The sequence below is a fragment of the Capsicum annuum genome, chromosome 4, assembly GCF_002878395.1.
Source record: "Capsicum annuum cultivar UCD-10X-F1 chromosome 4, UCD10Xv1.1, whole genome shotgun sequence".
Classification (NCBI taxonomy): Eukaryota; Viridiplantae; Streptophyta; class Magnoliopsida; order Solanales; family Solanaceae; genus Capsicum; species Capsicum annuum.
The window spans coordinates 68,673,771-68,745,859 of record NC_061114.1 but is presented as its reverse complement, the minus strand read 5'-3'; the positions used below and the strand labels follow the sequence as shown (position 1 = coordinate 68,745,859).

The 72,089-nt window shown below is 34.8% G+C and overlaps 2 pseudogenes; both read right to left on the bottom strand.

Moving 5' to 3' along the window:
- Positions 1 to 28,560: 28,560 nt before the first annotated feature.
- On the bottom strand, positions 28,561 to 39,136 carry LOC107868945 (annotated as a pseudogene).
- A 7,763-nt stretch (positions 39,137 to 46,899) lies between these two features.
- Positions 46,900 to 48,413, bottom strand: LOC107869706 (annotated as a pseudogene).
- Between the last annotated feature and the right edge of the window lie 23,676 nt (positions 48,414 to 72,089).

The window sequence follows — 72,089 nt, the reverse complement described above, 5'->3', positions numbered from 1 at the left end:
AATCCTCTGTCAAAAAATTAGTCCTCACTGGAAAAAAGTGAGTATACTTTGTCATCCTTTCCACGATGACCCAAACAAATCAAATTAATTCCAAGACTTTCACTTGTTGGCACACCATTCACTTAGCCACAAAACTTGCAGCATCCTGCTTCATATTGTTCCACCAATACATTTCCTTAAGGTCATTTCGTTGAACCAGGATGAACAACATAGCAAAATTCATGCACCTCAGCCAAGATCCTCTCTTGCAAACCATCAATATTGGGAACACATAACCTCCTTTGGTACCGCGAGGTACCATCACCACTAATCTCTAAGGCTATCACCTTCTGCCCATCTACATCACCCTTGATCCTCATCAAGACATGATCTAACATCTGCTTCTCCTTAATTTGAGCACCAAGAGACGATTACTCCACCTTCTGTACAAATACGCCACCCTCCTTGGAGTATAAGAGGCAAACTCCAAGGTCGGCCAAATAGTGAATATCCTTTACCAACTCCTACTTCTCCTTATCCACATAAGTCACTCCCCATGGATAACTTGCTAAAACCTTCAACAAGCACGTTAGCTTTACCTGGGTGGTAGTAAAGACTCATGTCATAGTCTTTAAGAAGTTCAAGTCATCTCCTTTTCCTGAGGTTAAGCTATTTTTTAGTAAACATATATTGCAGGCTAATCAGAAAAGATATCCACATGCACTCTATACAAATAGCGATGCCAGATTTTCACTGTGAACATCACAGCTAACAATTCCAAATTATGAGTTAGATAATTATTCTAATACAACTTCAACTGTCTGGAGGCATAAGCTATTACCTTGACTTGTTGAATAAAAACACAACCAAGCCCCACACGGGATGCATCACAATAGACCACAAACTCATCCGTGCCTTCAGGCCAGGTCAAAATTAGAGTAAAAGTTAGCTTATCTTCAGTTTTTTGAAACTACCCTCACAAGCATCAGATCACAAGAACTTTACCTTCTTCTGAGACAACTTAGTCAATGGGGAAGCAATAGAATAGAAACTCTCTACAAACCTCTTGTACCAATAACCTAAATCTAATAAGCTCCTAATATCGATTGGAATCGTGGGTCTAGGACACTTCTTAACCACAATAACCTTTTACAGATCTGCCATGATACCTTCACTAGAAATGACATGACCCAAAAAAGTGATAATATTCAACCAGAATTCAAATTTCAAAAATTTGGCATACCACCGTTGCTCCTTCAGGGTCTGTACTACAATGTAAAGGTGATCAGCACGATCCACCCCACTCTTAGAATACGCCAAAATGGTATTTATGAACACAATAATGAATAAATATAGAATCTGAGGAAAGACCTTATTCAACAAATTAATGAATGCTGTCGGGGCATTTGTCCATTCAAAAGACATAACCAAGAACTCAAAATGCATAACCAAGAACTCAAAATGCCCATAGAAGGCAGTCTTACGAATATTTGCCTCCCTAACCCTTAACTAATGATACCCAAATCAAAGATCAATCTTGGAGAAAAATTTAGCTCTCTACAGCTGATCAAACAAATCATCTATCCTTGGAAGAAGATACTTATTCTTTACTATTACCTTATTCAACTCTTGGTAATCAATGCACATCTAAAGGGAACTATCCTTATTACGCATGAATAATACTAGTGCACCCCACAGGGACACACTAGGATGGATGAAACCCTTATTTAAATGATCCTTGAGTTGCTCCTTTAGCTCTTTCAACTCAGCTAGAGTCATTCTATATGGAGGAATAGAGATTAGACGAGTGTTCAAAATGAAATCAATCCAAAACTCAATCTCCTTATCAGGAGAAACACCAAGAAGGTCATTAGGGAAGACCTTAGGAAATTTATTTACCACCAGGATGAAATGTAAAGAAGGACCCTTCAAGTTATAATCCTTAACTCGGACCAGATGATAGAGACCCCCTCAGAGATTAATCTCTGAGCTTTAAAATATGATATGAACTTCCCCTTAGGAGCTAGGCAACCATCCTTCCACTGAATAACAGGCTTATTAAGGAATTTAAAGACAACTTTACGGGTTTGACAATCTAAAAAAGCATATCATTAGTGCAACCAATCCATCCCCAGTATGACATCAAAATCAATTATGTATAATTCAAATAGATCCACCAGAGTCTCCCGACCACCCATAGATACTACACAACCCCTATAAATTTTACTAGCCATCATAGAATCACCTATCAAGGTAGAAGTAGAAAAGGGTTTCAAAACATATTTGGGATCAAAAACAAAATGCATAGCCACAAATAGGGTCACAAAGAGAGAGTGGACCTAGAATTAAGTAAATATTATACATCATGAGAAAAGAGTTTCAACATACCAGTCACAGCATTAGGTGATACCTTGGACTCCTGGCGAGTAGTGAGAGCATATAGATGGTTCCGACTAGTGTAGAAACTAGATGGTGCACCCTTTGGTATTAGAGCTGATGAAAAGGTAACTGGAACTTTGTTCTCCCCCAAAGAAATCTTAGCCAAGGGATAATTTCTAATCATGTACCCTAGATGACCATAGCTGAAGCACTTATCCCTTCTTTCTTTATAGTAACCCCAATAAAATCTACTATTAAATCAATAGGGAGGGTATGACGAAGCTGATTGGGCCTCACTAGCTTGTGATTGAGCACTTTGGGCCCTATAATTGTCCTCACCATGGACACGCCTATCACCCAATGACTTTGGGTAGGGACCACTAGACATCAATAAGACCCAGCATTGCCCCATTTTTTTTGGGCCACTGCTCATTATCCTTCCTTAGAAAATCTAAACTTCTTGCTCTGCCTTTCATCTACCTTAGCCTTCTTCTTCTTCTCTTCCTCTAACTGTTGTATGTACACAACCAACCTAGAGATATCCATGTACTTATTTAATAAGGTAGGATTACTCTCCAGAATCAAGTCTCTAAACAACCCAAAAGCAAACTTTCTTATTCTCATCCTCATGCTAAAAACTAACTCCAAAGCATACCGAGTTAATTGGTGAAACTTCAAGGCATACTCTTTCGCCTTTTCTTCCCTAAGGTATTGAGGAAAGAAGTAGTCTAGGAAAGCATTATAAAAATCCTCCTACTGAGATGACTCAGTATTGTCACCCCTTGACTGATCCCATTCCTCGTACCATTGGTACGCCATATCTTTCAGCTAGTAGGCAGCAAACTCCATACCCTCTATATTTGTGGCATGCATAACACGAAAGATTTTTTCCATCTCATCCAAAAAACCCTGAGGATCCTCCTCTACCTTAACACCGATAAAGGTTAAAGGATTCAACCTCATAAATTGGCCAACCCTTATGGCCTCAAAAGATAGAGTAATAAAAGAACCACGCTTAGCATGTGTAGCTACCAAATATACTTACATATAGATAGACTAACGAAACTCAAAATTAATTGCATAAGCATGAGGACCTCGAGAAGGACTGTAGGGAACTGGTGGAACTTTAGGAGGGTAATTAAAAACTAGACCGGTAGACCGAGTCTGGACCCTATAAGTAGAATGGGTCCCATCAACATTGTCATAAGGTAGGATAGAAGTGTTTTCATGAGCTTCAGATCTTTGAGAAGGCATGATCTTAAAATATAAAAAATAGGAATAGATTTCAGGACCTTAAACTCTACCGCTCAAAAATAAAACACAAGAAAGAGAAACATTCCTAAATGTTTGGAGCCTCTCCCTTATGAGTGTGGCATGCTACATACCCTTAAAAGAGACTCTACTTGATACGGCTTTGTAAACTCCCAATAGACCATTAACCTAGGGCTCTGACACTAATTGACATTACCTGAACTAGGGCCTTGTCCTATTGGGCATCTTAAGTTTGATAGGGATCGGAGACCGCCTCTAATACCCAACTATAATCGCCTTTTACCCTATGTTGGATGAATTCTGAACACATAACAAGATAAACAAATGTAATTCAAAGATATTTAAAGGATTTCATAATCATAACCAACCAAATATCCAATTGGTGTCAACCGCAATGCCAATACCAATACCAAGGTTGATACCAATACCGACACCGCTATGCATATAGTAGTTCGACAAAGCCTCTATCTAAAAACAAAGAACATCCACTTGAGACACCCCCCTGATGATAGCCAAAACCAAAGTCCAAGAAACAAAGATAAATGAAGAAGTTCATATCATAAAATGGAGTCTTCCAAAGTATGGAAGCTCACCACTTTAGTCTGACATAAAGTTGTCCCCAAATCTGACTACTAAACAGGAGGAGAAGTATGGTTGGTTCCTACATCGCGTGGGGATACAACACCCTAAGACGGTTAGCAGAATAAATGCTAGCATGTACTCAAGAATAAGTATAAAATAATGCTATTATTCAATGCCAAAGTAAATAACCATATGCAATCACATACATACAAATATATATATATATATATATATATATATATTATGCCAGGAAAGGGAATCGGGTTTTACATGTATTTAAGAACTTTAACCTGGGTTGTGTAGCTTTGTCGTCTTAAAATCACCCTCGGGCTATATGGGTCCAGCTCCCCCAGTTGAAAGAGCCCGGTATATGTTATCTGCATGAACCAGAGAAAAACCTGATATGACTAGTACATATCACAAAATATAAGTATGACATAATGCACATGGTCACAAGACCAAACCTCACATCGGCAAACATGAGTTTCCAGATTTGGCCCCCTTAGGACCTTCACCTTCTACAAATTTTCTAACATATCCATCTTTAAGCCTATATTAAAACCATTTACACATAACCAAACCATTTACCAAGAAGTCTTTTTTATTAGGCATTAACTATTGGTATTGTCATATCAAAATTAGAGCTTGCAAGTCTATCCATTTATGCCATACCAAAGCCATTAAACCAATTTGACTCCAAAGTTTCCAATTAAACTAATACCATGGACACAAAGGCCTTTCAATCCATTTAAAACCAACCAAACCAAATTAAGTCCTATTACCATATTATGCAATGTAAAGTTTTCAAGAATAGTCAATCATTATGATAAAATCATTCTTATTGGCATTTTAACAAACATGTTGATTTCATATAGTTTCCAGAAGCAAAACCAAGTATCAATTGACCATTCTTATGCACCTACATGTTCAAATCATAATTATAACATAAAAACATTAGTAAATCATGGGAAAGTACTATCTAACCAAGAACAACCAAAACCCCCAACATCTATTTCAAAACCAAAATAATACAAAAACAATCCCATGAAAACCAATCATTAAACTATACTTTTAGGTGAACTAATAATGATGGAAGAGTAACATGCCTTAGACAATAAGGAAGATGGGGAGATTCACTTTTGAAAGCCCCTAATTGATTGCCTTGTAGAAACCCTATACTTTTCTTAAACCAAGAGGTTGAATGAGATTTTAAGAGGTTTTTAAGAGTGTTTGATTTAGAATAATAGGTTAATGAAGTCCCAAAAAATGTTTTATGCCGTGGGGTCAAAAGGAGTTAAGAGAGGAAATGTCCAGAATACCCCCAACTTAAAACTATAAAATCACTGTAGGTGGGTACGAGTTGAACCTCCAACCCATCACCAAAACTTATGACTGGTACCATCTAGTCCTAACCATAAAAAAAGTTGGACACCCACACACTATCCACTATACGACTTCTTTGCCCCAACTCGTGACATACCATACGACTTGTATGGTCTAGTCGTACCCAAGACAGAATACAAAGAGGTTGACACTGGACAACATACGACTAGTTTATACCACTCGTACCCTATCCTCATGGATCTTAGTGAGACATTCATACTTTGAACCAATTTAAGTTACTAAGTTACAAATTAAGTGAAGGATCAACCCAACGACCCATCACCAAACCGTACGACCCATCACCACCAAACTATACCTACAATAAAAACCCAACCACTAATCACTGTGCACCTTATGAGTTGGGTTATCTGACTAATACCAAAATCATATGACTTATATGATGAGTCGTTACAAGACCAGTGAGCTCAACACTTAAGAAATTTCCAAGGGCCTAAACCAAGAATATCAACAACCATATTAGCCTTACCTAGATGATAGTGAAGACTCATGTCATAGTCCTTTAGTAACTCAAGCCACCTTCTTTGTTTGAGATTTATTTTTTGTGTGTGAACACGTGTTGCAAGCTCTTATGATCAGAATAAATATCAACATGGACCCCATTCAAATAGTGCTGCCAGATCTTTAATGCAAACAATACAGCTAATAATTCTAAATCATGAGTCAAATAATTCTTCTCATGGACTTTTAATTTCCTAGAAATATAAGCAACCACTTAGCCATGTTGCATCAATACACAACCCAGTCCTACCCGAGAAGCATCACAATAGACAATAAAACCATTAGTGCCTTCAGGTAGAGTCAAGATCGTAGCCAAAGTTAACTTATTCTTTGGCTTCTCAAAACTACCCTCACAAGCATCAGACTATAAGAACTTTACCTTTTTCTAAATCAACTTAGTAAATGGGGCAGCAGTAGATGACAAAATTTCCAAAAACCTTTTATAATAGCTGGCTAAACCTAAGAATCTCTAAATATCAGATGTGAAACACCTAGGTATTGTAACTGTGAGAAAAACTTCTTCATTGAGTGTCTCTGAGTTAGGTATGACTCAGGGAATAAGTCGTACCCCTTGGATATGATCCTAGGTACAAGTGACTCCCTTCTAAATCATACCAAAGGGTATGAGTCATACCAAGTGAGTCATATAGAGTTCATACTTAAACTTTGAGTGGAATGTTTTTGATACGGTTAAAGCATACGAGTTGGGGTTGAGTTGTAACCTTTGGATATGACTCAAGGGTATGTATTTATGCCCTTAATATTATAGGTGACCTAGGAAAAGCCTAGGGTATAAGTTCGAGTACCACTTGTACCCTAAGGTACGGTTCCCCTAGTGAGTCGTACCCCTGGACGGGTCCATTTTCCAGCTTTTAACTAAGGTCTTTGTCGTTATTTCTTACACCCTAAACCCTAAGTCCCTTAACTATATAAGTGTATATGGCATCCTTAAACATATTTTTGAGAGGATCAAACATCTAAAACACTCTCTCAAACTCATATTTGAAGAATTAAAGGCTAGTATTTCAAGAGTGATCTTTAAAAGGCAAAGAAAAGTTAAGGCTCTTAGTTAATCAGGTTGTCCAAGGCATGTAACTCTTACCCTTGTTAAATAGCTCCAAATCCATGTATTTTACACTTTGAATAGTAAGTATACATGGTGATTTTGAAATCAAATGAAAAGGGTTTTGTTTCTTAATAATGAATAATGTTGAATCTTATTTAGACTTGTGTTTATACATGTTATTGATGATGATTTGCATATGTGGGTACTTTTTGTATATGTTTTAACATGAGGGTATCGAGTAACTCTAACCTTGATGATTTCTACCATGAAAATAGACTTGTTAAAGGTATGCACATAAGGTGCTTGTAAAAATGTCTAAGTGAATTATCTAGTCATATGTGGTGATGTGTTGAACTAGGACAATGGCCCAATAAATATGAATTGTTGGTAAATGATTTTGTAAATTTATTGTGAGCCATGTATAATGTAATGATGACCTTGTTGAGTTAATGACTAATAAGGGGTTGAAGTCCCTCAATATAAAAATAAACTTGAATTGTGTGTTGAGCTAAAGTATGGTGAGAATGTGGTATAATATGGTTAACAAAGAGGGTCTTGATGACCATAAATTGAATTTTATGGTGGATTAAATAAAGGCATTGGCCTATTAAAATGGTTGAGTAATGAAGGCTCCCATAAGGACCATGGGGTTATGTATAGTGTTGAATTAGCTAAATGGTTAAAGTCATTAAGTGTTGTATGGAATGAATGTTGGTGTATGTACAAAGGTTTAAAGTCCCAATGTCAACTAATGATAGTTGTAATGGTTGAGGTTGGAGTCCCTTACCTTATGAAATGACTTGAGGTTAAAGTCCCTTGCTCAATAAAATTGCTCGAGGTTAAAGTCCCATGCTTAAAAAGATCTCTTGAGGTTAATGTACCTCATTAAATGAAATAGCTTGTGATTAGAGTCCCTTGGCATGAGGTTAGAGTACCTTGTGTAACGAATGGGAATGAGGTTGGAGTCCCTTGCCTAGATAAATAAATATGTAGTTAGAGTCCCTTGTTTGAATGATTGTGTATGTGGTTAATATCCTTGGATAATGAGTATGTGAATATGGTTAAAGTCCTATGCCTAATAAGAAACTTGAATAAAAAATTATGGAGGGTCGGAGTCCCCCACTTTATATCTAACGAATGAATGTTCAAGAATGTTATTAAGCCTTAATTTATTGATTAGCATGCAATATACCTATATGTAAGGACAAGTGTATAAATATGATTGAATATGATATATTGACTTGTTTTTGAATAATGATGCTATTTATACTTATCCTTGAGTTACATACTAGTGGTCTAACCACTAACTATCTTCGAACGCTATGTCCCTATGCAACATAGGGGCTGAAGTACCATCTTCTCTTTCTGTGTCATGATTAAGTGATCAAAGTGGTTTATGCATTGACTTAGAGGTGGTGAGCTTCCTTACTTCAAAAGACATTTCTTCTTGGTCTCCTATCTTTAGACTTAGTCTCATTTTGACTTGGTTTGGCTATTGCCGGGGTCTTGTCCCAATATATATATTTCTAAACATCGGTTTGTGTAAATGTATTCTGGATGGCTATGGAATTTGGTGTATTGCCTAGTGTGTTGATAACTATGAAATAGTAGACATTGTTAAGTTGTGAATTCTAGTATTATTATTGGTATCTTGTTATATGGTTAGGATTTACTCGACCTTTGTGATAGATGTGATGATGATTGAGTTGGGTTATTGGGTGACCTCTAGTTCATGTGGGCTTGAGGTTCCCCTACGACATGGCCTAATTTTAGGGTGTGTCAAGATGGTATGAGAGCCTAGGTTCATGGTCAGTTGGGTATCCACAAGTAGTGTTATGTAGAGTCTCTTTTATAGGTGTGAAGAGCGTCATACTTATAAAAATAGGTCTACACGATATTTTAGGAAATATTTCTCTTTTTTTGTATTTCAATCTCCAAAGGTCTTAGATTACTCTCATTTCTTTTTGCTATCTTTCAAATCATGCCTCCAAGAAGATCTAAGACTCAGTCAAACCCTTCTGATGGACCTATGGATGAAGATCGTCCAGCTTCTAGAGTTTGAACCTGGGCTAGGGCTGCAACATCTGACCATCTTTATGGGGTTCCACCTGTACCCACTAACCCTAACTATGAGAGTGAACTTTTTATTTCATCACCTCTAGGGGATGCTACTAATGTCTAGTTTCATCCCTCTATCAACCTCTTGACTTAATCGGTAGTCTCTCAATTAGAGCATGGTGCTCTGGTTATTATTTCTTTTGAGTCCATAAGAATTGGACAATTTATGAGGTAGAGCCCTCCTATGTTCTCTGGTATGAAGGTTGAGGAAGATCCTCAAGGCGTCATTGATGAAATAGAGAAGAAATTTTGAATCATTCATGCTATTGAGATTTATGCCATTGAGTTTGCTTCCTACCAATTGAAATATGCAGTGTACCTGTGGAATGAAGGGTGGGAGTTATCTAGAGGTGTAGATTCTAGTCCCGCCAAGTAGGAGGATTTCTCTGAGGCTTTCTTAAACAACTTTTTTCCTCAAGAGTTGAGGGAAGAGAAAGTGGAAGATTTTATAAACTTGAAGCAAGAAAGGATGTCCGTTCAATAGTATGCCTTCAAATTCCATCTATTGTTAAGGTATGCTCCCAATATGGTCTTTATCATGAGGGCTAGGATGCATTAGTCTATTTGGGATTGTCTAGTGAGTTAGTCCTTGAGAGCATGGCGGCCTTGTTGATCAAAAATATGGATATCTCTAGTTTAATTGTGTATATGCAACAAGTGGAAGAAGAGAAAATAAGCAAGTTAAGTTTAGTGAAATACAAGGGAAAAAGTTTAGGTCTTTCAAACCTAGTGGTACAGATGGGGGTAAGTGTCCACAAAAAAATGAGGGAGTTTGAGTTCTTTCTCTTCAGCTAGTGTTCGCTTTCCTTACCCGAAGTCATAGGGTGATCATCGATCTTAATTTAGTGGTGGGTTTTGAGCACAGGGTGTCCAATTCCAGACTAGTAGTGCCCAGTCAGCTCTACCCCACCTCCTTGTAAATTCTGTAGTTAGAGTCATCGTGGTCAGTATAAGAAGAGAAGGAACAAATGCTTTCATTATGGTTAGATTGGCCATGCAGTGTGAGTACCTCTCTTTAGTAGCTTTTTGGACCAACAAAGATCCTATGCACCGGCATTGGCCAGAATCGGCATTGGCTAGAATCGCTTGTATGCACTTGCTACTTTCTAGGATTTTAAGGTATCTCCTGATGTTGTCACAGGTATGTTAAGACTTTTCTCCTGTGATGTGTATTGTTTGATTGATCCAGGGTCTACTCTTTTTTATGTGACCCCGTATGTGGTTGTGCATTTGATTATGGTCCCGAGACTCTATTGGTTCCTTTTTTTGTTTCTACCCTGGCAGGAGACTCTGTGATTACTGGAAGGGTCTATGGGGGAGTGTGGTATCTGTTAGTGGTAGAGATACTCTTGTAGACTTAATAGAGTTATACATGGTCAATTTTGATGTCATTCTAGAGATGGATTGGTTGCATTCGTGTTATGCTTCCTTAGACTGTCATACCTATAGGGTCATGTTCAAATTCTATAGTTATCCGGTAATAGTATAGGAAGGGGATTCTTTGGTGCCTAGGGGAGGATTTATTTCATATCTTAAAGACCAAAAGTTGATTTCAAAGGGGTGTTTGTATCATTTGGTCTGAATTCAAGGTTCTAACTCAAAAGAACCTTCTCTAGAATCCGTTCCCATAGTTAATGAGTTTCATGAGGTGTTTCCCAATGATTTCCCGATGTTTCTCCCGATAGGGAAATTGATTTTGTGGTTGATATTATTCTAGACACTCATCCGATTTCTATCCCTCCTTATCGAATGGCTCCGACGAAGCTAAAAGAGCAATTGGAGGACCTATTAGATGAAGGTTTTATCTATCCTAGTATGTACCCTTGGGGTGAACCCATGTTGTTTGTGCGCAAGGAGGATGGTTTCCTTTGTATGTGCATTGATTATTGTCAGTTGAACAAAGTAACCATAAAGAATAAATATCCTCTTCCTAGGATCGATGATTTATTAATCAACTTCAGGGTACGAAGTGCTTCTCTAAGATTCATCTTAGATCGGTTTATCATCATCTTAAAATTAGGGATGCGGATATCCCTTAGACTACCTTTAGAACTCGATATGGTTACTATGAGTTTTTTGTCATGTCTTTTGGGTTGACTAATACCCCAACGGTGTTCATGGACTTGATGAATAGGGTCTTCCATCTATTTTTAGACATGTTTGTTATTGTCTTCATTGATGACATCTTAGTCTATTCTAAGAGTGAGGCGGATCATGTCAATCACCTCTGTGCATTTGCAAACTTTGAAGGATCATCATTTGTATGCCAAGTTCTCTAAGTGTGAGTTTTGGTTGAAACTTGTAGCTTTTCTTGGTCATGTTATCTATAGTGAAGGGATCATTGTAGATCCCCAAAAGGTTGTGATGGTTTAGAAGTAGCCCAGACCTATGACTCCAACTAATATTTAGAGCTTCTTTGGTGTAGCCAGTTATTATAAAAGATTTGCAGAGATTTTCTCGACTATAACTGCCCCATTGACCAAGTTGACCCAAAAGAAGGTCAATTATTATGGTCAGATGCGTGTGAGGGTAGTTTTAAGAAGTTGAAATATAAGTTTACTTCAATTCTAATTTTGACCTTGACCAAAGGTAATGATGGTTTTGTAGTTTATTGTGATGCTTTTCACATTGGTCTCAGTTGTGTTTTGATGCAACATGGTATGGTGGTGGCCTATGCTTCTAGGCAATTGAAGGTTCATGAAAATAACTAACCTTGTCACTACTTAGAGTTATTAGCTGTGATTTTTACGTTAAAGATTTGGCAATATTATCTTTATGGGGTTCATGTTGATATCTTTTCTGATCATGAGAGTCTTCAATTTGTGTTTACTCAAAAGGAGTTGAACCTAAGGCAAATGAGGTGGCTTGAGTTGTTGAAAGACTATGATATGAGTCTTCATTACCACCCCAGTAAATCTAATATAGTCGCTGATGCTCTTAGTAAATTATCCATGGGAACTTTGGCCCATGTGGATGAGGACATATGGGAATTGATAAGGGACATTCACCATTTGGCTAATCTTGGAGTTCATCTTGCGGACTCCAAGAATGGTAGTGTATTTATGCTTCCGATGTCTCAGTTGTCCCTTGTTGTTGAGATAAAGAAAAAACAAGCATTGGACCCTGACTTGATGAAGATCAAGATTAATATGGGTCAACATAAAGTTGTGGACTTTGTGATTGGTGGTGATGGTATCTTGAGATACCAAGTAGACTATGTGTTCCCAAGGTCGATGGATTGAGGGAAAGGGTCATGGTCGAAGATCATGAATCTCGGTATGCTATACACCCCGGTTCTACCCAGATGTATCACGATCTTAGAGATTTATATTGGTGGGGTAATATAAAACGAGATTTGGCTAGTTATGTAGACAAGTGTATGGTGAGCCAACAAGTGAAAGTTAAGCACATGAGGCCCGGGGACTTGTATCAAGAGATTCCATTGCCTGAATCAAAGTGGGAGGCTATTACTATGGAATTCGTTATAGGACTTACTCGATCTCGAAATCAATGTGATTCTATTTGGGTCATTATTGATAGAATGACCAAGTCCGCTCAGTTTTTGCCCGTGAGGACAAATTACTCGACGAAAGATTATGCTAAGTTGTATCTTGCGGAGATTGTGAAGTTGCACGGTGCTCCGATTTTGATCCTATTGGATTGTGGTCCTCCATTTTCATCCCACTTTAGGAAGTCATTCCAAAAATATTTGGGTACTTGAGAGTGCCTCAGTACCACTTTCCACCCACAAAACGGATGGGCAAGCGGAAAGGACCATCCAAACATTGGAGAAAATATTGTGGGCTTGTTTGATTAATTATGGTGGTAGTTGGTATGACAACTTGCCTTTTATTTAGTTTGCCTATAATAATAGTTACCACTCTAGAATTGGCATGGCCCCTTTTGAGGCATTGTATGGTAGGAGATGTCGATCTCCTATTGGGTGGTACGAAGTTGGCGAGGGTAAGTTGCTTGGCCCTGATTTAGTTCACCAAGCCTTATAGAAGGTGAAGGTAATTTGTGATAGATTAAAAACCGCTCAAAGTTGCCAAAAGTCCATGCAGATGTGATGCACAAGGACTTAGAGTTTAGTTTTGGTGATTAAGTATTCTTGAAAGTGTCTCCCATGAAGGGAGTGATGTGGTTTGGTAAAAAGGGGAAGCTTAGTCCTTGGATTGTTTGTCCCTACTTGATTGTGAAGAGGGTCGTCAATGTTACCTATGAATTAGAGTTACCTTCTAGCATGAACTTGATGTGATATAGAAATATAGCACTTATGGTTCTTAAACTATGAGAATATGCATGTACTTAAGGCTATAGTGTTAGATTTGATGATTTTTGGGGAGTATTCTACAGGAAATTAGGTTTTGAATGCTAAATGCAAGAGGAACTATGAAAAGTGGCTTGAATCATAGTAAAAAAAAAAGCATTTTAAGCCTTTACTACCCAAGGTATGACTTCCTCCTAATAACTCATAAGGAGTCTGTACGAATCATATCTTGGCCAGACCTTAAAATTGTATCTCAAACAGTTTCGTCATAACTTCAATAGTGCTTTAGTTTTTTTGCCATAACTTTTCACCCCGATATCGGATTAAGGCAAAATTAGTATCGTTGGAAAGGTAGTTAAATAGTCTATTTGTTGATGGCACTTCAGATAACAAAATACTAAGTACACAAAAATTTATTCTCAGTTGAAGGTTATGATAGTTATACTCTTCCCAAGGACTTAATCGTTAAGGGATGTTTTCACTTGCCTATAAGCTAAGAGCTATTTTTTTTATCACAATATCCATCTAATTCCAAAGTTGAAGTGTCAAAAAAATACAAGTCAGATGTTTGACCAACTTACTTTTCCTATACCATTTTAGTTAGGATTTGTTTCCTAGGGTTTCCTTATATCCCAATTACACTACTATTATTTTTTTAAGTGTTATTATGTATGGGTAATTAAGTTTTCCTATTTTATTTAGGATTTAATTTCTAGTGCTTTTCTATTTTATTTAGGAGATGATTTCTAGAGTTTTCCTATTTTAATTAAGATTTGGTTTTTGTAATCTATAAATACCCTTTAGGATTTGTTTATTCAATCATTCAACTATTCACCAATAAATTTAGATATTAATTCTCATTCGTCTATTCTTGGTTTGATCTTGGTTTGTTATTCAATTTAAGACTTTGGGGTTTGTTCTTCATTATTTAGAGATTGATTTTGTAATTTTGTCTTTGAATTCCATGATTGATCTCATAAATATGAGCGACTAATTCCCTCAGTTGGGGTCATGAAAACCCTAGCAGATTTGCTATGTAAAGGAAGTGTGACATTTATGTATTCTAGGGTTGCATGTATCATAATCTTCTTCACGATAATTAAATTTTAAGTAGCTGCAGTAGCTTGAGATAGCATGTATTTGTATCCATCCTCACAAGGGAGTTTGTGATTGGGAAAAGAAGTTTAGGACAATGTTTTGGGATTTATCTCCACCTTTTAGTTCCCACCATTTCATCTAATCATTTGATCCTACCCACTGATAGTAAATTGAGGTTGTAGCAAGGGTCAATAAGGCGATACCCTAAAACTTACCTAGTAAAGGGTAAAATTTATCTTCTAGCTTACTCGGCAGCTGATAATACCTATCTTGTAGACTTTGCATGCAGAACAACAGAATAGTTGGGTTGATCACGAGAAATTTATGGAGTTGAGAAGCCAGGGGGAACACAATCCTAGTGTTCGTCTTTTATTGTTTACAACCAAGAACAACCAATTCTTCTCTTTTTCATTCAACAACTTTTACTTTTATGCATTGCCCGGTGATTTCATCAAATTCAAGATAGATTTCCAATGTATTTCGTTGGGATTCGACTCCAACCTAGTTAGGTTACTATATTTGACAACGACCGCCTTATCCTTGTGTACTTTGGGCGATATCAAATTTTGGCACCGTTGCCAGGGAATATAGTCTCAGAGTTCTTGATTGATGTTGTTAGAGTTATTGGGTTTTATTTTTTATTTTTTTATTTATTTTATTGACCTACTCTTCTTGAGAAGTCAACCTGCCAGAGAAAGTACGAAGTGATAATGACTCTTTATTTATTGATCTTTTTCCTTATAATATGTAGATTGTTGCAGGTGTGTGAGAAATATATTATTGGAACATAATGAGAGCATGTTGGACACGTTGGCACTCCTGGAAAATGGAAGACAAGAGCTTGTTCAAAAGGTTGATATGTTTGGCTTGGATGTTTACCTCCTAAAAGTAGAGTTGGATACAAAAACTGCTGCATGTAATGCCCAGCGACTTAGTGATAGGTGATGTGAGACTGAAAGAATTTTGGAAAGACAACTTAAGGAGCTAAAATTGAAAGAGTCTAAAATTGCTCATGCTCTTATGAATAACATCATTCTTAAGGAAAGTATACTAGAGTTGTGTAGGGATGTAAAGAAGACTTCAAATTCAGAGTTTGGGTGCATTGGACCTCAATCGAAGCATTTTTCCACATTGTGTTTGGATTATCAGATCTTGATCGAGCCATACGATCCTAAAGAAGAGTGCATCAAGGAGGAAGAATATGTCTATATTCTTGAATTTGCTAAGCCAGAATCAAAGAACTACATTTCTCAAGTGAGGGCCAAGAAATACAACATGCCATATTTATTTCTTGGGTTCTTTGTTTTTATACCTCCGCCCATAAGTATAATGGAAAATTAGAAAATCAATTATGAGGGAAATTCATAAGTTTAAAGTGGAAAGAGAAATTTGAAGGCCAACTATTGGGCTACCTTGATGAAGTCTGAATAATCAAGGTACCCATGGACTTGATGGGGAAGTCTGAGTACCCAAAAACTTCCCTTCATGCCCCAACGTGAAATCAGGCGTTGCTTGAGATGAAACCCTAGGTATTTTGGTTTTTGTATTCGTATTACATGATTGACGTCAGATCTCTGCACCTATAGTGCCTCAAGTATGTTTGTAACTCTCTTATTTTGGTTTGATGCATTAGGGACAATGCATGATTTTAAGTTGAGGGTGGAGATACTTGTGGGTCTTGATGTCCTCTTGGGGTCTTTGTTGTCGTGCCTCTTTTCCCCAAAGTATTGTTCCTAGTATAGCTGGTATATGTAGGCGTATTATGTTTTATTTTGTGGTGTTTTGTGGTTAACTGGGAGAAAAATAAGTATCTAGGGCAGTTGACATATTTTTGGATTTTTGAGATAAATGATAAATACCTCTCCAATTGTCTATTTTTAACTATGTGATATGTATTTATATGCTACTATTGTGGATCTCTTTATGACATTAGTATTAGGTACATGACAATCATTGCGAACTTGTGCATGAATCAGACAGGTGGTACCTTGCAATATTGACTTTATGCCATGTGTGTGTGAGATGTTACTTAATTCTCTTTGTGTGTTAAATCCAAAATTTGCCCGGTTACTCTTACCTAGATTGTAGGATAGTTGGTTAGGAAAGAATCATAGGCCATTTTTATTTTAGTCCACTTTTAGCCTAAATGACCTTCCATGTATAAATTGTATCCCTTGATTCCTGTTTTGAGCCTTGTAGCCTATTTTTCTTGTTACACCTATCACCTTCCAATTTGTGTTAGAATGAATCTGTTTTGGCCCTAGTCTTCTTTAAACATTGGGTACTTTAACTCAGGCAAATTGCCTAAGTAAAGGGTGTCTATCATAGGGGTGTATGGTGTAAAATGTGTATGAAGAAGGGAAAAATAAGAGAAATGAAAGTAAGGCTAGGTGTGGTAGAAAAAGAAAAAGAAAAGAAAATTTGTGAAAAAAGAAAAAAAAAACTTAAACACCACACACAACCTGAATATGCTTTAATAAAGAAAGGGAGAAATAAGGACGGAAATAAATAAAGAAAAAATGGTTAGTAAATGAGACCCCAAAAGTAAGTGTAGTGCCAAGGTGGCTTAGTCATTTTAGATATCCTTACATATCATACCAGCCCCAAGCCTATGTTACAAGATGAAGAAAAGTCCTATAGTGATCCTAACTTAACTGTTTGAAAGCTTAGGTAATGAAAATAAGGGCAAGCCTATGGTATTTGACATGCATTGATTTGAACTTCTTTCTGAGAGTGAGTGTCTCTTGGCTGTCCCCATATTGATATGCTTGATTTCATATATGAGTGAGGAGGGACTTCCTTGTTGTGAAGGCACATGGATTGTATTCCTAGCTGCTTACTTGTTTGGGTAGTGTAACTTGTATATATGCATGGTTGTTTGTTGCCAATGTAATGTCATAGCTTGATTCCTTTCTGTCACATTGTTGTTCTTCATTAATATACACGGTTAGGTTTAAAGTGATTGAACTTCGAGAGGGTAATGTGTTTAGAGATAAAATTGATGATTGACTGCCATAGGTATCTTACATTTCTCTTGGTTAAGCATCGCCGTATTATTTTGTTATGTTTTGTTGTCTGAGAAAATATAACGTTCTAAGTTAAGAGTCTTGATTTTCTATAGAAATATATCACTTATGATGCTTAAACTATGAGAATATGCATGTACTTAAGGCTATATTGTTAGATTTGATGTGTTTTTGGGAGTGTTTTGCAGGAAATTAAGGTTCGGATGCTAAATGCAAGAGGAAATGTGAAAAATGGCTTGAATCATAGCCAAAAAACCCATTTTAAGCCTTTACTAACCAAGGTACGACTTCCTTCTGACAACTCGTAAGGAGCCTGTACGATTCGTATCTTGGACAAACCTTAAAATCGTTTCTCGGATAGATTCGACTCAACTTTGATAGTGCTTTGGTATTTTGGCCATAACTTTTTACCCCAATATTGAATTAAGGCAAAATTGGTTTCGTTAGAAAGCTAATTCAATTGTATATCTATTGGTGGGTCTTGATATCAAAAATTCTAAGTACACAAAAAGGTATGTTCAGTTGAAGATGAAGATATGAGCCAGAAGTTTGGCCAACTTACTCTTCCTATCCCGTTTTAGTTAGGATTTGTTTCCTGGGGTTTCCATATATCCCAATTACACTCCTATTATGTTTTAAAGTCCTATTATGTATGGTTAATTAAGTTTTTCTATTTTATTTCTAGTGTTTCCTATTTTATTTAGGAGATGATTTCTAAGGTTTTCCTATTTTAATTAGGATTTGTTTTCGTAATCTATAAATAAACTTTAGGTTTTATTTATTTAATCATTAAACTATTCACTAATAAATTTAGATATTAATTCTCATTCATCTATTCTTGGTTTGTTATTCAATTTAAGACTTTGGGGTTTGTTCCTTATTATTTAGAGATTAGTTTTGTAATTTTGTCTTTGGATTCCATGTTTGATCTCATAAATGTGAGCGGCTAATTCCCTTAGATAGGGTTGTGGAAACCCTAGGGGATTAACTATGTAGAGGAAGTGTAATATTCATCTATCCTAGGGATACATGTATCTTAATCTTCTTCACGATAACTAAATCTTAAGTAGCTGCAGTAGCTTGAGATAACATGTATTCACATCCATCCCTACAAAGGAGTGTGGGATTGGGAAAAGAAGATTAGGACAGTAATTTGGGATTCATCTCCATCTTTTAGTTCCTGCCATCTAATCTAATCACTTGATCCTACCTAGTGATAGTGAACTGAGGTAGTAGCAAGGGGCAACTAGGCGACACCCTGACACTTACCCGATAAAGTGTGAAATTTATCTTCCAGCATACCGACGGCTAATAATACCTATCTTGTAGACTTTGCATGCAGAACAACAGAATAGTTGGGTTTATCACGAGAAGTTAATGGATTTAAGAAGTCAGGGAGAACACAAGCCTAATATTCGTCTTCTATTGTTTACAACCAAGAACAACCAATTCTTCTTTTTTTTTCTAATTCAACAAATCCCCCTTTTTTACTTTTACGCATTGCCCAGTGATTTTAATAAATTCAAGATAGATATCCGACGTATTCCCTTGGGATTTTACCCCAACCTAATTGGGTTATTATATTTGACAACGTTCAATTTATCCTTCAATTGGAGGTGTACTTTGGGCATTATCAGAACTTTATTCAACAGTTTTCCATGTCTCTATGTTGTGAAAATGTGTAGGTGATCCTTGATTGATCGTTCCATTGAGGGATATTGGTATTTTAGACTCTTTGTCCTATAAGGAGACCCCAGTGAGGATCTTGGATTGGTAAGTTTGCTAGCTGCAAACAAAAGAGATAGCTTCGGTGAAGATTCTATGGAGGAACCAAAAGTTTGAGAAAGCTACGTAGGAAACGGAAGAGGACATGGAGTCCAAGTATCCATATTTTTTCCCATTTTGGAAAATTTTTGATGGAGGTATGTGTCAATATCCTTACCTCGATCTATATTTGCTAGACAATAGGTTAAAGTCCCCAGTGTGTTGAATTGATTTGTGTCTTGTTAGGCCATGGGTTTGAGCCCCTAGTCTTTGAGTTGAGCATGTATACTTGACAAGTTGATGGATTAAAATCGCTAAGTTTTGAAATGAGTAAGTATTGATAAGTAAGGGGTTTAAGTCTCCAAGCTTTGAAATGAACCAGTGTCTTTGATAAATGATGGTTTTGAGTCCCAAGATCAATGAAATGAAATAGTTGTTTGATGATGATCATGATATGTGTTGTGTTGTATCCTTGTTGTGTGCTTTGTCCTAACTTTTTTAAAGGTTGTTTTGATGTGTGATAATTTTTTAACCTATGTTATACTTTCCTTACCCGTCATTCGTAGATGAATGATTAAAGTCGGGTAGAATTGAAACACCAAGGTATTGGAACCATGAGAATAACTTCTTCATTGGGTGTCTCTAAGTTGGGTACGACTTCGGGAATGAGTCGTACCCTTTGGATATGAGTTGTATCTTATTTCCCTTCCCCTCTTGAATCCTAGGAAGTGTGGTGAGGTTTACTCACTGTCCTAGGTATGAGTGACTTCCTCCTCAATCGTACCAAAGGGTATGAGTCGTACTAAGTGAGTCGTATAGAGTTTGGACTTGAACTTTGAGTGGACTATTTTTGATACTGTTGAAGCATTCAAGTTAGGGGTTGAGTAATAACCTTTAGATATTATTCAAGGGTGTGTGGTCGTACCCTTAACAGTGTAAGTAACCTAGGAGAAACCTAAGGTATGAGTTAGGGTACCACTCGTACCCTAAGGTACAGTTCTCCTAGTGAGTCGTACCCCTGGACGGGTCCATTTTCCAGATTTTAATTAAGGACCATGTGGTCATTTCCTACACCCTAAACCCTAAGTCACTTCACTATATAAGTATATATGGCCTCCTTAAACACATTTTTGAGTAGATCAAACATCCAAAACACTCTCTCAAACTCATCTTTGAAGAATCGGAGGCTAGGGCTTCAATGGTGATCTTCTAGAGGAAAAGGAAGTCAAGACTCTTGTTGAATCAGGTTGTCTAAGGCATTTAAATCTTTCCCTTGATAAATAACTCTAAATCCATGTTTTTTACACTTGGAATAGTAAGTGTACATGGTGATTTTGAAATCAAATGAAAAGAGATTTGTTGTTTAATGATGAATAATGTTGAATCTTTCTTAGACTTGTGTTTATACATGTTATTGATGATGATTTTCATATGTGTTTATACATGTTATTGATGATGATTTTCATATGTGTCTTCTTGTTGTATGTGGTTTAACATGAGGATATTGAGTAACCCTAACCTTGATGATTTCTACCATGAAAATAGCCCTGTTAAAGGTATGCACATAAGGTGCTTGTTAAAATATCTAAGTGAATTGTCTAGTTATATATGGTGATGTGTTGAACTAAGGCTATTAGCCCAATAAGTATGAACAATTGGTAAATGATGTTGTAAAGTTATTGCGAGCCGTGTATTGTGTAATGATGAACTTTTTGAGTTAATGATTAATATGGGGTTGAAGTCCTTCAATATAAAGATGAACTTGAATTGTATGTTCAGCTAAAGTGTGGTGAGAATGTGGTATAAGATTGTTAACAAAATGGGAATAGTTCATGAGGGTCTTGATGACCATAAATTGAATTGTATGACGGATTGAACGAAGTTATTTTCCTATTGCAATAGTTGAGCAATGAAGGCTCCCATAAGGACCATGGGGTCATGTATAGTGTTGAATTAGCTAAATGGTTAAGGTCTTTAAATTTTGTATGGAATGAATGTTGATGCATGAGCAAAGGGTTAAAGTCCTAATTTCAACTAATGATAGTTGTGATGGCTTGAGGTTGGAGTCCCTTGCCTTATGAAATGGCTTGAGGTTAAATTCCCTTTCCCAATGAAATTACTCGTGGTTAAATACCCCTGCTTAAAGAGATCTCTTGAGGTTAATGTACCTCACCGAATGAAATATCTTGCGGTTAGAGTCCCTTAGAATGATGTTAGAGTCCCTTGTCTAACAAATGGGCATGAGGTTGCAGTCCCTTGCCTAGATAAATGTATGTGTGCTTAGAGTCCCTTGTTTGAATGATTGTGTATGTGGTTAAAATCCTTGGCTAATGAATGTATGAATAAGGTTAAATTTCTATGCCTAATGAGAAACGCTTGAATCTAAAAGTGCGAAGGGTCGGAGTTCCCCACTTCATGTCAAATGAATGAATTTTCAAGAATGTTGTTAAGCCTTAATTTCTTGATTAGCATCCGATATACCTATATGTAAAGATAAGTGTATGGATATGATTGAGTATGGTATATTGACTCGTTGTTGAATAACGATGCTATTTTATACTTATTCTTTAGTTACATGGTAGAGCTCCAACCGCTAACCATCTCTGAATGATTTTCCCCACACGGTATAGGGCTGGAGCATTATCTTCTCTTTTTATGTAGTGATTAGGTGATCAAAGTAGTTCGTGCATTGACTTGGGAGTGGTGAGATTCCTTACTTCAGAATACATCCTTCTTAGTCTCCTATCTTTAGATTTAGTTTTATTTTGACTTGGTTTGCCTATTGTCGAGGGCTTGCCCCAATATATACATTTCTAAACATCGGTTTGTATAGAGGTATTATGGATAACTGTGGACTTGGGTGTATTGGCTAGTGTGTTGATATCTATGAAATGGTAGACATTGTAAAGTTATGACTTCTAGTATTGTTTCAATTATCTTGTTATATTGCCTGGATCCACTCGACCCTTGTGATGGGTGTGATGATATTGAGCTGGGTTATCCGGACAACCTCCGATTCATGTTGACTTGAGGTGCCCCTATGACATGGCCTAGTTTTGAGGTATGTTCGTATGGAGTCATGGGTCTAGGACACTTCTTATCCACCGCAACCTTTTGTGGATCCACCATGATCCCTTTAGTAAAAACAACATGACCCTGATATGTCACAGCATTCAACCAGAACTCACACTTAGAAGCCTTTGCAATACAAATGCTGATCCTTTATGGTCTGCAACACAAGGCGGAGGTGATCGGAATGATCCACCTTACTTTTGGACTACACAAAAATATCATCGATAAACAAAATAACAAACAAGTCTAAGAGATGATGGAAAACACGGTTCATAAGATCCATAAACGCGGCCATGGCATTGGTCAAACCAAAGGACATCATCAATAACTCAAAATGACCATACCGCGTTCGAAAGGCAGTCTTAGGGATATCCACCTCCCTAATCTTCAACTGATGTTACCCAGACCGAATATTAATTTGGAAAAGAACTTAGCACCCTGAAGCTAATAAAAAATATCATCAATCCTCGAAAATGGATACTAATTCTTCACAGTTACTTTATTTAGTTGGCAGTAATCAATACACATTCGAAGAGAACCATCCTTCTTAAGTATGAAAAGAACCGGAGCACCCCACGAGACATACCAGGGTGGATAAAACCCTTATCAGGATGATCTTTCAACTGCTCCTTGAGTTCCCTTAATTCAGCCGAAGCCATCTTATATGGAGGGATAAAAATAGGACGAGTGTCTAAAAGAAGATCAATAACAAAATCAATTTCCCTATCGGGAGGTACACTAAGAAAATCACCGGGGAATACCTCAGGGATATTACAGACCACAGGGACAGTCTGCGAAGAAGGACCTTCAGATCTAGAATCCTTAACCTGCTCTAGGTGATAGAGGTGCACTTTAGAAACTAATTTCCAGGATCTAAGATACGAGATAATCATTCCCTTAGGCACTAGGGAACTACCTTCCTATTCGATTACCATCTTTCTTCAAAAATGGAAACTGACCCTTCAGGTCTAATAATCAAGAGAAGCATAGCATGAATGCAACCAATCCATTCTCAAAATTACATCAAAGTCTAACATGTCCAACTCTATTAGATCCACCAAGGTCTCCCTACCAGGAACCAACATCACACAACCCCTATAGAATCCAAAATGTACTCAGGATCAAAGCCAAAATTAATAGCCATATAAGAGGTCACATAGGAGAGAATAGACCTGGGATCAAGTAGACAATATATATCATGAGAAAAAAGTTTAAGCATACCAGTAAACACATCAGGGGATACCTTAAAATCCTGGTGAGTGGCAAGAGTATATAGACGGTTTTGACCAGTGCCTAAGCCAAAAGAAGAAGTATCACCCTTTGGTGTAGGAGAATATGAAGTAGCAACGTGAATCTTATTTGCCCTAGAAGCAACCTTAGAAGTATAATTCCTTTCCAGATGACCAGTCTGACCATATTTAAAGAACTTATTCCTCCCTTCTTTGTAAAATCCACGATGCACCTGACCATAAAATCTACAATGAGGATATGACAGAGATGACTGAGCCCCACTAGCCTACGATTGAGTTCCTAGTGCTCTAAACCCACCATCATATTGAGAACAACAATCACCTGAAGACTTTAGATAAAGATCACTAGCCGTAGAGTAGGAACAAGAATTTTCCCACTTCTTCTTAGACCACTTCCCACCATCTCTACCACTTTTCTACTGACCTCCACCCTGATCCTAATAGCAAAACTTCTTATTTTACCTTTTACTTATCTCCACTTCCTTCTACTTTTCTTCTAACACTTATTGCATATCCACCACAAGTCTAGAGATGTCCATATCCTTGTTCAATAAGGAAGCCTTGCTCTCCAAGATCAAGTCATGGGACAACCCAGAGGTAAACTTCCTAATTCTAGCCCTCATGTTAGAAACCAATTCAGGTGCATAACGTGATAGCTGATGAAACTTCAAGGTATACTTCTTTACTAATATCTTTCCTTGCTTCAGATTTACAAATTCCTCGGCCTTCACCTCCCTCAACTCTTGAGGAAAGAAACAGTCAAGGAAAGCACGAAAAAATCATCCCACAAAGAGGACTCATTATCATCACCCCTAGACTGGTCCTACTCCTCATACCATTGGTAAACCACATCCTTCAATTGGTAAGCAGCAAACCCTACACCCTCCACATTAGTAACATGCATCACACGGAAGATTTTTTCCATCTAATCAATAAAGTTTTGAGGATCTTCCTCAACTTTACAACTAGTGAAAGTAGAAGGACTCAACCTCATGAATTTTTCAACCCTAGTGACCTCAGATGATGGAGCAAAAGAAGAACCACGCTCAGTTTTGGAAGCCACAAAATGGGTGAGCAATTAAATCAACTGGTAAAACTTACTATTAGATGCATCAACTTAAGGTTCCTGAAAAGGGATAAGAGGAACTGGTAGATCTCCCTTGAGCCCAGGAAATTTGGAGATAAATTGACCCTTGAGCCCTTAGATGGCCAACTTAATGAAACCTTAGCTTGATTTGCTTGAGAGAATTCAGAGAGCCTTTTGGATTGTATGAGAAGTTACTTAGATTTTTTGGGTGCTAAAACATAAAAGGGTTATAAGATGTGGGTTTTAATTTGGGTTAGAAGGGAAATATACAGAATGCCCTTAACTTAAAAGCTGGAAAAGTGTCACCCCTGAGTATGGGCCAATCAGTGACTCATAGCCACTCCATACCACTCGTCACCATGAGTCATAACCAAGATAGTCTCTAGCACCCCCACACACTATTAACCCTATGACTCACTGGTACCACTCGTAATGAGACCCTATAAGAGTTGTAATCAACATAGAACCCAATTGGGTAAACACTGGACATCCTACAATTTATACCCAATGACTTATAATAAGTCCTTATGGATCATGGTGATCCACTCATACTTAGAGCAGAACATAGCCACTAAATTTGTGATTTGGTTACGATTCCATCCCAATGACTCGTTATGAGTCTTTACGACTCATACCTTCAAGTCATACCCAAGATAGAAATTCAAATACCATTCACTGGAAACCTTACAACTAAGGTCACCTGACCCATCAAGATACTTTACAACTTATCAAATGAGTCATTGTGAGGGCAGAAAAATTTTGAGAACCAAAAACTCGGGGCATTACAGGTATAGTGCTAGGGTCTCAAAGTATAATTGGAATAGGGTAATTTATCCTTATAGTTTTGTTTACCTTATTATGTAGTTTGCTTGATATTTGGGTGTGTTTATATTCTTGCTTGCATGATATTTATATTTGCATTATCTTTGGAGCTCAGTTGGAAGTTGCCTACTGAGTACCAAGTATTGGTACTCTTAGTACACTTCTGCATCCTGGAGATTATGATATGGGGTCTCATTGTTGTTGTGTGTGTCATGCGGAGCAGTTATGATTCGGAGATATAGGATGATCCACTGGCATTTGGAGTAATTCTACTCTCCCTCTTAGAACTAGACGAATATCTATGTTGTATTAAGAGATGGGTTGTATCAGTATATTTATTTTGTACTCCATTTTGTAAGTCTTATCACATTAGAAATTCTTGTACTAACTCCACCAAATTGTGGGACTATATTATGTATTTTAGTCTTTTATTTTATTTATTCTGCATTCTTCCTTGTTTTCTCTTGGTAGTCCATTACTTGTAGTTCTAGACTACGGGGTTGGCTTGCCTACTAGTGGGCTATAACATGTGCTATCATGACCAGAGAAATTGGATTGTGACACAGATGAAGACAATGTTCAGTATTAGGAGAAAGCATAGCTATTTTTATAATGGTTTCTAAGTTTGATATGGAATAATTAGATAGTGTATCTACGGGATTCCACATTTAGGAATCACCCATGTAAGTGTGAAGTATAAGCCGATTCAAGGAGAATTTGTAAGGCTAGTTCACTATGCACTTATAAAATTAAGTTGTGTTCATGGTTTAAACAAATAAAATAATGAGAACCAAAGACAGTTAAAGGGTTGATTGTGTGACATGCGATTTTCTAGGTAAACACCAAAGTTCGATGGTTCAAAGATGTCAAATTCACCAATTGATCGAGTATATCCAACATATGTTCACTATGAAAAGTTCAAAGAAAAACCTACTTGTCCAGTGTGATTAATCCTTACTTACGAATCACACAATTTTTATGAATGTTTTAATCATATAGTCATTCCTCATTCAAGTGGGAGATTATTGAATTTTTAAGATGTATGAATGGGAAATGAATAGATGGGGGTGTCAAATGGGCGGGTTGCATTATGATTGAAGATATTAAATGGGTTGAATTGGATATCGGGTTGGGTCATGACCCATTCAAATTCACTTTGGGTTGAAATGGGTAAAAATCGGGTTGGGTCTTGACCCGCTCAATTTAACCCGCTTAGTCTAAAAAATATTAACATATTAATATTTACCACTTATAAAGAAAATAAATTTGAATGAGTTTGAAAAGTTGGGAGGGTGGGTAGTGAGTGAGGATGGGATAAAAATATTTTTTTAAAATTTATTTTTTAAAAAATAAAAAATTATTTTTTAGGGAGGGGTGTGGGGTAAGGGGTTGGTGGTAGGTGGGGTGGGTTTTAGGATGGGGGTTGAGGTAAAAAAAAAATTAAAAGAAATATAATTTTAAAAAAAAATTCTTAAACAAAAAAATTAGAAGCGGGCGGGGTGTAGGTGTGGGTGTGAGGGTAGGAGTTAAGGAAAGGAAGGAGATTGCAGTAAGAGTCTTTTTAAAAAAAAAACTTTAGTTTTTTTTTAAAATAAATGTATTTTTTTTAAGAAAAATATATGTTTGAATATGTCGTATAGGGGAGGAGTTTGTGGGGATGTAGGGAGTAGGAAGAGATGGGGGTTGGGGTAAGATTAATATTTTCGTTCATAAAAAAATAATTTATTTACTTTTTAAATTAAAAAAAAATAATCTTTTAGGGTGGGGGTAGGGGTTCGGGGTAGGAAGTGGGGAATGAGGATGAGGTAGGGACAAGAAGAAAATTTGTAAAGTGCTTTTAAGAAATAAAAAAATTTATTTAAGGAAGGCGAGGTGGGGTTGAGGTATGTTGGCTTGTGGTGGGGTTTGGGGTAAGGTGGAGGTGAGGTGGGGTGGGTAATTTTGAGAGTGAATGTATGCATTGTCACTTTTTTTCCTATTTTCATTAAGAAAATAATTTTTTTATTCAATGGGTTGAAGTAGAGATTGATTGGGCTCATTTGAACCCAATTTGAAAATGAGTTGTAACTTAACGGGTTGAGATTTACCCAATAGTAAATTATCTTGAACCCAAAAGTTTTGGGGGGGTGGGGGGGGTGTTAGCTCAATTTGAGTTCATTTTGACACTTCTATGAATAGACACCAAAGAAAAGGGTGCATATTAAAGGCACAATTTCACTTTGAATGGTTGTGACCTTTTTGATGAGTTGTGACTCTTCCAATATATTGTGACTTTTTCGATAAGTTATGAATTTTTTGATAGGTTGTAATTTTTCAAGAACTTTTTTATTGACTATAAATTGAGAGGAATAGCCTCAGTTTTTAGTTAATAAAAAATTCTTGAACTTCATCAGCATATTTTTGTTTACAAATAACTATTGAGTCTATGTGATTAGTTGCTCACTTTGAATTTGATGAAATTGACGTTTGAGGTACCACTACACTGATAATAGGTATATCCATTTTATCTTAGGAGGAAGTAATTCATAACTTTGAGTACAGTGAGGGGATTAAATTTCTTAAGGCCACACAAGAAAATTGTGGACTCGAATATAAAATAAGCTCATTACTTTTTTGTTTTTTTAATTTTACCTTTTCTGATTTACTATTAAGTTTTGAACACAGGCTAACAACAAGAGAAACCTTTTCTAAATAATGTGATTGTTTACGGATCAAGGAAGAATACAAACACATAACATTAGATAATTCTATTTGGAAGATATGATGATCAACACCGCAAGCTCACAAATTTCTTTTAATCCAAAGCAAAGAATTGAAGTCCAGATAAGTATAATGCTAACAATATACCTAGTACAATACATTCATTTGAAAATCTAAAATAGATTCACAACCTCTTCTTCAAAACTCTTGAGTGAGAAGGAGTTGGATATATGGGCAGATGCCAAAAAGTTTTCTTCACATATATAAAGCTTTTTCAAAGTTCTCTTCACAGAATGATACAAGAACAAAAAATCATCATGCCACAAGAAAAACACCTCTCCACCCTCCAAAACATTCAACGGATTAATCATTTCATAGCACAACCATCGTTGCATCTGAGAACTATGTTTATGACAATTTCTTTAATCCATGAACTAGGTACTCCATACTTTTTCATCACCCATACCTCAATATTACTATCTGTATTATTGTCACACACACATAGACAACGCCCAAAAACTCCCAAACTTTATAAATTTGGACAATTTTCATGACTGTACCATAGAGCTGTGGGGAATGATTCAAACGACTCATTCAATAAATCAAACGAACATATTAACTCATTTCCATTAGCATCAGAAACCAACCAATGAAGCTTTCTATAGAGATTCACCCTATATGCCCTGCATCCAAAATAAAACATAACATGTCCTGCACTCCTCCAATACCCTTGTTGGGTTCAAAGTATAAATAAAGTGTGAATGAAAAATGAAGAAAATCAAGTGGAAGGAAAAATAGAAAAGAAAACACAAAAATGGAAAGTGTACTCTAAAATGAAAAGTCTACAATTTCTATCACATTGGTATGAGAATGTGACTTTCAAGTATTTATATTAAGAAACACCCATTCCACTTTGTAAGAGAGTCAAGAGATAAGAGATTCCTCGTGCATCATCATCGTCGCTCGCTCGGCTTTGACTTCAGCTTCGGATTTAGATTTGGATTTGGATTTGTCAAATAATCGATTGATGGGGTCTATCTTTTTGGACAAAATTTATTTGAAAGAAATATAATCCGAAGGGAAAATAACAATGCAGTAAATTTTTTTTGTTTTTTGATCCTCCAGTTATATGCGTGCAAAAAGTGTTTCGAACTGATGCTTCAGAAGGATGCACTGCTTTGAACTGATGCTTCATAAGGATACAATCCTTCAATAAAATGAGACACTGATTCTTGAAATGGTTTGCTTGTTTGGAAAATATGCAATCTTTGGACGAACAGATATGATTTTTTAGGAAAAGTCACACCTTTTAAGTGAACCATTTCCACTTTTCAGAAGAGGCATATAAAGGCTATATAAACCTGCTTTCATCCACAGGTTTAGATATGATTTTTATGAAATATAAACTCTCTTCTTGTCTTTAAAAACATTCTGTGTGATAAATCAAACTATTGAGTGAGTTCGTTGAATCCAACAATTTGAGGTACCGCTATTGTTCAAATTAAAGGCTATTTTATCCTTGGAGGATGATTCCATAACCTCGGGTACAGTGAGGGGAATTATTCCTTAAGGAAACTCCATGAAGTCAGGGGACTTGGCCTTAAAATTCTATTTCATCTCTTTTTTGAAAATTAGCACACTTCTTTGATGGATTATTCATAATCTAGGGTTGAAAGTGCTAGTAACTTCATAAGTGTTCCTGTATTAGACTTGAACTAGACTTGTAGTTTGTGTTGCATGTATACAGATTCTTGTACTCGAATATATACAAAATAACAATCTTAAGAAATATTCCAGAATCTATAATGCTTGTTTTTGGAGATTAAAGCTTTAAGATTTCTACTCCATTTGAATTTAACTAGTGATTTAAAGACATAAAATCTTCATTACAAGTTGAAAATTACTCGATTGACGATTGGAAGTCATAAGAACTTCATCGTTAACTAGAAGCAAGAGGTGTTTAAAATTGTTGCAATTTTTAATAAGTAGTATTCTGAAAATACTAAATTTACTGTCTTATGGTGACAGAAAAAATGACTAAGGAAAGTCAACTGCAAGATGCGGCAATGACTGTAGGGGTAAATAGTATTACCGCGACAAGTCGAGAAAACGCTCCACAACCTATGGCACCTGCCAAGCCCGAAAAGTTTGCAGGCATTGACTTCAAGATATGGAAGCAAAATATGTTCTTTTACCACACCACTCTATGTCTTTAAAGGTTCACTACTGAGGATGCACCTGAGGTGCCCGAGGGAACCTCGAACAAAGAGCATTTCATAATTATAGAGGCTTGGAAACACTCAGACTTCTTTGGCAGGAATTACATCTTGAGTGGTCTCCAAGACAACCTCTATAATGTTTATAGTGGAACTAAGACATCGAAGGAATTGTGGGGGGCACTAGAACGAAAATACAAGATAGAGGATGCAGGAATTAAGAAATTCTTTGTTGCAAGGTTCCTGGACTTTAAAATGATAGATAGCAAGTTGATTGTCTCTCAAGTGTAGGAATTACAAGTAATCATCCATGATCTCCTAGAAGAAGGTATATCTTTGAAAAATACCTTTGTTGAACAAAATGAAAATGTTCTTAGTACTCATATAAACTATTTTGTAGGTTTGATTGTGAATGGTGCATTTCAAGTAGTAGCGATCATTGAGAAGCTACCACCTATATGGAAAGACTTCAAAAACTACTTGAAGCACAAATGCAAGGAGATGACTGTTGAAGATCTTATTGTTCGACTATGAATTAAAGAGGATAATAAGGCTACCGAGACAAGGTCAAAAGGGAATTCTAAAATTAATGAAGCACATATTGTAGAAGATGACTAAAACAATTCTAAGAAAAGGAAGAAAGTTAAACATGGAAACAATCAACCCAAGAAGAAATTCAAGGGAAAGTGCTTCAACAGTGGCAAAATTGACCATAAGTCCACGGATTGTCATGCCCCTAAGAAAGGCAAGAAAAGGGAGCAACAAAATATGATTGAGTCCAATAAAAAATGTGATGCACTGCGTGCTATGTTTTTAGAATGCAACTTAGTGGGGTATCCTCACGAATGGTGTATGAACACTGGTGCCACCCGCCATGTTTGTTCCAACAAAAATTTATTTTTATCATTCGCTCCGGCTCAAGTAGAAAAAATAATCGAAATGGCGAACTCTGCTCTGCTTAAAGATGACTTCCAACAAAGTGTTGACACTTAACAATGTCTTGTATGTTCCGGAGTCAAGGAAGAACTTGATTTCAGTTTTGCTTCTAGACAAGAACGGATTCAAATATGTTTTTGTTTCTGGAAAAATTGTACTTAGTAAAGGAGAAGTGTATGTAGGAAAAGGTTTCCTCAATGAGGGCCTATTCAAAATGAATATAATGAATGTTGAAATCAATAAAAGTTTAATTTCTTCTTACTTGCTTGAGTCTTATGATTTGTGGCATGAATTTTTAGGCCATGTTAATTACAAAAGATTACAAAATTGATTAACTTAGAAGTTTTGCCAAACTTTGAGTGCAATAAATCAAAGTGTCAAATGTGTGTAGAATCATAATAAGCAAAGCATCCTCATAATTCTGTTGAAAGGAATTCCAATCCTTTAGACTTAATACACACTGACATTTGTGATATAAAGTCAACACCATTACGAGGTGGGAAAAAGTATTTCATAACTTTTATTGATGATTGCACAAGATATTGTTATGTCTACTTGCTAAATAGTCAAGATGAAGCAATAGATGCATTTAGGCAAGACAAAATTGAAGTTGAAAATTAGTTAGAGAAAAAGATTAAAATGATAAGAAGTGATAGGGGCAAAGAATATGAATCTCCCTTCGCAAAAATATATGTATAGAATGGAATTATCCATCAAACAAGGCCCCGTATTCACCTCAATCTAATGAAATTATGGAAAGGAAAAAACAAACTTTGAAGGAAATGATGAATGACTTACTTATAAGTTCAGGTTTACCGCAAAACTTGTGGGGGGGAGGCTATCCTTACAGCCAACCATATACTCAATAGAGTTCCCCATAGTAAGACATAATCAATTCCTTATGAAAAATGGAAAGAAAGAAAACCCAACTTGAAATATTTCAAAGTGTGGGGGTGTCTAGCAAAGGTCCAAGTTCCTATGCCAAAAAAGGTTAAGATAGGACCTAAGACGGTGGACTGTGTGTTCATAGGATATGCTAAAAGTAGTAAAGCATGTCAGTTTTCGTTAATAAATTCAAACATTTGGATATTAATGAAAATAAGATAATTAAATCAGATAATGCTGAATTATTTGAAAACATTTATTCGTGTAAAACTAGACATGAACAGTCTAGTGGAAGGTCTAAACGACCTTGAGAAAAGCGAAGTAAGAATGTACATAATGAAGAAAATCCAAGACGTAGTACACGTCACAGAACATCTACTTCATTTTATTTGGATTTTTTAACATTTCTCTTAGAAAATGAGCCTCAAACATTTAAAGAAGCAATGTCGTTATCAAACTCATCCTTTTGGAAAGAGACTGTCAATAGTGAGATAGATTCAATCTTAAGAAACCGTACTTGGGGAATTGGTTGATCTTTCTCTAGAAAATAAACCGTTAGGTTCTAAATGGATCTTCAAAAGAAAAATGAAAGTGGATGGTACGATTGACAAATACAAGGGAAGACTTGTAGTAAAAGGCTTCAAACAAAAAACGGCCTTGATTACTTTGATACATACTTGCCGGTAACAAGGATAACATCGATTCGAATGTTAATTACCTTAGCGGCGGTATATGGTCTTCAAATCCATCAAATGGATGTGAAAACCACATTCCTAAATGGATAATTAGAGGAAGAAATTTACATGGAACAGCCTGAGGGTTTTATGGTTCCAGGAAAAGAAAATAAGTTGTATAAACTTGTAAGTCACTTTATGGACTAAAATAAGCACCTAACCAATGGCATGCAAAGTTTGACTAAACTATGTTGGCAAATGGATTCAAGATAAATGAATATGATAAATGTGTTTATGTTAAAGACACTCCAAATCACCAAGTCATTATGTGTTTATATGTGGATGATATGTTGATCATCAGTAGAGACATTTCAGATATAAATGCAACGAAATGAATGCTCGAGAGCAAGTTTGATATGAAAGACCTTGGAGTTGCGGATGTGACCTTAGGAACAAGAATCCATAGAACTCCCAAAGGGTTGGAATTGTCATAATATCATTATAGCGAAAATGTACTTGACAAATTCAAGTCTATGGAATTCAGTATTGCCAAGACTCCATTGGATGTGGGCTTTGCACTTCAAAAGAATGAAGGTAAAAGTGACTCACAATTGGAGTACGCAAGAGTATTGGGATGTTTAATGTATATAATGAACTATACATAATCAGACATAGCATGCGTTATTAGTAAATTGAGTCGGTACATGTGTAATCCCAACAAAACTCATTGGATGGCAATGAAAAGAGTTTGGGGGTATCTTAAATATACTCAAGACTATGCCTTACATTATAATAAATATCCCCCAGTACTAGAAGGATACAATGATACAAATTGGAACACCAGATCGAACGAAGTAAAATCCACAAGTGAATATGTATTTACTATTGGTGGAGGAGCAGTCTCTTGGAAATCATCCAAACAGACTTGTATTGCTCGCTTTATAAGAGAATTTGAATTTATCGCATTGGATAAAGCTGGTGAAGAAGCAGAATGGATTCAAAATTTCTTGGAAGATATTTCTTATTGGCCCGAACCAGTGGCACCAGTATGTATACACTGTGATAGCCAAGCAGCAATAGGTAGAGCAGAGAGCATAATGTATAATGGTAAATCTCATCACATACGATGAAGTAATAATATCATTAAGGAACTTCTCTCTAGTAGAATTATCACTGTTGACCATTTAAAGTCAAAACATAATGGGTTAATCTACTTATAAAAGGCCTATCTAGAGAAGGAGTGGAAAGAACATCTAAGGGAATGGGTTTAAGGCCTAGGACAAGTCAGCATGGTGGTAACTCGACCTAGCAGACTGGAGATCTCAAGAGCTAGGTTCAAAGAGATCAAACAAAGTTGTGATTGACAATTTCAACATTGTCAATATACCCAACCCATTCTTATGATACAGACAATGTTTAGTAAACAACGATAAGACTTAAGGTGAAAAGTCTTTTGATAATTATCTAAATTTGGAAGATTTGACCAAATATTTTAATATATAGGATAGAACATTTAAAAATCAGATATGTGAGGGTGAAGTGGAAGTCGATTCAAGGAGAATGTTAATAAAGGCCTATTCTCTAAGCTTTCATAAAATCGGGACGTGTTCATGGCTGAAAAGAACAAAACCATAAGAACCATAAATGATAAAAGGCTGGTTGTGTGACATGTGTTGTCTAGGGGTACTTTAAATCTCAATGGTTCAAAGATATTAAATCTACCGATTGACCGAGTGCATCCGATCTAGATGCAATTAGTCATTGCTTGATGATCACATACTTTTCCATAAAATTTTATGAAAAATAGTCATTCCTCATTCATGTGGGGGATTATTGGGTTCAAAGTATAGATTAAGTGTGAATGAAAAATAGAGAAAACCAAGTGGAAGGAAAAATAGAGAAGAAAACACTAAAATGAAAAGTGTACTCTAAAATGGAAAGTCAACTATTTCTCGTACATTGGTGGGAGAATGTGATTTTCAAGTGTTTATATTAAGAAACACTCATTCCACTCGATAAGTAAGGCAAGAGATAAGAGATACCTCATACCTTCATCGTCGTTGTTGGCTCGGCTTGGCTTCGGCTTCATCTTCAGATTTGGATTTGGATTTAGATTTGTCAAATGATCGATCGACGAGATCTATCTTTTTGGAAAAAATTTATTTGACAGAAATTTAATTCTAAGGGAAAATAAAAATGCGGTAAAAAAAATTTTGTGTTTTGATCCTCCAGTTATATGCATGCATGCAGTGTTTCGAACTGATGCTTCAAAAGAATGCACTGTTTTGAACTGATGCTTCAAAAGAATGCACTGTTTTGAACTGATGCTTCAAAAGGATACACTGTTTAAAACTGATGCTTCGGAAGGATGCAATCCTTCAATAAAATGACACACTGATTCATGAAATGGTTTGCCTATTTGGAAAAAATGCAATCTTTGAAAAAACAGACATGGTTTTTCAGGAAAGGTGACACCTTTTAAGTGAACCATTGCCACTTTTTAGAAGAGGCATATAAAGGCTATTAAAACCTTCTTTCATCTACGGGATTAGATACAAATTTTCTAAAATACAAACTCTCTTCTTGTCTTTAAAAACATTTTGTGTGATCAATCAAACTGTTGAGTGAGTTCATTGAATCTAACAATTTGAGGTACCGCTATTGTTCGGATTGAAGGCCATTTTATCCTTGGAAGAAGATTCCATAACCTCAGGTACAGTGAGGGGAATTATTCCTTAAGGACACTCCGTGAATTCAACGGACTTGGCCTTAAAATTCCATTTTATCTCTTTTCTGAAAATTAACACACTTCTTAGATAGATTATTCATAATCTAGTGTTGAAGGTGTTAGGTAACTTCATAAGTGTTCTTGTCTTAGACTTGAACTAGAGTTGAAGCTTGTGTTGCATGTATATAGATTCTTGTACCCGAATATATACAAGATAACAATCTTAAGAAATATTCCAGAATCTATAATGCTTGTTTTTGGAGATTAAAACTTTAAGATTTCTACTTTGAATTTAACCAGTGATTTAAAGACATAAAATCTTCATCACAAGTTGAAAATCACTCGGCTGATGATTGGAGGTCATAAAAACTTCATCGTTAACTAGAAACAAGAGGTGTTTAAAATTGTTGCAATTTTTAATAAGTAGTATTCTGAAAATATTAAATTTACTGTCTTGTGGTGACAGAAAAAATGACTAGCGAAAGTCAAGTGCAAGATGCAGAAACGACTGTAGGGGCAACTAGTATTGCTACAACAAGTCGAACAAATGCTTCGTACCCTATGGCACCTACAGAGAAGCTCAAAAATTTTGCTGGCATTGACTTCAAGAGATGGCAGCAAACGATATTTTTTTACCTCACCACTCTATATCTTCAAAGGTTCACTAGTGAGGATGCTCCTGAGGTGCCCGAGAGAACCTCGGCAAAAGAGCATTTCATAATTGTAGAGGCTTTGAAACACTCGGACTTTCTTTGCAGTAATTATATCTTGAGTGGTCTCTAAGACGACCTCTATAATATTTATAGTGGAACTAAGACATCGAAGAAATTATGGGGGGGCACTAGAACGAGAATACAAGACAGAGGATGCAGGAATTAAGAAATTCTTCATTTTAAGGTTCCTGGACTTTAAAATAATAGATAGTAAGTCGGTTGTCTCTCAAGTGCAGGAATTACAAGTAATCATCCATGATCTCCTAGCGAAAGGTATATCTTTGAAAAATACCTTTGTTGAACAAATTGAAAATGTTCTTAGTACTCACATAAACTTTTTTGTAGGTTTGATTGTGAATGATGCATTTCAAGTAGTAGCGATCATGGAGAAGCTACCACCTATGTGGAAAGACTTCAAAAACTACTTGAAGCACAAATACAAGGAGATGACTGTTGAAGATCTTATTGTCCAACTGTATATTAAAGAGGATAATAAGGCTGCCGAGAGAAGGTAAAAAGGGAATTCTGAAATTAATGGAGAACATATTGTAGAAGATGACAAAAACAATTCAAAGAAAAGGAAGAAAGTTGGACATGGAAACAATCAACCCAAGAAGAAATTCGAGGGAAAGTGCTTCAACTGTGGAAAGATTAGCCACAAGTCCATGGATTGTCGTGCCCCTAAGAAAGGCAAGAAAAGGGACCAAGCAAATATGATTGAGTCCAATAAAGAATGTGATGATTTGTATGCTATGTTTTCAGAATGCAACTTGGTGGAGAATCCTCGTGAATGGTGGATGTATTCTGGTGCCATCTGCCATGTTTATTCTAATAAAGAGTTGTTTTCCTCATTTGCTCTGGCTCAAGTATAAGAAATGATCTACATGGCTAACTCCCCTACTGCAAAAGTAGAAGAAACTAGAAAGGTGTTCTTGAAGATGACTTCCGGTAAAGTGTTGACATTTAACAATGTCTTGTATGTTCTGGAATTAAGAAAGAACTTGATTTCAGTTTTGCTTCTAGATAAAAATAGATTCAAATGTGTTTTTGTTTTCAAAAAAATTATACTTTGTAAAGGAGAAGTGTATGTAAGAAAAGGTTACCTCAATGAGGGTCTATTCAAAATGAATGTAATGAATGTTAAAATCAATAAAAGTTTAATTTCTTCATACTTGCTTGAGTCTTATGATTTATGGCATGAACATTTATGCCATGTTATTACAAAACATTATGAAAACTGACTAACTTAGAAGTTTTGCTAAACATTGAATGCAATAAATCAAAGTGTCAAAGGTGTGTAGAATCAAAGTACGCAAAGCATCCTTATAAGTTTGTTGAAAGGAATTCCAATCCCTTAGACTCAATACATACTTAATACATAATATCTTTTTGGATAAAATTTATTTGACAAAAATTTAATCCGAATGGAAAATAAAAACACAGTAAATTTTTTCTATGTTTTGATCCTCCAGTTATATGCATGCATGAGTGTTTCAAACTGATGCTTCATAAGGATGCATTGTTTTGAACTGTTGCTTCGGAAGGATGCAGTCCTTCAACGAAATGACACACTGATTCATGAAATGGTTTGCCTGTTTGGAAAAGATGCAATCTTTGGATGAATAGACATGATTTTTTAGGAAAGGTCACACCTTTTAAGTGAACTATTACCACTTTTTAGAAGAGGCATATGAAGGCTATATAAACCTACTTTCATCCACAGGTCTGGATACAAACTTTCTGAAATAAAAACTCTCTTCTTGTCTTCAAAAATATTCTGTGTGATCAATCAAACTGTTGAGTGAGTTCATTGAATCCAAAAATTTGAGGTACCGCTATTGTTCGGATTGAAGACTATTTTATCTTGGGAGGAAAATTAACCTCGGGTACAGTGAGGGAAATTATTCCTTAAGGACACTCCATGAAGTCGGGGGACTTGGCCTTAAAATTCTATTTCATCTCTTTTCTGAAAATTAACACACTTTTTAGATAGATTATTCAATATCTAGTATTGAAGGTGTTAGGTAACTTCATAAGTGTTCTTGTCTTAGACTTGAACTAGACTTGAGGTTTGTGCTGCATATATACAAATTCTTGTACCCGAATATATACAAGATAACAACCCTTTCCCAATTGTGTAAACTTGAGCTTCAGACTTGTAATAACGAGAATTATTAGTATCAACATGAATTTCTTCCTGGTAAATTCTAACTACTTTGTACTCAAACCTAACAGGATCAAAATTGAAACCACAAGTCACTAAATTTGGCCACTTTCGTACCCCTTGTACCTCTGAAGGGTGATATATTCTCTAGTTCTTGGATTGAGGATTTTAATACTATCAACATCACTATGAAAGTAATTGCTACAAATGAAACCGTGTACTGATCCAACGAGGAAAAATGAATAAATGGGAAAGTGAAGTAGTAGATCAAGGTAAACATTTGGATCATGGCAAATTTCATGATCAGAGTTATCTTTAGAAAATATTTTGAGACATTTTTGATGTATAAGAGTGTGGTAGGAAGTAATTTAGATAGAATATCCACCAAGATTGGGGATGGAAGATCCACAAGGGATACAACATTATCATTCATTTTTTACAACTATATGGACATATTAGCTACTGATATTGGGCACTTTATAGGGGTTATTATTTTACTATAACAAGTGGCTTAGGGGTGGGGAATTGTTTCCAGAAGACACTCGGTATGTGGTCAAATTTAAGTAGTTTTTGAGTATTCCCTTCGGCCAATAATATTTATTCACTGTTGATTTGACACACATCTTTAAAAAATATAAAATAGTAAGGGTAATTATATGACCCTTTGAATATAAGAAATTATCCAATAATTTTACCAAAACTTATTTTTAATTACATTTACAAGTAAAAGATGGACGAAAGAAGTAATTAATATTGTAATATATTCCCTCTATTTTAACTTGTTTATCTTACTTTATCTTTTAATTTGTTTTAAAAAAATTGCCTTTTGCTTTTTCAGTAATTCTTTAATTTCAACTTTCACGTGACATGTTTAAGCGCATAGAATTGAAAGACATCTTGATATATTTTACATTCTTAAATTTTATGTCAAAATCAAAATTAGTCCAAAAGGAGAAATTGTTGAGTTTGTCAACATGTATAGAGGAATATTCGCACTAGATCTTATCTATGAACTTAGGCAACACACATCTTTTTATTACATGAATTGGCATTGAATATTAAAGGTGAAGTTATTAGAAATTACATATTCTTGGAAACATGACAACAGTAAAGGAGAAAACATATTGGAAATAGCAAGACTTCAAATTTGACACGTCTTTTGACTATATATCGATAAAATAAGGAGAGAGTATTAGCAACTTACAAGCAAAACTCATTCATTACCAACTAGCGAAGCTTAGTATGTGTGCCCAGTGGGTTTCAATGGCCGGGATTATTCCTTTTTCAATCGATTAAGCAACCTTATTAGAATACTCATGGCTACATAGGGAGAATATGCATGTGTGCCCATTTAAATAAATCATACATTTGTATGTGTGCTCGTTTACTTTATATATGTATGGGTAAAATAGTTTCAGTAAGGATTAGTTCAACTCGGGTCGAACATTAGGAGCCGGTGCAGGATGGCATCATCTCGAGAATGATGCCAATAAAAAGAGATGTCATTTTGCCGAATAGAGTAGCCCAAGTATATCGACGATGGTGTCTGCATACAAAGGATAGACAAAAGGGCGATGTATCAGATTATTCAGGTACGCAGGCAATCCTCGGCTGAACCACATCAGACACACAATACTGGGTTGACATCCTTCAACTGTTGTTTCGGGTACACAATCTGTATGTTTATACACTAAACTTTAACACAAGTTCAAGACTTTTTTAAGAACACTTATGAAGTCTTCAATACAAGTTCAATATGAACTATCAAAGAAGTGTGTTATTTTTTTTTAAGAAATAAGATGAAACTGATATATAGCCAAGTCCTCTGAATTCACAGAGTACCCTTAAGGAATTAATTCCCCTCAAATACCCGAGGTTGCGGAATTTTTCCTCCCATCTTAAAATGGCTTCACAATCAGAATGTAGTGGTACCTCAAACCTTCTTATTTTATTCGAACTCACTCAATGGGAGATGATCACACGGATTTTTTAGAAGCAAGAGAAATATTTTTTTATGCAGAAATTTTGTATTCAACATGTGGAAAAAATACAAGTCTATATAGTCATGAAGTGCCTTTTTAGAAAGGAGGCAATGGTTCATTGGAAAGGTGTATCATTTCGAAATAGCCATGTATGTCTATTCAAAATAGTATGTCTTTTTCGAATAGTCACAACCATCCGAACAGTCACCCCTTTTTTAAAATAGTGTGCCTTTTCCTCGAAGGATTGTGTCCCTCTATTTTTCATTCACATCAATTGAACCCAACAATCCCCCACATTAATGGGTAATGGCTATTCCTTATAAAACTTTATGAACAAGTATGTGATCATCAAGCAAAGACTGATTGCATCTGGATAAGTGGATTTCCCTTTTAACTTTTCATAGTGAACATGTATCGGATGCACTCGGTCAATCAGTAGATTTGATATCTTTGAACTATCGATCTTTAATGTACATCTAGACAACACATGTCACACAACCAGCCTTTTGCCATTTATGGTTCTCACAGTTTTGTTCATTTCAGCCATAAACACATTCCGATTTTATGAGAGCTTAGAGAATAGGCCTTTACTAATATTCTCCTTGAAGCGGCTTCCACTTCACCCTCACATAGGTGATTTCTAAATGTTCAATCCTATATATTAAAAGTTTTGGTCAAATATTCCAAATTTAGATAATCATTAATAGACTTAACACCATAGGTCTTATCCTTATTTACTAAACATTGTCTACATCATGAGAATGGGTTAGGTCTATTGATAATGTTGAACCTGTCAGACATAACTTTGTTTGATCTCCTTGAACCTAGTTCTTGGGATCTCCAGAATGCTAGGTAGAGTTACCGCCATATTAACTTGTCCTAGGTCGTAAACCCATTCCCTTGGTTGTTCTCTCAACTTTCTCTCTAAATAGGTGTTTTATAAGTGGATTGACAAATTATTCTTTGACTTCACATAGTCAACAGTGATAATTCCACTAGAGAGAAGTTCTCTAATGGTATTATGTCTCCGTCTTATGTAATGAGATTTATCGATGTGCATCATGCTCCCTGCCTTACCTATTACCACATGACTATCACAGTGTATACATATCGGTGGAAATGGTTTGGTCCAATAAAGAATATCCTTCAAGAAATTTTGAAGCCATTCTACTTCTTCACTGACTTTATCTAGTATGATAAACTCAGATTTCATTGTGCAGCAAGCAATACATATCTGTTTGGACGATTTCCAAAAGACTGCTCCTCCACCTATAGTAAATACATATCAACTCATGAATTTTACTTCATTCGAAATGATGATCCAATTTGCATCACTGTATCCTTTAAGTACCACAGAATATTTATTATAAACCAAAGCATAATCTTGAGTGTATTTAAGATACACCAAAACTATTTTCATTCCCATCTAATGAGTTTTATTGGGATTACTCGTGTACCGACACAACTTACTAATAGCACATATTATGTCTGGACATATACAATTCATTATATACATTAAACATCCCAACATTCTTGCATATTCCAACTACGAGTGACTTTTACCTTTATTCTTTTGAAGTGCAAAACTCATGTCCAATGGAGTCTTGGCAATACCAAATTCTAAATAATTGAACTTTTCAAGTAATTTTTTGATGTAATGAAACTGTGACAATACCAATCCTTATGAAGTTCTATGGATTCTTATTCCTAAGATCACATCCGCAACTCCAAGGTCTTTCATATCAAACTCGCTCTCAAGCATTCATTTCGTAGCATTTACGTTAGAAATGTCTCTACTAATAATCAACATATCATCCACATACAAACAAATAATGACCTTGTGATTTGGATTGTCTTTTAATGTAAAGACATTTATCACATTCATTTATTTCGAATTCGTTTGCCAACATGGTTTGGTCAAACTTGCATACCACTGTTTAGGTGCTTGTTTTAGTCCATAGAGTGACTTAACTAATCTGCACACCCTCTTTTCTTTATCAGGAACAACAAAATCATTGAGTTGTTCTATGTAAATTTCTTCCTCCAATTCTTCATTTGGGAATGCTATTTTCACATCCATTTGATGAATTTCAAAACCATATACCTTTGTCAAGGAAATTAACATCTGAATTGACGTTATCCTTATTAAATGTGAGTATATGTCAAAGTAATCAAGTCCTTATTTCTATTTAAAGTCTTTTACTACAAGTCTTGCCTTGTATTTTTCAATAGTACCATTCGCTTTCATTTTTTTTTTTGAAGATCCATTTAGAACCTAAAGGTTTATTTCCTAGAGGAAAATTAACCAACTCTCACGTATGGTTGCTCAAGATTTATTCAATATCACTATTGACTGCCTCTTTCCAAAAGGATGAGTCTGAAGATGACATCGCTTCTTTAAATGTTTAAGGCTTATTTTCTAAGAAAAAAGTTACAAAATCCGATCCAAACTAAGTTGGCATTATTTGACGTGTACTATTTCTTGGATTCTCATCATTATGTACATCCTCACTTGGTTCATCTCGAGGTCATTTAGAACCTCCACTAGACTATTTATGTCTAGTTTTATAAGGATAAATGTGTTCAAAGAACTCAATATTGTCTGATTCAATTATCATATTTTCCTTGATATCCAAATATTTGGATTTATAAACCAAAAATTGACATGCTTTACTATTTTTAGCATATCCATTGAACACACAATCCACTGTCTTAGGTCCTATCCTTACTTTTTTAGGCATAGGAACTTGGACTTTCGTTAGACACCTCCACACTTTGAAATATTTCAAGCTGGGTTTTCTTCCTTTCCATTTTCATATGGAATTAATTGTGTCTTACTATTGAGAACTCTATTGATTATTCGATTGGCTATAAAGATAGCTTCCCCCCACAAGTTTAGCGGTAAACCTAAACTTATTACTAAGGCATTCATCATTTCCTTTAAGGTTTGGTTTTGCCTTCTCATAATTTCATTAGATTGAGGTGAATATGGGGTTGTAGTTTGATGGACAATTCCGTTATCTACACATATTTTTGCAAAGAGAGATTCATATTTTTTGCCCCTATCACTTCTTATTATTTTGATCTTGTTCTCTGACTGATTTTCAACTTCTATTTTATATTGCCTAAACGCATCTATTGTTTTATCCTTATTGTTTAGAAAATAGACATAACAGTACCTAGTGCAATCGTCAGTAAAAGTTGTAAAATATTTTTTTCCACCACTAGATGGTGTTGACTTCATATCATAAATATCAGTGTGTATTAAGTCTAAGGGATTGGAATTTCTTTCAATGGACTTATACGGATGCTTAGCATACTTTGATTTCACACGTTTGAAATTTTGATTTATTGCACTCAAAGTTTGGCAAAATTTCTAAGTTAATCAGTTTTTGTGAAGTTTTATAATTGACATGTCCTAATCATTCATGACACAATTCATTGGACTCAAGAAAGTAAGAAAAAACATAACTTTTATTGATTTCAATTGTCATTACATTCATCTTAAGTAGGCCCTCAATGAGGCAGCCTTTTCCTACATACACTTTCCCTTTGCTAATTATAATTTTTCCAAAAATAAAATACATTTTTGAATTTATTTTGGTTAAGAAGTGATACAAAAATTAAGTTCTTTCTTAACTCCGGTACATAAAGGACATTATTGAGGGTCAATACTTTGCTTGACGTCATTTTCAAGAAGATTTTTCCTATCTCTTCAACTTTGCAGTTATGAAGTTTGTCATATAGATCTTCTCTTCGCCATAAGCCAGAGCAAATACAACAAACAACTTTTTATTTTCACAAATGTGGCAGGTCGCACCAGAATCCATCCACCATTCTCGAGGATTTCCCACCAAGTTACATTCAGAAAACATGACACATAGATCGACCATTTCGTTCTTGGATTCAGTCATATTTGTTTTATCTTTCTTTTTGCCTTTCTTTGAGGCACGACAATCTGTAGACTTGTGGCCAATCTTACCACTATTAAAGCATTTCTCTTTAAATTTCTTCTTAGGTTAATTGCTTTGTTATCCAGTTTTCGTCCACTTCTTTAAGTTGTTAGGGTCGTCTTCTACAATATTAGATCCATTCATTGTAGAATTTCTTTTAGACCTCCTCTCTGCGGCTTTGTTGTCTTCCTCAATGCGCAACCTCACAATGAGGTCTTTGACTTCCATCTCTTTTTGTTTGTGTTTCAAGTAATTCTTGAAGTTCTTCTACAAAGGTGGCAACTTCTCTATTATTGTAGCAACTTGAAATGCCTCGTTCACAACCAAATCTACAACAAAGTTCATGTGAACATTAAGAATATTTTTAACATATTCAAATAAGGTATTCACTAAATTCATACCTTCGGCAAAGAGATCATGGATAATGACTTGCAATTCATGTACTTGTGAAACGACAGCTTTGTTGTCAATCATTTTGTACTCAAGGAATCGTGCAACAAAGAACTTCTTGGTTACCTTATCCTCGGCCCTATATTTCTTTTCTAGCGCATTCCATAATTCTTTAGATGTCTTCATTCTACTGTAAACATCGTATAAGTCATCTTGGAGGCCACTTAGGATATAATTCCTACATAGGAAATCAGAATGTTGCCATGCCTTTGTTACAGCGAACCGCTCCATGTCTAAAGTTTCTTCGGGCACTTCTGGAGCATCTTCTGATATAAACCTTTGCAGAAATAAGGTTGTCAAATAGAAGAACATCTTCTATTTCCACCGCTTAAAATCAACTCCAAAAATTTTTTAGGGCTTTTTCCGCTAGTGCCATAGGGGGTGGCGCAGTTGTGCGACTGGTTGTAGCAACATTAGTTGTGCCACACTTGTCGCACCTTCGATTACATGACCATCATTAGTCATCTTTCCTATCACCAAAATGACAGTCAACTTTAGTATATCACAATTCTAACTAAAAGAATATAGCAACTTTAAACACAACTTGTTTCTAGTTTAACGATGAAGTTTTTATGTCTTCCAATCGTTAAACGAATGACCTTTAACTTGTGATGAAGTTTTTATTTCTTTAAATCACTTGTTAAGTTCAAACAGAGTATAAAGCATAAAGCTTTAATCTCCAGAAACCAAACAATACGAAAATACTTTAGTAAAAATAAAATTTCACCAAACAAGCAAAAAATATATATATTTTTTTTTTCCAATTAATTCCTTAAGATTGTTGTTTCAGGTACACAATCTGTATATTTATACACTAAACTTCAACACAAGTTCAAGACTTTTTCAAGAACGCTTATGAAGCTTTCAACACCTTCAACACAAGTCTAATATGAACTATCAAAGAAGTGTGTTATTTAATTTTTTAAGAAATAAGATGAAACATAAATATACCCAAGTCATCCGAATTCACGGAGTGTCCTTCAGAAATTAATTCCCCTCAAGTACTCGAGGTTGCGGAATTTTTCCTCCCATCATAAAATGGATTCACAATCATAATGTAGTGGTACCTCAAACCTTCTTATTTTATTCGAACTCACTCAACAGTAGATGATCACACAGTGTTTTTAGAAGCAAAAGAAATATTTTTTTCTATGCAGAAATTTTCTTATTCAACCTGTGGAAAAAATACAGGTTTATATAGTCATGAAGTGCCCCTTTAAAAAGGAGGCAATGGTGCACTGAAAAGGTATATCATTTAGAAATAGTCATATCTGTCCATTCGAAATAGTATATCTTTTTGTAACAGTCACAACCATCCGAACAATCACCCTTTTTCCGAAACAATGTGTCTTTTCCTTGAAGGGTTGTGTCCCTTCATTTTTCATTCACACCAATTGAACCTAACATCAACAACTCAAAGACAAGTTGCTATGGTCATGGTACTAAAGGTTTGAAAACAAAACTATCTCATTTTTTGTGGACAGTCTTTGTATCCTATAAATAGTTACACTCTCCCCCACTGTAAAGGATCCGAATTTCTACTTTTCTCTATTCTACAACGAAAAAAACTTTAGCTTTCCTTTTAAGCATTCTTTATTTGCCTTGACTGTTTTACTATTTTCTTGTTATTCCACTCGCTCACTTTATAGTCACAGTCACTACCATCGTTTAGCTAACACTTAGGACCTCAGTAGAATAATGGAACGAGGATATATTATATAGTTGTGAAGCATTAGTTGTCTTAGGGTATTCAGATAATTTGTTTATGAACTATGGTTTGCTCATTGTAAGAGTAGAGGGAGTTTTAATAGTTTTCTCAAATTGTTAGACTTTTATATTTATGAGGAAAGAATACAACTTAGGAAATTCAAATAGCATGTCTAAGCAAAATTTCAACTTTAACTCGACATGATTTCAAATCATTGATATCTGAAATTATGTCCAAATGGCACCTTGATACTGGTTAGCCAAACAAATTTACTAACCAAACTTCTTTAATCCGAAGAGAGTCACAAAATTAAGAAATAAAAAAGAATGGTACAATACATGAATTTTGACAATCTAAAAGACATTCACAGTCTCTGCTCCAAAATTCTTGAGAGAGAGGGAATTTGATATATGGCCACATGCTAAGATGTTTCCCGGAAATACATCAAGCTTTTCTGATATTTTCTTCATAGGGTGGTGCAAGAATAAGGAATCGTCATGCCAGTTATGCGTGTCACACCACAAGAACAACAGCTCTCCACTTTCAAAAACTTTCAACAGATATATCATTTCGTTGCATAACCAATCATTGCATTCGGGAGTTATATTTATGACAATCTCTTTAAGCCATGAACTAGTAACTCTGTACTCTTTCATTACCTTTACCTCAAAATGACTATTTGCATTATTATCACAAACACATAGACAACGTCCAAAAAGACCCAAACGTCTCAAATTCCTATAACATTCCACAGTGTAGCCTAGAGCCGTAGGGAATAATTAAAATAACTCATTGTCCAAATCAAACGAACATATTAACTCATATCTATCGGCATCAGAAACCAACCAATGAAGCTTTCCATAGAGATTCACCCCAGATGGCTTGCAATGAAAACAAAATATGACATGTCCTGCAATTCTCCAATTCCCTTTCCTAATTGTGTAGACTTGACCTTCAGACTTGTAATAGCTAGTATTATCATCTAGAACTTCCAATTGGTAAATTCTAACCACTTTGTATTCAAATGAAATAGGATTGAAACCAAAAACATAGTTAACTATATCGGGCCACTCTCCAAACCCTTCGATCTCTGGAAGGATGACATATTCTTTGTTCTCGAATTGAGGATATAAATACTATCAACATAATTAGGGAAGTAGTTTACACAAACGAAGCCATGAACCGATCCAATTAGGGAATATGTACCAGCGGTAAAGTATAGTTGCAGATCAAGTTCAACAAAATTTGGATCATGACAAATTTCATGAGTACCCTGATCTTCAGGGTTATCAACAAACTTTAAGTACTTTAAAGTGTTGGTACAAGAAATCCCATTAGATATAGATTGGAAAAAATTGATGTTGCTGGGTGGAGATGGTGAGTGTAATAAATTTGGAAATTCAGAATATAAGGCTAAATTTTGAAATATTCCATGCACACTTTTGCCATATAAAACTGTGGGAGGAGGTAATCTTGAGAAAATGTCCAGCGAGATTGGGGATGGAAGATCCACCAGAGATGTTGCTTCATTAGTACTCATTTCTTAAACCTCTCTAGACTTAATATTTCATATCTATTCTTTTCTTTATAGCAAATGGCTTGATGGGGTTTAGTAATTTCCAGATAACATACATTTCACTGGTCAAATTCATAAAAACAATATATAAATGCTTTTACAACTTTCACTGTGCTAGCTGAATTGTTCAACACGTTTGGAGAAATATATATTTATTAGATAAATGAGCCTGGACCCAATATACTTTACTTTTTTTTCTGTTAGTGTCACATCTCAAAATATCCCCTAGGCATGACTAACTCCCACTAACAGCACTTGTCGGGAGAACTAATTTTCCATACATTCAAAATGTCTACAAATACTGAGATAAAAACATGTGAAACTTTAAATGCATGAAATAATTATCAAACGCAAAGTAATTATCCACCCAATTATCATAATACGATTTATGAAAACAACAATACTTGGATAATCTTAAGCCCCAAATCCTATACTAAGACCATGAAGCATCTAAACCGAGTTACATGAGTCCAGCTTTCGGGCATGCAAACCCAACGAAAAGAAATATAATCTAAAAATAATTAAATCTAGATGACAGCCTCCACGAATAATGCTAAGGCTCACCTCAACGACAGAATCCATACATAAAGACCGTCAGCCATAAGTCTCTTCCTCCATAACTGTATCTATAGATATGCAAGTAAGGAGTGAGTTATATATAAATATAACCCAGTAAGATCCTCGACCCGCTACTTTAATACCCTTGGAATAAGTGTTAGAAAATACAAGGCATAACAAAATACACAAATAATATGTACATATTATCTCTCATAAGGTAATGTCAATAAGATTTAAAAGGAAGTTTAAAAGCCATTCCGTATCTTAACTAAACCAACTCTCACAACTTGTCATAAATGATAGTGAAGGTGATCGACTTAGAATCCCGAAAAGTCCACGACAACATATATAATGTCCCAAAAGTCTTTTATGATAGCGTGCACAAGCCCCTAACATATTACGGTAGCATAAGTATGCCCCTAACATGTTACATCAGTTATGTATATCCCAAGAGACTATAACGGCAGTGAACAAAATATGCTCAACGCCTCAACATCATCTCACATATTATCACTAAGCAGTTCTCACTAAACTTCACAAATACATATTCACAATTAGTCAATACCACCGATTCCACCAAGCCGCACGCTTGTTCCAACACATGGACTGGGCAAAAAAAAATATATATATCTATTTTTATAAAGTAGTTTGAAAAGCAAGAATCAAAGTTTAAAGTCTCACTTACCTTGCTAATAAAAAATTCTTCAACTTTGCAATGTGTAGGATATCAACCAAACTACGACCAACGGGATCAATCTAAATAAAATTTTAAATAACAATATCAATTATGCTATTTCGGACCAAGTTTCAATATCCTTAACTTTTAAACTTAGAGCTAGACCTTAGTATCTCACACCGTACATATTGAATTAACAATAATATTTTAATACAACTGTCCAAACATGACACCAACGATGAGGAAAAGAAAATTCTCAAACAAAGGTTTAGTTTTGCTTACTATCAATAGCTTCCAAAGTTGAGAATTGATATTTTCTCATGCTAATGAAATCAAAACTTATTTTCTCATGCTAATGAAATCAAAACTAAGTCCCAGTTTACTTTCTTCTTCTGATAATCACTACTGTAATAGCGCAAACCTTCACTATAGACCAGTCATAAGCCCCAATTATTTCTATTCTAGCTTATTGCACTAATATTATGAACAAACACTACACTGATGTATGTGTATTTTAATTTTGATGCTAAAGAACGATGGAAAAGTTCATACCTTAATAATTGAGAAACTTCAATTCCACTTTTCTGTTCTCCAACCTATATTTTTTTTCTCCTATACTGCTTGCTGATCTCTTTCAAGAATAAAGGGAGCAATATATAGCCCTAGTATTCTACTTGTAATGTTATTAACGCGAAACTGAAGAAGGCTTTTGGCTTGTCCCCTTTTAATTTCTTAATAAATATTAATAATTAATTATAATTACCAATTAACTCTTTGTTAAAAAATATAATAATAAGTTGGGCTATTACACTTAATTTATGTGATAGAAATGGAATTTGGAGTGATCAAATTTTTTTATATAATTTTTAAATATATTAAGTTGTTAATTATTGTGATTTATAGGATATTTATTTAGTTTTCACATAATATATGCAATTCCTCTGTCTCAATTTACGTGGAACAAATATATTTTTTAACAGTAAATCAAATTTTTAATATATTTTAAATTATTAATCATTGTAATTTATAGTAATATTACATTTATTAGTAATAACAGTAATAAACGTTAATTATTTTTAAAATTCAAACACACAAATCATGCAATTATAAAATTACTTGAAGATCTCCTCCAAGAATAAAGGGAGCAATATATAGCCCTAGTATTCTACTTGTAATGTGATTAACGCGAAACTGAAGAAGGATTTTGGCTTGTCCCCATTTAATTTCTTAATAAATATTAATAATTAATTACAATTATCAATTAACTCTTTGTTAAAAAGTCTAATAATAAGTTGGGCTATTACACTTAATTTATGTGATAGAAATGAAATTTAGAGTGATCAAATTTTTTTATATAATTTTTAAATATATTGAGTTGTTAATTATTGTGATTTATAGGATCTTTATTTAGTTTCCACATAATATATGCAATTTCTCTTTCTCAATTACGTGGAACAAATATAATTTTTAAGAGTCAACCAAATTTCTTATATATTTTAAATTATTAATCATTGTAATTTATAGTAATATTGTATTTATTAGTAATAGCATTAATAAACGTTAATTATTTTTAAAATTCAAACACACAGATCATGCAATTATAAAATTAATCAATGCCATTTTAATTGGTTGAGAAATGGTAAGAGTAGATTTTATTTTCTTTCTATAGAATTTGTTGAAATAGTGCCCCCCCCCCCCCCCCCCTCCGAAAAAACAATAGGGCTTAACCGTTGAGTTATCAACAAACTTCTAAACTTTTTGGGATATTTCACTTGAACACCTCAACTCACTCTTGTACTTATTAAACACTTTTATCCCTTTGAATTTAAACTACTTAAATAGATTTTTGACAATTCATTAAAGATTATCAATTATGTGTGATGCACTCGCAATGATATGACAATTTGATGAATTAAATAATAACACGCGTCATATGAATCCAATATATTTAAAAGAATGTATTGCATAGCAACATCAAAAAAAATTATTTTCGAATTTTTAAAAATGTTAATCCATCGCCTCTTCACCCCACTGTCTTTTTTACCTCTTATTAACTACTATTTATAGGTTAAAAAAATTAGAAAAAAATCGATCCCCACCCCCTCCGTGTTTAGCCTTTATCATCTTCTTCTCCGCTCTTGCTTCATCTTCTTCTCCATTTTAAATCTCCTTCCCTTATTTCTTTTTTTTCTCTCCTTTTTAGATTTGTTTTGTTTTTTATTTTAAATTTGATTTATGTTGGGGTTTAATTTGGTATAAGAGACGGACAAAGAAACAGATACGTATTGTGGTAGAAAACCATCATAACTACTGCAACCCCACACATTAATCCAACTATTGAGTTGTTATAATTTTTTCTACTTCTTCTATTGTGTGCTTTTTTAAGGTTCAAAACTTTAAATTCTTTAACAGTTTTAAAGAAAATAACTTCAAATTCGCATTAATTTTATCGGAAAAAAAGTGTCTCACCAGAACTTTTTGATTCAAATGGGCTTTTCACTCAAATTATATTCTATGCAAAATTATTATAATAATTAAAAATACTATATAGTATGATGAGTCTAGAGCTGTCAAAATGGGTTGGCCCAACCCAACCTAATCTAACCCTAGGGGGTTAGAGAATTAAATGGGTTAGGATAGACTAAGCCTTTTGACTAAAGGGCCTTTAAAATGCTGGTCCAACCCATTCCTAAGTGGGCCGCGGGTTGGGGCAGATTGACCCTTCAGAAAAAATAAAAGCAACCCGAAATATAATAAACAAAAATATTGTAAGTACTAGACTATCACCAACTTTTATGGTTTCACTTTAATATATCTTCTATTAATTTTTAGTATGTTATAGGCATCTTACTAATACCTTTAAGGGCTGTTAGGTTGGGAAAGAGTTATCTTGGGATACTTAATTTCGAAATTAGTTATTTCATTATGTATATGAATAATTTATCTCATCACTATGATGTAAATGGTGCGATAAATAATACCGGTACTAACTAATACCTCACACCAAATATAGGATAAAAAAGTCATTTATTTTATATTGAACAATTTATCCCTTATACCTCACATCAAACGATCCCTTAGTTATAATTAGCTCATGGCATACTGTAATAAGCCAAGAAATGATGATTAGCTACAAATTCAATAGAAAAATTCTAATATTATTAAGATAATAAATATAGATATACACAAAGTATCTATATAAAAGAAGCAAGATTATAATAGAAGAGAGTCTAAATTTGAAGAACAGAATATTGCATTAAGCAAAGGCGACAACTACTAAACCATCACGAGTAAAAGCAACTTTTTGAAGTTCACAACTAAAAGCAGCTTACCAGCCATTTCAAGCACACACTAAAAACTTTCAAAAAATTAGTATCAACCAAAGAATGAATAAACAAAATTAGTAGCTAGTTAGAAAAAATTGACAAAATTCTAATTCCTAATAAATAAATAACCAACTTAAAAATATTTAATAATTAGTATTAATATCCCAACCCATGGGTTGGCCTCTGAGGCTGACAGGTTAGGCCTCTGAGGCCGATGGCCTAAGTGAAGCTGGGCCTATAAGCTACATTTCTAAATGGACTGAAAAAACTTAGCCCAACCCCACTTAATCAAAGGGTCGGGTTGGGTCGGCCTCATAAGCCCAACCCATATTAACAGCTCTAGATGAGTTTGTTATATGATGTATGTATATATGTTTTACATTTTGTAGGGGAGAGAGAGAGAGAGAGGCGCAGTAGAGAACAAGCCGATACAGATGAATTGGACAAGGTAAAATAATGAGTCAAATTACATGCGAGAAGTTGTGGAAGACAGTGAGGAAGGTTTTAATTTTTTAAAATATATTTCATTTTGACTTTTTATTTTATTGACATGTCACTTTTTAATTGACCTTGTAAATATATTTTTCTTGTTTTATGCATGTTTCGAGATGTGCATTATACTTATGATGTTATGTTAGTAAAAAAATATTTAATAGATATATATATATATATATATATTTTGAGCAGTATAAATGTTTAATAAATACAAGAGTGAGTTAATGTGTTTAAGTAAAATATCTAAACAAATTTAAAAATCTATCAATGACTTAATTAAAAACTAGAGAAGAGGATCCGATGTTTAAAAAGAAAGGAAAAGGTACATGTCAAATGAAGCTTCATGTTGGCCTACATAGATATGAGTGGAGTACTTAATAAGTGATATATATTAATTAAGAAAGGCACTTTATTATCAAAAGATTCTTAGTGAGAAAAAGACGCCCCTCTCTCTAAATTCCCCTAACCTTGGCATCAACTTCAGCCATGGATCCAACCTTAACTCCACCTCTGTTACCAAATCCCCCAATACCGGTTATCTCCAATGAAATACTAATGGCGGAGCCCCTCCCCCTTCCACTCTTGTATAAAGATGTAACAATAGAGAAAATCATACCCCCAGATTCAAACCCAAAAATTGGCACTCCAGTCAAAGATGGGAACCTTGGAACCATCGACCAAGGCATTCTATTGATGGAGGAGGACAAACAGAGGTTGTATGCCCCTTGAATCCACTCCGTTATAGTTAAACCGTTCAATTCCAAATTCAACCACCAATATCTAAAGAGAAAATTGGAAGACCTTTGGAAAATTCAAGAACCCCTATCCCTAATAGATTTAGGGATGGGCTTCTACATAGAAAAACTCTCAAAAGCAGAAAGCTAATCGTCAATTCTTTATGGCGGACCATGGTTTATCGTTGGTTCCTTTGTATCTGTTCGAAAGTGGGAACCTAACTTTGTACCTGCCAATTCCAAGGTGGACTCCACCGCCATCTGGGTCAGGCTGCCCTAACTACCAACTGAGCTATACGATGCCCTTATTCTACAACGAATAGGCAATAGAATCGGGCAACTTTTAAAGGTTGATGCATGAACCTCGGCGGTGCTCATACGTCCAAATACCCCTTGATACATTGGTTGTAGCTTCAGTATCCATCAATCATCACACCCAACTCCTGCTCTAAGAAGAAGAGGGATTTCTATGCAAGAATTATAAAAGATTAGGTCACACAACATCTATATGTTCGTACCCATTCAGATCTTTATAGTACGACTAAAATAGAGTTGGAGTGGAAACATAATCCATCAATGAATTAGAGCAGACCAAACCAGCAGTAGATAGCTCCTATGAGTGGCAAACGGTTCACTTGTCCAAAAAGAAAAAGGCAATGCAAACGACACACCAATCAAATACTCAAGAAATACTCATTGTCAAGATTAAAACTTTTGATGTGGTGTCAGGTAAGTTTCTTAAACCTGGTTCTCCGGTGGCGGCACAGCTAAAATCTCACCCTCCACTCTCTGAAACTTCTCAACATGGGTTGGCCCAAGGTCAGACTTCAGAGCCCAATTCTATATTTAAGCCTCCTCCGAAAGAGGCTGAGGCCAAATTGAGTAATGGGTTATCAAAAGGCAAAGCCCATCTCAACAAAGCAATAGGAGGCCCACAGAACCGCTCTTTGGGCAATCAACCTATTTATCATGGAGTCCCTGGGCCTATATCTAAGACCCAATTGGGTCCTAAAGAACCCAGTCCATCTCAAATTAATTCCCTACATTCTAAAATTATTTATCTTCCTCTATAATCTAATGTAAAAATAAAAGAAACTCCTCCATGTGGGCCACCCCAGGACACATAGTCTTGAGCAATCATGAGAGTTCTCTCAAAACTGTGGGGAAACCTTTCCATTTCCTGCAGTGATATGATTAAGAATGTCTCAACTTTGGATAAGGCATTTAATGTTGGTGGAGTTCCCTATGGGAAAACTCCTCAGCTGCCTTCTCCCACCTCCTCTCACTCTTTATATTCTAAGGTAAAAATGATAGAGCTTTCTCAAGAAGATCTGATGGATTCTCCAAACACCAACCTGATTACCATCACAACATCTCCACTTTCCCCGGACCATCAACCAACTTCATCGTTGGAAGTTTGCTTATCTAACCAAACAGTCCCTCTTCATCTGGAATGGGAAGGGAAACACATCACCATTATAATCTAGGACCCCTAATACCTGGCCCAACTAGCTATGGTAATCCTGAACCAAGGTCTGCAGACACATGGGTCCAATGTCTGGATGGCCATCCTATTCCATGTGATCAACTCATCATTTCAAGAGGAACTGAGTATAGAGTCCCTAGCCAACATAATGAACCAAATCAGCTTGGGACTCTTCTTTTTTCCTTCTCATAACCCTACAATGATGCTCTTGGGACTAGATTTTATACCTCTAACTGGGGAGCAACTGGTCCCCCTCAGCCAGGAAATGGCACCATCAACTCTCTCACTCTCTCCTCATCTGACACTCGAGAGGATAGAGAGACTGAATGTACTGGATGCCTTAAGAGCAATCAACAAGGACATGGAGGGCTTTTTTTCTCAGATCAAGGTGCCAAAAATAGAATTCCTCAATATGGTAGAGCCTCTAAATCTAGAGTTCACCGAGCCAGTCCAGGAGATTGTGATCATCCTGATACCTCTAGGATTAGCAGGTCTAGGTATAAAAATAAGCCCAACAAACCCTATGATAAAAGAGGCCACCAAGGCCATACTATCCTATCTCAGTAGGAAAAGTAAGACTCCTTCTCAGACATCCGTCTCCAACCCCAAGGGGAAGGACAAGGTAACTGCAACAGAAACTCACCACCCTCTTTACTCCAAGATGAAAAACTGTCTTATGTGGAATACTAGAGAGGCCAAGAATGCTGAGCTTAGAAAGCATTGAAAGACTATGGTCAACATGCACCATGCATCCTTGCCTTATTTGAAACCAAGATAACTGACCACCAAGACCTTTGTGAGGAGCGTGGATTCCATAACCACATCCAGGCTGAAGCAAATGGTAACTCGGGTGGGATAGTCATCATTTAGAAAGAGAATTCTATCTCTATTTGTGTTGTCTTCATCTCTTCTCAGGTCATCAATGCTAAAGTTAAGGTAAACTTCCTACCCTCTTCTTGGTTTCTTAGTGTTATCTATACTAGTACTGATTTTTAATCCAGACTTAACCTCTGAGACCAACTCTCTTCTTTCTATGATACATACATTCTCCTTGAGGGCAAGAGATAGTTAGTTAGGAGAGATTTCAATGAGGTCCTTAGGGCTTCTGAAAAATTTGGAGGCTCTAGGATTAACATTATCAGGTCTAATCTTTTTATGAACTATTTAAATTATTGTAAGCTCATTGATTTAGGTTTTAGAGGTAGTAAGTACACTTGGTCCAATATGAGATATAGGAATAGACAATGCCTTATCTTAGAAAGGACGGATAGATTCCTTGCTAATGATGATTGAGTACATCTCTATCCAGAGGCCACCATCTCTTACCTCCCTAGAACCCACTCTAACTACTCCTCTCTTCTTCTTAATATGGGTTATCCCCCCCCCCTAATCAGATTAAGAATTTTAAAGCAGAATCCACATGGCTTAGTCATCAAGATTTTCCTAACCTTATAAAAGACTCTTTCCTAGATTGACCTTGCATCACTATGGCTACCACTGAGTTTGAAAATAGGGCTAGGAATTGGAATAAGCTTGTCTTTGGTAACATCTTTTCCAAGAAAAAAAACTTGCTTGCAAAGTTAGCTGGCATCTAGAACTTTCTCAAAAACCCAACGAGTTCCTTTTTCCATGGGCTGGAGGTAACTCTCCTGAAAGAGTTCAACCATGTCCTCACCCTAGAGACTGAGTTTTGGAAACTCAAGTCCAGAATCTCTTGGCTTTTAGAAGGGGACTCAAACTCTAGATTCTTCCATACTTCCACTCTCATTAGATGGAAAAGAAATAAAATCCACTCCCTCATTAATGATAGTGGCAATTGGCACTACTATCATACTGATATTGAACAAATAGTGTCCTTCTATTATGCCAACCTCTACACTACTGATCATACCCTGGGTTATCTTACTACCCAGCTCAACCCTTCTACTAAGGGTAGCATTAACCCCCTTAACCATAAAGCCCTTTAAGCCATCCCTTCTATGGAGAAAGTCAAAAAGGCTATCTTTTCTTCAAACCCAACAAGGCCCCTGGGCCTAATGGTCTATACCTATTTTTTTACCAGAAATTTTGGACACTGTGGGTCCCCTCTGTTCAAATTTTGTCAAGAAACCTTCACCTCCTACTCTATAAACCCTCAAGTGAACTCTACATACCTTTGCCTCATCCCCAAATATAGGAATGCCACCTCTCTTAAGAACTTTAGGCCCATAGGGATCTACAATACCCAGCATAAGTTCGTAACCAATATCATAACCTCCAGGCTAAAGCCTTTCCCAGCAAAGATCATTGGCCCTTGCCAGGCCAGCTTAATGGCCAACAGGAGAGCTTCTGACAATATCAACATTATGCAAGAATATATTAGTAACTTCTCCAAGATGAAGGGTAAGAAGGCTAACATGCTCCTCAAAATTGACCTAGAGAAAGCCTTTGATACATTGGAGTGGTCCTTTATCAGGAAGGCCCTTATTTTCTTTAATTTCCCCCTAACCTCATCAAGCTCATCCTCTCTTGTATCTCTTCTTCATCCATCTCTATTCTTGTTAATGAAGGAAAAACAACCAGCTTCACTCCCTCAAGGGGCATTAGACAAAGGAACCCTATTTCTCCCTACCTAATCATTCTCTGCATGATAATGTTGTCAAGAAGAATCACCCATAAAGTTGACATGCTTAATTGGACACCTATTTCCATCTCCAAAAGGGAACACCCTGTCTCCCACCTCTTCTTTGCTAATGACCTCACTCTTTTTGCAAAAGCTGACCTAAAGAACTATCACACCATCAATAGAATCCTTCATAGTTTCAGCTCTCATTCTAGGCAAAGGATCAACCTTTCTAAATCTAGAGCTATCTTCTATGCTAACTGTATTCCTGAGGATCAGGGAAACCTCAGCAATACTTTAGGCATCCACCCTTTCTCTAATTTTGGTAAATACCTGAGCTGCCCCATCTTCTATAAAAAAATTGAAAAGGGGGACTTTTAATTTCTCATTGATAATCTGAACAGCAAGCTTACTGGTTGGAAAACCAAGTTCCTCAACATGATAGGCAGGACAACCCTACCTAAATCAACCTTGGATAGCATTTCTAATCATGTTATACAGTACATACACCTTCTTAGCTCTATTCATAAACTCATTGACAAATCCCAAAGAAACTTCATTTAGGGTACCACTGATGCCAAGAGAAAAATACACCTCCTGGGGTGGGACACTATCACCCTTCCCAAAAGATATGAGGGGCTAGGTGTGTAGAGAGCTAACATCAAGAACAAAGCTTTTCTTTGTAGCTTGGGTTGGAGAATGTACTCTAACCCTACTTCTCTTTGGGCCAGTACTCTAACCCTACTTCCCTTTGGGCCAGCACTCTCCTATCTAAATAAAAGTCTAGGGAAAATACTAGTGTGGGCTTCAGAATTTGGAAAGGTATCACTAATGGCTGGAAGCTGTGTAAGGATGCCCACTTTTAGACCATCAAATATGGCACAAAGGTGAATACCTGGGAGGATAGATGGATCCCTGGAATTCCCTCTATTTCTTCCATTATCCAAGGGCCTACCCCATCACTCTATAATCATAATAAAGTCAAAGATATTTGAAGAGAGGGTAGATGGGACTTAACCCCTCTGCCCTTCTACATCCCTTCCAGTATTATCCATACCATAAAAGTGTTTTTCTGTAGAGCCTCAACCTTAAGCAAGATACTCCTGGAAACTTACTAGAGATGGCACTTTTCCTGTAAAAGTACTTACCACCATATCAATAGCTTGGAAAAACCTCCCACCACTACTCACCAATCTTACAACTGAATCTGGAAGCTTAGAATTCCTAACAAGATCAAGACCTTCATGTGGCTCTTGCACCACAACAGCTTTCCCACTAATCATACTCTTGCTAAAAGAGGTCTGAACATCAACTCCTTTTGTCATAGCTGTAATAATAGTCAGGAGGACCAACACCACATCTACTTCGGATGCAATGTTGACAAAACTGTTTGGCACCATCTTATCCAAAAATACAAAAGAGCCCTTTATCTAAATATCCTCATGTTTGATACCAATAATTGGCACTCTACCTGGAAAACCCTTAGTAATGAGGATTTTGATCCAAACACCCCCTAGAGCACCTCGCTCCCCTTCTGCCTCTGATATTTCTAAAAGATTAAAAATGGAAAGAACTTCCAAAATACTAACTCTCAAACTTGTTTCAGCATACCCCATGCTGAAGCAGTTGAATACCACCATCTAGGGGATTTTAGGAACCGTTACCTAAGACCCGCATCACCATTAAATGACAACCCCCACCTCAAACTCCTACAAGCTCAGCACTGATAGGTCCTATCTTGGGAACCCAGGTAGAGGAGGGATAGGGGGGTTATTACGAATAGTAGATGGGACTGGGTGGTAGGTTTTAGCAGAAGCTTCAGCCATGCCACCAACAATATCATGGAGCTCTTAGCCCTCAAACAAAGCCTCAACCAGGCCACAGACCAAACCTTAAAGCCCTTAGATATCTTCATGGACTCTCTAGAAGTGATTAACATATTGTACCATAGAAACTTGCTATATAACTCTATTTTATTTGAATGCAGATCTTTACTAGAGAAGTTGGGGAATCGTCTAGTGCACCACTCATATCGGGAGCAGAATAAAGTAGTAAACTCAATGACGAAACTGGGATCAAAGCAAGACCTGTTTGAAAACCTTTATATCTTTGTCACTCCTCCAGTTAGTATAGGAGTAGTTTTTTGGGAAAACGTCAGGGGGAAATCCTTCTCCTAAGTTGTATCTAGTAATGGTAGCTTTAACCAAAACACTCATGTTTTTATACCTAATTAGGTCTTGCTTTGTAACTAAAATTTATTTACATTAATGCACACCCTCTTCTTCACCAAAAAAAAAAAAGATATATGTTGCATGTGTAACAAAAAATGAAGTAGGGCTCACACGTCAACCAAAATGTGTATCTATAACTTTAATCTATATCTATATTTATATAATCTATAATCTATTGTTTGAACATTTTTTTCTTTATTAAAAGTCCTTGCTTCAGACAAAATCATCTTTTCATTATTTTTTTCTAATATTTAAGAGTTGAAAATTACTTAAATATATTTATGATAAAACCTTTTCTTATTAGAAGTGATTAGAATTTCACTATTTTTTCTCATTTAAGAGTTGAAATTTAATTAAATATATTTATGGAAAAACCTTTCCATATTAGAAGTCATCGGAATTTCACTATTTTTTCTCATTTAAGAGTTGAAAATTAATTAAATATATTTATGGTAAAACCTTTCCTTATTAGAAGTCATCAAAATTACTGACAACTAATACATTTTTCATTAGTTTAAAAATTCTAAATCAACTAAATTTTATTTTAAGAAGATTTGAAAAATCTAAAATAAATATAAAACGATTAGAATAAGAAAAAATTAAGAAGTACAAGATTTTTAAAAGTTTAAGTACGTAATAAGAATGTAATCAAAGATTTTGTAAAGATTTGACTTTAAAAATAAGGAAAGATTTTAAATATATATATACATAAAAAGAAAATAATCATAATACAAATATGATTCAAATTGACGAGTCTCTCTTAGCCTATAACAACAAGGAAAAGAGGTACTATATGACAAATGCTAAAGTGATGATCCATCAACCATTTAGAACTTCTAGTGGTAATATGTATGTATGTATGTATGTATGTATGTACGTATATATATATATGTATATGTATATGTATATATGTATATATGTATATATATATGTATATATATATATATATATATATATATGTGTGTGTGTGTGCGCGCGCTTTTGTTTATATTATTATATTAAATTGTGAAAGATTTTTGAAAAGTGAATTTGAACTTTACACTTTATAAAAATTCTTCATAATAGACAAAATCATTTAATTTTAAATAATCAAATATTATGCGTGCAAGACACGTGTGGTTAAACTAGTAGAGATAAAAGGACAAAATATACAAAAGAAATCTGACTTTTTTGCTCCATTTAGAAGTCGTACACACTCAACAGCATGACATACAAGAACTTCAAACTAAAGAATTATGAAATGCTCAAATTACCCCTGACCAAAAGTAGATACATCGATGAATAATTGTCTGCTTCTAGCCACTCATATATAGTAGTGTAGTAATACTTCCTCCCATCTCAATTTATTTGATACCTTTAAGATTTCAAGATTCAAAAAATTCTATGTTTAATCATATTTATAAACTTCCTTCATTTTATTTTACTTGTTCCCTTACTAAAAGTAGGGGCTTTGAGCTGTAGGTGACAAAGAGTTTGAAAATGAGGTATAGGTGACTCAAGTCTTAATAATTGAGTATAGGTAACAATTACTTTATTATAGATTAAGAAAGTTGAGAAAGTTTGAAAATAACCCACAAGTTTTTGAATTTACACTTTGATCCATATGTTAGTTAATATATAACAGGAAATTGAGGAAAAAGGGTGTGTTTCTCTCTCTTCTCATCCGTTGTTGTTTTCTCTCTCTTCACAATTATTACTGTTCATTGTTGTTGCTGCTTTATTCATCATCTTCTTCTTCATTATCATCATCTTCTACTTCATTATCATATTCATCTTCTTTTTGTCGACCATTATTGTTGTTGTTACCACTACTGTTGCTATTTGGCCAATTTCTTAGGTCAAATTTTATTTCCTTCATCGCTTTCCACTTTGACATTACTTCATAAGTAACTTTGGTAAGTAAAATAATGATTTTTAGTTGAATTTGTCGTCTGGGTACAAAACTACTACTGTTTTTTCCAATAATGGATAGAACCGGATCATGAATCCAACATAAGTGCCCATAATTTAAACAAATCACTCATCTGTTGCATCAGATGAGTAATCTGTTGCACAGAAGACTCAGATATTGGATTCATGTTTATGGTTCTATAGTGCCCGTAACATGAATCGAACAAATGGGAAATATATTGCAATATAAGAGTAATCTGTTGCAAAAGACTAGTTATCTATTGCAACAAACTTATTATCTGTTGTATCAGACTAATTATTTATTGCATCAAACTGATTATCTGTTGCATTAGACTAATTATCTGTTGCATCAGATTGATTATCTATTGTAACATATGAGTAATCTATTGCAATAGATGAGTAATCTGTTTGGAACAACACAAATCAGCCCCTGCCACAAACTCAACCGATAAAAATATATTTCAACTCTTGCTGTTGCTACTGGATTCAAAACTTTTCCTTACGTCCAATCGTCGACATGCCTGTTGAGAAGATAATAGATAGAATAAAAATTGAATATGAATTAAAATTTCAAAGTCGATCAACAGACTAGTCTGTTGCAATAGACTAGTTATCTGTTGCAATAGACTTATTATCTGTTGCATCAGACTGATTATCTGTTACATCAGACTTATTATTTGTTGCATCGGACTAATTTTCTGTTGCATCAGACTAATTATCTATTGCAACAGATGAGTAATTTGTTCAGAACAACACAAATCAGCCTCTATCACAAACCCAACAGATAACCAATATGTTTCAACTCTTATTATTGCTACTGTATTCAAAATTACTCCTTACGTCTAATCATCGACATGTTTGTTGAGAAGATAATAGACAAAATAAAAATTAAATATAAATTAAAACGTCAAAGCTGATCAAACATAATTTTTTATTAAATAAAAATTAATAAAAATACATAGACTAAAAGAAAAAAAATCAAATTATTATTATTATTATTATTATTATTATTATTATTATTATTATTATTATTGTCAGCCGGCCAATCTTCAACAGGCAGCAGTAGGACCCTCCTTAGCCTGCAGATCTCACAGAGCATCCTTTTTCTCACTGCTCCCAACTCCCATCATTGGTCACAAACCTGCATTCGAAGTTCATTTACGGAGTCTTACAGAAAAGTAACGTTCCACACTGGATCAGACATATCTAGAATACACATGAATTGACAAAAAATGTAAAAACAAAAGTAAAAAAAAAAAAGAATCCGAATGTAATACAACATATACTACAAATTTGGTATATTTACACACAAAGCAAGAAAAAAACTTACCTGAGTCAGGAAAGAGAAAGTGTTGGAAGGTGTAATATGAAAGACAAGATGCAATAAATAAATAGAGTATAGTTGAATGAACGATAGAGTAAGGAGGGACTTATTTATAGAGGATTGAATATGAATGAGTTAGGCAAAAAGGCGACTGTTCACCTTCATTTATTTATTATATTTTTTATTACTATGAAAAGTTATGACTTAGTTAAATTAAGCAATATTGTGATAAGTCATGACTTTTCAGCTTATTATTATTAGATAAAGGTCATCGTTTCCAACCCAAACTATAGTCGAAAAGTTGAATTCACACCTAAACTATATAAGTGACCTATTACACATCTTAACTATAAAAAAGTGATACTTTTTACACCCTGTCAGACATTACACCACTTGCATGTGGTGTGGTGTTTTACACGCGCTGCCACGTCAGCACCACATCAGCATAATTCAAAAAAATAAGGAATAGGGCATCGTTTCCACCCTAAACTATAGTCGAAAAGTCAAATCCACACCTAAACTATATAAGTAACCTATTACACACCTTAACTATAAAAAAGTGATACTTTTTACACCTTGTCAGGCATTACACCACTTGTGTGGTGTTTTACACGCGCTGCCACATCAGCACCACGTCAGTATAATCCAAAAAAATAATAAATTTATTATTTTCATAATCTTTTCTTTTTTATTTTTAATTTAATTTTTTTCCTTTCTTCTTCAATGTCTAAAACCTCCATTATTGTGAATGTCCAAAACCTCCATTACCTCCATTACACCATATTCACCACCATAAATTTTATCCCACCAACAAAATTACCATAACAATTAATTTCTTCTAACATTATTCTTCATCCGTAACCCATCGTCTTTTCTTAAAAAAAAATTCTCAGCTATAATGGCCATTATTGTTTCAAAATATGGCCACTCGACTGTTGGCCTCTGTTTTTTAAATGGTAACTACCAACACATTTTCGTATTTTTTTAATTTATTTTTCAGCTATAATTAAAAAAAAACTAATATGGTAGCAAGCTACATTTGTTGATGGATTAATAATTAACAGACAGGGAGGAGAAAGTCGATGATGAATTTAACTTTTCCGACGAGAACTCACCAGGAAACATCCTAGCTACAAAATTTTATATATTTTTTTTTATAAAATTTGGTTTTGCCCGTTTAAACATCAAATACAATTTGATTTTGTTCAAGGTGAAATTGACATTGATTCGATGAAGGTGGAGGATGAATTATGTTATTTGGGGATGGGGTTGGAATTTAGAGATGGGGTGATGAAGAAACTGTGTTGGTTGGGGTGAGGTTGATGAAGAAGAAGATAGTTTGGGGTTGGGGTTGGAGTTTTGGGGTGGGGGTGTGAAGAAGATGATGGTTTGAGAGTGGGAGTGATGAAGAAGATGATTGTTTGGGGTGGGGGTGGGGAGATGAATGTTGGGGGTTGGGGGAGGAGTATCTTAATTTTTTTAATTTTTTGGTGCATTATTTTTTATTTAAAGCGCCAATTTTTATTTAAATAATTATGTATTTTTCACATCAGATTTAGGGAGTAAAAAGTATCACTTTTTTATAGTTAAGGTGTGTAATAGGTCACTTATATAGTTTAGGTGTGGATTCAAATTTTCGATGATAGTTTGGGGTGGAAACGATGCCTTTTCCCTTAATGTTTTTAGCTGTTTACTTTTGTTATTTAATAGGTTCGACGCGCCTAAAATAAGTGTAACATATGCGCCTTAGAATGGGGGTCGCAGGGAAGTAATAATATCACTTTTATATAGTTAAGGTGTGTAATAGGTCACTTATATAATTTAGGTGTGGCTTCGACTTTTCTTGTATAGTTTGGGGTGGAAATGATGTTTTTTCCCTTATTATTAATTAGTTCTTTTCAAGAACCATTTTACTGAGTTATGACAACAGATTTTATATTTGTTGCATCAGATAACTCATCTTTGACAATAGATATATTATCTGTTGCAACAAATAGACAACCTGTTGCATCAGATAATCTATCTGTTGTATTATATAATCTATCTTTTTTTAAAATTATCATCATATCATTAATCAAATTTGTTGACTTTTTAATTGTATAAATTTAAAAAATAGATTTAAAAATTAAAAAAAAATTGTGAAAAGAAATGGCGCCTATTTAATATTAACGTCAATTATTCAAATTAAATAACCATTTTTTACTAACGTTATTTTTTATTGTGTTTATCATTTATTTCCTTATTATTTTCTGTGAAAAGAAATGACTTAATTAAATTAAGTTGGTGAGTTTTCTATTATTGTGACAAGTCATGACTTTTTAGCTTATTATTATTAATTAGTTCTTAAATTTAAATAATTTTTTTCTCAATTGAAAATCGAAGACACCTTTTTTCAATAACCATTTTTCTAATAAAATAATAATCATTTTTATTGAGTTATGGCAACAGATTATATATCTGTTACATCAGATAACACACCTATTGCAACAGATATACCATCTATTGCAACAAATCGACCATCTATTTTAGGAGTTTTTTTTATTTCTTCTAACAGCCGATTCATCAATCGCAACAGATGGAGAATTTGATGCATCAACAAATATTGTTGAATGTGTTTAGACAAAAAGTCAGGACTGTTCACCTTTTTCTTAACAATTATCATATTAACTTTAACTAATCCAATGTTTTGACTTTTTTATTATATAATAAATAAATAATTTTAAAAAAATAGATTTAAAAATTAAAATGGTGAAAAGTCAAGATCAATTATTGAAATTTAATAATTGTTCTTTTATGGTTATAAATTGTGTTAATCATTTATTTTCTTATTATTTATTTATGAACCATTTTTCATATTAAATAATCGAAAAGTCATGACTTTTCACCCTCTTAATAACAACAATAACCTTTTTTTATTAATAATCGTCTGTTGTAACATATGATCCATCTGTCACATCAGATTAACCTTTATTGCCACAAATGCTCAATTCCTACCTCCAACCGTCGATATGTTGAGAATAGAAAATAAACAGAATGATAATTAAATATTAAATAAGAATTAAAAATTCAAGGTCGACCAAACATAGATTTTTGAATTCATTATATACAAATATATACAATAAAAAAACATACCCTTCGGTAGATCCGATATTAAAAAAATATACATACGCTAAAAGAAAAAACATAACCTAATTATTATTATTACTAATATCATTATTAGTATTAGTATTGTTATTTGTATTAGTATTAGTATTAGTATTGGTATTAGTATTAGTATTAGTATTAGTATTCGTATTAGTATTAGTATTGGTGTTAGTATTCGTATTAGTATTAGTATTGGTGTTAGTATTAGTATTAGTATTAGTATTAGTAGTAGTATTAGTATTAGTATTAGTATTAGTATTAGTATTAGTATTAGTATTAGTATTATTGTCGCCCAAGTCCCTCCGGAGTTCATGAATTTGACTAAGTTTTCGCAAGGATTCGAGATGAATCACCTTGTACAAATCTGGATCATCCATATCTAGAAGTAGAGTAGAATGAACGAGCAAGGAGGAACCTATTTATAAAGGATTGATTTCGAATGGGTTATTCAAAAAGCCACGACTGTTCACCTCTTTTTAAATAAAACTACTGACTTTTCAGCTTATGTAAATTAAAAAAATGGATCTAAATACAAAATATTATCTTTATTGTATTTCAGAAAGAAAATAAAATTGCTTTAAAATAATCTAACAGATGGATAATCTGTTGTAAAATATATTTCACCTGTTAGATAACTTACAATATATTGACAATCTGTTGCAACAGATGGATATATCTGTTAGATTTTTCCAATAGATATATCTTATGTTGCAACAGATTGATCATCTATCATAATAGATGTCTGTAATTATTTAATAATTTAAACATATGTGGCATCTGTTGCAACTTGTTAGTCATCTGTTTATTCAATTTAAGACATAGATGAGTTAGGAAGAATAAGGTGCGTGCAGATAGATGGATCTATTTTCATGTGTGGGAGTTAAGTATTACTGATAAGGTCATCGGTACAACACACACAAAGTATAATATTTTTGTGAATGTAGTTTTTAATCGATTAGGTACTGATCATTCAAACAAGATCCTGTACTGTACAGTTAAGTTTGATGGGTTTGAATTGATAAAGTTAAGGGCCCAATGATGATGGTGCCGATACCTTGTTATGAATTACTAAGGTTGTTACTCATGTTTATGCGTGTCAAGTTTTGAGAAGAGATTAATATTTGGTGTCATTACAGAGATCCAATAGCGATTGGACTTAACTTTAAGTGTGCATTGGACTCTGAGAAGGCCTTTGAAGCCTCGCACTACATCAAACAAGAACAAAAAACCAATAGAAACTCCCCTGACCAAATTTATGTGGAAGGGTTGTTCGAGAAGATGATTATATGCCAGAAGGAGCCAAAGGAGAATGCCTGTAAGGAAAAGGATAGTTGATGAAAGACTATATCATCTAAAAGCTAATTAAAGAGGAGATATAGGGTAGCAAAGAACTTCTAGTGAATCTGGTCAATTAAATTGACTTAAAACATGAGAAATCTGAATCAAGTACAAATATGAAAGTGTATCCAACAATGTAAATTCATTTGCTATTTATTTAAAAGAAAAATAATGCAAATGGATACTTTGCTAGGGAGCTGTGACTAAGAAGCATGGTCAGGATGATCACCTACATAGAAAATAGCAGAACACCAAAAAAGTAGCCTCGCGAGCATCGAGGGTTGAAATGATAAACAGTAAGTCAAGAAAATATACGCCAATAACATCTACAGTTAAAATAAGGAATCTACGTGAAGGCATCAATTTTTGAATTTTAAATTGCATCCCATGCCTTCTCATTAATCCCTTAGCAATATGTATATAATTAATTGTGTTTTCTAGCCTTAAAATGCTTTCAATATATCTTGGAGAATATCATAGGCTTGCGGAAGTATGTGAATCCCGATAATTTTCAAGCTTTCCTCCAACTTGTTGATTCTATATTCAATCTTATCGTTAAGGTTAGTGTAGAGTTCTTGGTATTTTATGAGATTGTCAATGAGGAACACTTTCTTTGAAGTTGTGGCATTGTAAAAGGCCTTCAGAAGGCTTCCAAAACATTTTCTTCAGTAGGCTTAATTGATACATGTAGGGTTCACTATGTTTGTTTTAGGTCAAAATATGTTAATGCACACTAAAACAGTGGTCCCAACAGTTGAACAACTCACTATTATCGAGTGTTGTTCAATGCAACTTGCTCAATAAACCTTCTAAGGTTTTGATAGGTCATTTATCCTTGAATTACGTAACGTTTGATCTAAACTGATTTTACCAAGCCTATCAAATGTTACATAACTCCACGCTCATTACCCTATCAAAATCTTTGCCCGAGTTAGTGCACAAATCAAATGAGCTCAATCTCTCAGTCTTTCTGTTGATCATTTTTCTCCCATATAGAGGACAAGATACCCGCCATGCAAAAGACTACATCATCACCAAAAATTCTTTCTACGGAAAGTCTTGAGAAGGTGTGACTAGTAGTCATGACTAGTAGTCATCAATAACAGCATAAACTACAAAGAAACAATAAACAAAAAACATCAACAACAAATAAACAACATCATTTGTTCCAACACCATCAACAACAAAGAAGTAACATCCTTTGTTCCAACACCATAAACAACGCCACATAACAAATTCCAACAACACCAACCCCACCAACAACATCAATAATAGCATCAACAACAAAGAAACAAATAAAATACACAAAAAATAATATTGCCAACAAGACTTTTAAGTTTCTCCCAATAGATGACTTTTTCCGCATATTATAATAAAAATTCTCAATTCATTTATTCAACACTTAAAAGTTCCTTCAAATTTTTTAAATAAATATGATATGGGTAAATGGTAATTAATAAAAAACAAATGTAAATAACTTTCAAAGAAGAAGATGGAAATAAAAGAGCAATAGTAAACCATACCTTACCTACAATGTCAAAAGGAGATCAAAACATCAATTTTAGTCGAGGAAAGATATGAATCGGTTTAGATCCGAAAGGATCTTTATGATAAAAGAAGATAAAAGAGAGAAAAAAGGTTGTGATAACCCTAAAGATGAGATCAAGAAAAAGATGACAGATAAATAAACTAAATTTAGGGTTGAAGGAGAGAGAGATGAGAAATTCTAGATGTAGAAATGGGTTTAAATATTAATTAATTAATTAATTAATATTCATTAATAAATTGAGGGGTACGAAGAAGATGGGTGACATTGAAAAGACAAGATAAGACTACTCAATGAGATTTTTGAGTTATCCAAGAAATTTTTTTTACCACCTTTAGTAGTACTATTTTATCTACATATCTTTCTTCTTTCGGACAGAAGCTTGCTTTAAAATTAAAAGAAAAGAAAGATTTCCAAACAGATATGTCATCTGTTGCAACATATATCAATATCCGTTTGAAAAAATCCAATAGCTCAATCATCTGTAACAACAGATGCAAATGTCCATTTAATAATTAAATCAGATATGTCATCTTTTACAACAGATATCAATATCTATTTGAAAAAATCTAACAGCTTAGTCATCAGTAACAAGAGATGCAAATGTCTATTTGATAATTAAATCATTTATGTTATCTGTTCCAACAGATATGTATATATGTTTGAAAATTTCCAACAGCTAAGTTGTTTGTTGCAGCAGATTTCATTGCAATTGATTTAGGTAGAACCAGGGATAGGTTCATATAATCAACTACCACATCAATTAAGTCTTTGCAATTGCATGATTTTGGTATTGTGTTCATCCCGATTTGAGTCATCGATCGATTACTCTAGGTTGAAAAGATTCTCATTAACTTAATGTTAAGCTAATACCTAAATTGATTTAGGTAGAACTAGGGATGGATGAGTTCATAGGGTCAACAACAACATCAATTGACTCTTTCCAATTGCATGGTGTTGGTAATGCATTCATCTCGACCCGAGTCATTCTCGCGCTCCATTGTTCACGCAAAAGCAGGAATTCGACGTGACCATTCTTATTGGGATTGTTTTGAAGGTAGAGTGTGAAGAGTCACCAGCTAACGAATTAAGGTGCGTTAGGGCACCGGTCTAGGCCAACTACGAATCTATTTTGTTATTTTATCTTAGTTCATCAGAGTTCAGGTAAGGGTTCAAATTACCTCGAAATGAAGGTGTTAGGCACCTTTCGAGGTCCACAAAAATCGTTCCCGTCCGAATTCATGTTTTACGTGGAGATTCTACGTGATCAAATAAAGGTCTCATATTTTATTACCTTAAATGTTAACTAAGTCATAAAGTAATTAATAAACAAACACATGTTATTTTATTATTTCTAATTAGCTAAGTGATAAAATCAGTAAAACATATAATGTCACACGAGGAGAAAGAAATGGCATAATTTATAACAAAAGGGGACAGCTTATGTAATAAACTAACTACCTCAAATAAATAAACATGTAAAATAAATAAAAGAATTCGTCAAGTCAAACAAAGAAATTTTTTTTAATCTCATTTGGATTAGAACACCAACTTGTTTAATCATCACCCGACCCACTAGCCGAACTCTTAGACAAGTCATATGTCTTACCTTTAATGTCGGTTGGAGATCATCACTTTCGAATGACTACCCATCCCACCTCATCTAGGCTGACTGTCAACTCTAAAGGCATTCTAAGACAATGATAAAACTAGCATCTTTAGTAATACCTATCGTCCCGTCTATCCTCCAAAAGGAATTGGACTTTGCTATTTTGGTTTTGTGGTCTAGACAAAATAAAGCTATTTTGCCTAGGACTCAAAACCCGTAACAAGTAGGACGTCACGTAGCACATAATTATCCCAATTTAGCCTCTTGGTTAATTAAAGAGTTGATTAATGTGATAAACATGCAAAGACAAGTAACTTAATTTTTTTGTGTTATTAATCTATAGGCATGATATCTAAGTGTTCAACAAGTGTTAGTGTGACAAAATGTAACTGTGATTCGTGGATGTAACAAAGTGTTGTTAAGTTATTAAAAGAGAGGATCAAAAATGTGGTAAATATGTCAAGAAACTGTGCTCATGAATTAAATGTTATAAACTAATGAGAACATAAGAAATCAACAAAATATTGAGAATGACAGTTGTATTAGTGTGCAGGAATATAATACAATAACATGCTAAAAATGCCTCGCATTTAATATTCTAACATGTTAAAAATATGTTAATAGTGCAGGAATTTAATATTAACATGTTTAAATTTTAATACTTACATGCTGAAAGTAGTTTTAAAATACTGAAATTTGTTTTAATGTACAAAAACATGCCCTAATAATGCTGAAAT